Raw genomic sequence first — 72089 nt, 5'->3', positions numbered from 1 at the left:
TAGAGTGCTGCAAGGAGGGAGCGTGGCCTCCGGCGCGATGCCAGTCTTTTATTTACAGGGGTTGTGAATTTTCCAAATAATCTAGTTGTCCAAGGGACAAAATGCCACTGAGATCTACATGTCCTGTAAAATCCACTTGTCCCACCTACCCCCATTCCACATCAAACCTAAGGGCTCCGGCTGACAGAGAAACATTAATATATTTTTGCTTTATTAAAATCAGTAAACCATTGAATGCTGTGCAATAATAATGCTAAAGGAAAACTTGTCAAGCGATATTATCGCGTCCCTGCCCCCTGCGCCCCCTCCCCTTAACCCTGACGGCAATTCTTTTATTTCTATTCCCCTTTTTGTCCATTTTTTTGGCTGTGTATTTATTCCCACAAAATACGTACATTTCAAACCATACGTAATGTACTAATTTACCGTCACCCTTGGCTGTGTATTTATTCCCATAAAATACGTACATTTCAAACCATACGTAATGTACTAATTTACCGTCACCCTAGTAAAAACGTATGGGTGGGATATAAAAGGTGTCAGCCAGCGTGCCTCCTGCCATTTCCCCCTCACTTTTGCAGCTGGCCAGACGTGAGCCCTACGTTCCTTGCGAATCGGTAAGTTGTATCGAAAAAGAAACAGCAAAGTTGGGAGCTTCCTTTAATAATAAGAATCGTTTTTTCGCCAAATGTACCCTCTTTGCAACATTAATCAATTGTGTAATGTATATTTGTCGGTGTGTTTACGCAGTTATGGGCTGAAAGTTAATAGCTCACTATTCTATATTAGGACTTTAAGTTATAAATTGCAAGTCACCAACGGATGTCTCTTTTGAAAGCATTAATCTGCAGATCTGTTCCCATCCTATACACTGTGTAATCGACTTTGTACATGTTCTTTGCAGCAGGCATATTAACCCTCTGCACTAACTTCACCGAGGTCACAACCTCAACTATACAAAACACGGATCTCTTTCCAGGATGGTAATTCATCACACAAGTTTCCTACACATATCTGTGAGGCCTGGTAATTGCCGGCGGAAAGAAACGCTGCAGCAGGTGCTTCGAAAGCTTTTAGTGCTGGCTGCGCCGTGTGCGACAATGTTTTTTTGCCCATAAGCCAAAGGAGTGAAAGTGTAGGAGTCACATGTCACCCATACTGGTAGGCAGTAGTTTAAGAGTGCTTGGTGTGGAGAAGCACAAAGGCAGAGTCGAAAAAGAAACAGCAAAGTTGGGAGCTTCCTTTAATAATAAGAATCGTTTTGTAATGTATATTTGTCAGTGTGTTTATGCAGTTCTGGGCTGAAAGTTAATAGTTCACTATTCTATATTAGGACTTTAAGTTATAAATTGCAAGTCACCAACGGATGTCTCTTTTGAAAGCATTAATCTGCAGATCTGTTTCCATCTGCGGTATGAAGGCTCCGGACCCGCGATGTTAAACCCGCGTTGCGATGGCAGTGCGTGAATCTGAATTCGTTGTAATGGGTGTTTCCCTCATGAAGCGGTGGTAGCGCAGCGCGCCTGCTTGCGATACACTTTTTTGACGTCCTCATCTGAGGCGCCGAGGCGGGCCAGGCCTAGGCTTTTGTACTAATTAATCTACCCACGCACGGTTGTTAAAACTATAAATAAAAGAAAATCGCAGCACCTCCGTCACAATATCACACAATTCAAGCGGGCAAAACTGCTTATTTTACCTGAATGCTTATTGCAAGCCTCGTGGCGGCCATGGACTACTGCTTGCAGAGGCTGAGTGACGTTTCACTCCCCCAGCCAATCACTGGCTAGAGCCCAGCCATGGGCTGCTAGCCAATCAGATGCCGCCAAAGGCTCTCTGCAAGCTTTGGATTGGCTGTGAGCCCCAGAGTGCCCACACCCTGTTGTTTTAACGTGATTAAAACGTGATTAATATCTACATGTCAGTCGGTCATAAATAGACAATAAATCTTCTTGCCCGTCAATATAAACAACATGGTTCGGGCGTCGGGCGATATGATTCCCCCACCCCATTCTCTCAAACATGGTTCGTGATATCACAGCAGAAGGGTTTTTCAGATGGTAAAATCACCTTAGAACACACCACAATTCCTAAAATGAGTATGGTACCATCAACAAATGATTTATAATGTAACTAAAGTCTTAAAACCTTCTATTAACTGCAATGCTTTTTAATGAGGTGCTATCATGTATTTTGGTCCCAAGATGGCTGCCAACACTTCTTGGATGAAGTACTGACAGCCAATCAGATCTCACGATGAGATGTGTGGTTAGGCTCCGCCCAGATATGTATATGATTTTACTTTTGATTTTCTCAGGAGCTACTGAACAGATTGACACCATATATGCAAAAGGCACATGCCTGACCTGAGGAGTACCTCTTTGCCAAATTTCAAGTAATTCTGTTCAGCCGTTCGGGCTGTACCTTGGACTAAAGGTCCCTATAGAAAATTGCATGGGGAAAACGCGTTTTGGGACCCCCCTTTTTTCTCATCCCCCGCTTGACGAATCCCCCCGAGACTTTCAGGGTAGGAGCGGAGCGGAGCGTCCCACCAATTTTGAAAATTTCGCGAGGATTCGACAACCGGCGCCAAAGTTATTCCAAATAGAATGTTGCGGATTTCCTATGGAAACACGGTCCTAACTATAACTATCTACTGGCGACTGCCAGTAGATAATATGTATATATATATATGTGAGAAGTTGGCCTGGCATATGCTGTCTCCTAGTTATAGGGACAGCTTGCACCAGTCCAATTCGACTCTTATTGATGATAGGTTTAAGACAACCTTTAAAGAAAGCTATCCTAGTGGTAGCTGTGGAGAGCAGCCTTCAGGCTAAGTCTTGAAGGAGTGTTAAGCTTATTGTTTTACCATAGATAACCTCTTGAATAACCAAATGAAAGAGTAGCCCACACAGGTATATATATAAAATATATGTATTTATTCTAGACAGAATCCCACAGTCTCTTTATGTAGCTGTGGCAAAGTTACAATTCAAACATCATTTATAAACACAGTAAATAGCACTGGAATCACAGGGCCCCAGGGGGGGACCAAACCATATATCAAAAAAGTGGTATAGGAACCACAACCATTCTACAGACAATGCCTAGGGCATTTAGGATCGCTGGCCCCTTAAGAATCCACCCCAGGTTATGAGGAAGGGGACTCACGGGAGGCGCGTGCAGTGGAAATAGCTGCTATCGGGATCTCTATTATAGTCTATGGAGAATGTCGCGGTTGAAATTTCACAGATTAAAGTCACTTCTAGCAGGAGTACAAAGTTAAAACTTTAGACTTAAGCTTTTGAGGAGCCCACTACCACGAGAGTACCGAGGTACCACTGTTACCTGCCCCAGGGAAGCCGGGTGCATAGGTCGTTTTCGATGTCGGGTCGCGGGCTGATTTTCTATAGGAAAATTTTCAAAAGTGCTGCTAGCCAAAAGCGTCGATGATGCCGTGAAGATCAAAGATGTGAAGATTGTAGAGAAGAAACTGAAAGCAGAGGGGACAGAGTCTGGGTCACGGCAAAGTGACCAGGAGGCTCAAAGCAAAGAGCCCTTCGATGTCGGGTGCTTCAGGTGGAAAGTGGTGTAGCTTGGATCTGTAGCCACGGGCTCCGGGAGGCCTCAAGGAAAGCCAGCTTCTGGAGGGCAACTGTCCCACGTTGGATGAGGGTCACTGCGGTGTTAGTGTCCGGATTGGATCCACTAAGCCTTGGCAACCGCAACCCACGCAAGATGAACAAATCGGCTACAGTGCAGACCCACGAGGTCTGAGAGAAGTCTCTTTCAGGGAGACTGTAGAGCAAGCCTGGAGCAACCAGGGGAACTCTTGATTGTTGAAATAGACCTCCACTAGGGCCCACAAGTTGAGAGACAAGGGACCGCGGGAAGCGGCAATTTGGAGTGCGTAAAAGGGCACCCACGGGCCACCGGAGGGGGCTAGGGTGCTGGTCTTTGGCACAATTGCTGTAGAGTGGTTGGCTCATAAACGGGCCAAAGCACAACTTCCCCACTGGTCAGGGTCGTGTGCTACGCAAGAGGTGGCTGGTGTCTTGGGGTATTGGGGATCTCGGCACCCACGCAGTCCATGGTGCCCAAACTCGTTCAGCACACTCACTGGCCTCTGGGATGCGCTGGAAACCCACCTCAAGGGTGCTGGAAGTCGTCAAAGTCCATAGCAGCAGCAAAGTTCCAACCGGGTCACTTGCAGTGTTTCAGGTGCCTGCCAAGCAGGGGGATAACTCCTTTATCCCAAGGGAGATTTCTTCCGTCAGCTGGGCAGCAGCAAGTCGAAGGTCAAGACTGTAAAGTTCGATTAATCTGAGGCTCTGGGGCCACGTTATTCACCTTTATCCCCAAGATTAGGGGAGTGTCCAGAGTAGTGTCCACCAATGAGAGGTGAGGCGGGAAAGGGTGGCTACACCCTCTCCCCTTTGTGTGTTTTCCGCCTGGGCGAGGGGCAGGATGCCCATGAACCGGTTCCGAGCGGTGTATGCAGAATGAGGGCTCTGCAGCTGCCTACGGGCAACTCTGAAAGGACATTTGGTGCACCCACCCTGTTCCAATCCACATTATCCTGTCTGGGGAGATGCTAGCACCTCCCTGCCACAGGAGCCCTATTGTACAGCTGGCGAGGCTGGGGTTTTCCCCAGCAACAGCCAGCCAGGGTCGTGTAGGTGGCGGGCAGTAGCCATTTTGTGTTACTTGTGCACTTTTAAATTGGTGTCCAAATTCTACCGCTTTTCCCATATCGCCCCTCTAGCAGGGGGGAATCGTACCCTCATGCCCATGGCTGGACTGGGGGTATGATTCCTACATGTTTGACACCAAACACAATATGGTTCTGTGTAGCCATTCTCAAGTTATCGCGTTTATCGCGATAGACTTATAATGCGGTTAAGAGTATATGGTATGGCTACACTACAAACAACCCAGCAATGATTTTATGAAGGTTGCAGAGAGGCCCTACTCATGTAGGGGTCCCCCCTCACACATACCTCAGCACCCTGCCTTGTAGGATTACCAAGGCCTGCTATAGGGGTGAACTATGAGAGTAAATGTGTTGTAATGGGGTCGGATATAGGGTACCTATATCCCTGTAAGGGGTGCTAGTACCACCTTACCCAGACTACAGTAGTGGTCTGGTGGTGTCAGTTTGTATGGCTGTCCCAGGGTGGCACAATAAGTGCTGCAGCCCTGGTAGGCCTACTGAGGGACCCATGCCCTGGGTACCTAGGGTACCATCTACAAGGGACTGTCAGGGCATCCTCAGCATCCAATTTGGTTGTACCTAGGGTACTCACATCGTTTAACAGAGGAAGCAGATAGGCTGGGGTCCTGGATAGCAGGGCCACAGTCTGGCTAGAGTCATAAAACAGCAAAAACATCAGCAAAAAGTTGGGGGCAACTATGCAGTCGATGCCACTCTCCTACAATATATATTTAGTATATTATGTACACATGTGAAAATGTGTCGGTCCACCTGTTTACCTCGGTGGCACGGAAAAAATAGGTGGAACTGACGTCAGCACACCGACGAGGTCCTCTTATGGCTCCTATGATGTCATAACGGTGTCACGAGCGGAGCCATGCTATTATGACATCGTCATCGATGTGGGAGAGCTAGGAAAGAATTTGCGCGGAATGCTGGCGCAGGGGATACTCACCTAAGTGCTCAGGCTAGTCCTTTTGGAGCAACTGTTTATGTTGCCACTCCAGAAACCGAAACCAGTGATCTGAGAGCAGAGGCCCTGCAGATGGCACACGAGGTGGGGAGCCCAGTCGTGTTCACCGGCGGGTCAGCGAAGTGACAAGGACCACTACCCAAGGAAAGGTAACAAGGGCACTGAATAACACAGGATCTTCTCTTTGTATCTGGCAGGAACAACAAGGTTAAAATGCCCTAGTTCCAAAATGTAGAATTAGTGCTACAACGGTCTTCGAGAGGACCTGTGATGGATGCCGCTTCTGCCTTCCGTACACTGGAGGCAGCACATGGGTCACGCGGTACGGTCATATTGCGGTGGGACACACACTCGTTGACCTCTCATGGCACTGCTCCACACTTCGGTGACAACGCTTTCCATTAGCTGTGTTTTCTGATGACGTGTCGCACCGGCCCCGTCCAACAGCAGAACCCTTTTGGATCCAAACAGACTCTTCCACTCTCTCACCGGAAGTGAAACCAGGCCACGCGGACACTTTCACAATACAACAGCTGGGAATGCACTTTTCGGTAAAAAAAACAAACACATTTCTTCCTCCTAATTTATCAAATAAACGACTTACTGAAGATCAGGGGACAGCTTTGATCGGTAAACAGCCGTTACAATTACTTTTTTACTTCGCAATACCATTACAGCGCGTGCATTACCACGCATGCGTTGTTCATCGCAAAGTCATTACAATGCATTTTTGTAGAACGATGGTAATTTACCACGCATGCCTTTACAACAAATTTTGTTGTAAAGGTATGTATGGTAAATGACCATGAGTTCCAAAAAAATGTAGACAATCCATGTCGTTGTAAGGAAACAGAGGCTGTTCCGTTTCCTCACAACGACGTGCACCGCCCCTCAGAGACGACATGAAGCAGGAACCACGAGGAGAGAGGAACCACGGGGAGTGAGAGGTAAGGGGGATTGGACATGGGGTGGTGGTTACTTTTCTAGGGTTTAGGGTAGTTCAGTGGTGTTTGGGTAGTGTAGGGGGTCGTGCTGAGGGTAGTGTTTTAGGGTTTAGGGTAGTGCAGTGGTGTTTGTGTAGTGTAGGGGGTCGTGCTGGGGGTAGTGTTTTAGGGTTTAGGGTAGTGCAGTGATGTTTGTGTAGTGTAGGGGTCGTGCTTGGGGTAGATTTAGGGTATTGCGGTGGTATTTGTGTAGTGTAGGGGGTCGTTCTGGGGGTGGTGTTTTAGGGTTTAGAGCAGTGCAGTGGTGTTTGGGTAGTGTAGGGGGTCGTGCTGGGGTAGTGTTTTAGGGTTTAGGGTAGTGCAGTGGTGTTGGTGTACTGTAGGGGGTCATGCTGGGGGGTAGTGTGTTAGGGTTTAGGGTAGTTCAGTGGTGTTTGGGTAGTGTAGGGGGTCGTGCTGAGGGTAGATTTAGGGTTTAGGGTAGCGCAGTGGTGTTTGGGTAGTGTAGGGAGTCGTGCTGGGGGTAGATTTAGGGTTTAGGGTAGTGCAGTGGTGTTTGGGTAGTGTAGGGAGTCGTGCTGGGGTAGATTTAGGGATTAGGGTCATGCAGTGGTGTTTGGGTAGTGCAGGGGGTAGTGGCTTAGGGTAGTGCAGTGGTGTTTGGGTAGTGTAGGGGGTACTGCTGGGGGTAGTGTTTTAGGGTTTAGTGTAGTGCAGTGGTGTTTGGCTAGTGTAGGGGGTTGGGCTGGGGGTAGTGTTTTACAGTTCAGGGTAGTGCAGTGGTGTTAGTGTAGGGGGTAGTGTTTTAGGGTTTAGGGCAGTGCAGTGGTGTTTGGGCAGTGTAGGGGTCGTGCTGGGGTAGTGTTTTAGGGTTTAGGGCAGTGCAGTGGTGTTTGTGTAGTGTAGGGGGTCGTGCTGGGAGTAGTGTTTTAGGGTTTAGGGTGGTGCAGTGGTATTCGGGCAGTGTAACGGGTTGTGCTGGGGGTGGTGTTTCAGAGTTTAGGGCAGTGCAGTGGTGTTCAGGCAGTGTAGGGGGTTGTGCTGGGGGTGGTGTTTCAGGGTTTAGGGCAGTGCAGTGGTGCTCGGGCAGTGTAGGGGGTCATGCAGGGGTGGTGCTTCAGGGAGTAGCAGCAGTGCAGTGGCGTTCGGGCCGTGTAGGGGGTCATGCAGGGGGTGGTGTTTCAGGGTTTAGGGCAGTGCAGTGGCTTTCAGGCAGTGTAGGGTGTCTTGCTGGGGGTGGTGTATTAGGGTTTAGGGCAGTGCAGTGGTGTTCAGGCAGTGTAGGTGGTCTTGCTGGGGGGTGGTGTTTCAGGGTTTAGGGCAGTGCAGTGGTGATAGGGCAGTGTAGGGGGTCGTGCAGGGGGCTGGTGTTTCAGGGTTTAGGGCAGTGCAGTGGTGTTCGGGCAGTGTAGGGGGTCGTGCGGGGTATGGTGTTTAAAGGTTTAGGGCAGTGCAGTGGTGTTTGGGCAATGTAGGGGGTCGTGCGAGGGTGGTGTTTAAGGGTTAAGGGCAGTGCAGTGGTGTTCGGGCAGTGTAGGGGGTTGTGCAGGTGCTGGTGTTTCAGGGTTTAGGGCAGTGCAGTGGTGTTCGGGCAGTGTAGGGGGTTGTGCAGGGTGTGGTGTTTAAGGGTTTAGGGCAGTGCAGTGGTGTTCGGGCAGAGTAGGGGGTCGTGCTGTGGGTGGTGTTTCAGGGTTTAGGGCAGTGTTGTTTGGGCAGTGTAGGGGGTCTTGCTGGGGGTGGTGTTTCAGGGTTTAGGGCAGTGCAGTGGTGTTTGTGCAGTGTGGGGGGTTGTGCAGGGGGTGGTGTTTCAGGGTTTAGGGCAGTGCAGTGGTGTTCGGGCAGTGTATGAGGTCATTCGGGGGCTGGTGTTTCAGGGTTTAGGGCAGTGTAGTGGTGTTCGGGCCATGTAGGGGGTTGTGCGGGGGCTGGTGTTTCAGGGTTTAGGGAAGTGCAGTGGTGTTCGGGCAGTGTAGGGGGTGGTACAGGTGCTGGTGATTCAGGGTTTAGGGCAGTGCAGTGGTGTTCGGGCAGTGTAGGGGGTTGTGCAGGGGGTGGTGTTTAAGGGTTTAGGGCAGTGCAGTGGTGTTCGGGCAGTGTAGGGGGTCTTGCTGGGGGTGGTGTTTCAAGGTTTAGGGTAGTGGTGCTCCGGCAGTGTAAGGGGTCATGCTGGGGCTGGTGTTTCAGGGTTTAGGGCAGTGCAGTGATGTTTGGGCAGTGTAGGGGGTCGTGCTGGCTGGTGTTTCAGGGTTTAGGGCAGTGTAGTGGTGTTTGGGCAGTGTAGGAGGTCGTGCTAGGGCTGGTGTGTCAGGGTTTTGGGCAGAGCAGTGGTGTTCTGGAAGTGTAGGGGGTCGTGCTGGGGGTGGTGTTTCAGGGTTTAGGGCAGTGGTGTTCAGGCAGAGTAGGGGGTCTTGCTGGAGGTGATGTTTCAGGGTTTAGGGCAGTATAGTGGTGTTTGGGCAGTATAGGAGGTCGTCCTGGGGCTGGTGTGTCAGGGTTTTTGGCAGAGCAGTGGTGTTCGGGCAGTGTAGGGGGTCGTGCTGGGGGTGGTGTTTCAGGGTTTAGGGCAGTGCAGTGGTGTTCGGGCAGTGTAGGGGTCTTGCTGGGGGTGGTGTTTCAGGGTTTAGGCCAGTGGTGTTCAGGCAGTGTAGGGGGTCTTGCTGGAGGTGATGTTTCAGGGGTTAGGGCAGTGCAGTAGTGTTCGGGCAGTGTAGGGAGTCTTGCTGGGGGTAGTGTTTCAGGGTTTAGGGAAGTGCAGTGGTGTTCGGGCAGTGTAGGGAGTCATGCTGGGGGTGGTTTTCAGGGTTTAGGGCAATGCAGTGGTGTTCGGGCAGTGTAGGGTGTCATGCTGGGGGTGGTGTTTCAGGGTTTAGGGCAGTGCAGTGGTGTTCGGGCAGTGTAGGGAGTCGTGCTGGGGTAGTGTTTCAGGGTTTAGGGCAGTGCAGTGGTGTTCGTGCAGTGTAGGGGCTCGTGCTGGGGTTGTGTTTTAGGGTTTAGGGCAGTGCAGTTGTGTTTGTGTAGTGAACAGTGCATGCGTTGCATCGCTAGGTGAGACCTGAAAAGCATTGCACCAAGATGGCTGCCAACACTTCCTGGATTGAAGTGTTGGCAGCCAATTAAAGCCAAGCTCTAGCTTGTGTAGTTAGGTCCAGCCCAGATACATAAAGATTTTTTTCCTTTAATATCTCAAACTACTGAACGGATTCACACCATTTAAAAAAAAGGTTGCTTTATGAACCAAGCACTACCTTTTTGCCAAATTTGGTGTAATTCCGTTCAGCAGTTCGGGCTGTAGTCGTGTCTGAAGTTTCAGATGGGAAATAACATAGAGAAAACGCGTTTTGGGACCCCCCTTTTTTTCTCAGCCCCCGCTTTGCGAATCACCCTGAAACTTTCAGGATAGGAGCTGACCGGAGCGGTACCAACGTTTTGAAAATTTCGCGAAGATTCGTCAACCGGAGCCAAAGTTATTGGGAAAAGAAAAAACGCTTTTTGACTAGAAACAAGGTCCTAACTATAACTACCTACTGGCAACCGCCAGTAGGTAATGTATATATATATATATATATATATATATATATATATATATATATATATGTATATATATATTGCCAATATTCCTTAATAAGGAGTGTCGACGCCGTGTCTTGTGCTGCAAAATAGATTTATTTGTCAGCGACGTAGGATATTATGATTGATGACAATTCTATCGTTTGTTGCCCACTGGGGCTAGAATGGTTAGAACATGATGTACAGAGATAAACACGCTTGGTTTTGCATAAAATAAGTGTATTTAACATTTTATTTAACGATTAATTATGAGATCAAATATATCTAATATGTACTTACATAATTGACTGATATATACTTTTGAAATAATTTTGAAATATCACGTTTGCAGAAAAGAAATGTGAATTTATAACGATTGTAGACAAAAAACTACGAGTCTTTTTTCCAGCACACTGTGTATGTAGTTCACCATGTGACCTCTGTTTAAGTTCTGGCACATTTAAAATGGCAAAAAAACTTTATTTACAATGTTGGTGAGCAAGCCTTCAGGTCAGGCGAAACGCGTCTAGCAGCTGACAAATAAATCTATTTTGCAGCACTCAGCAGCTGACAAATAAATCTATTTTGCAGCACAAGACACGGCGTCGTCACTCCTTATTAAGGAATGTTGGCAATTCATTACGGACCTTGCTGGGGTGGTCTGACGAGACGACGCGCCCTTTGCTTTGGAGATGCAGCGGGATTAACCAAGCGCCTTTCCGCAAAGTTTATATATATATATGTATATATATATTTGCACCAAACCCCTCCAGTCAAGAAAGGTAGAGGCCACACAGGGGATTTCTTCGGAGACGTTTATTTAAACAGCATTATGGCATGATGCATTTCGGCTGCCTTCAGCCTTCTTCGGATGCCGCTGCAAGTCAAAGAAATGCCCCACCTGCGTTCTTTAACAGTCCTGCTCCCTCCCATTGGCCGGAGTTTCTGACCGTCCCTCATCACCTGACCAGCAAACTACGGGAGTGCTGTGAATACTACATCTCCCAGATGACACCTTGCTGGAACCGATGCTGTGAGGGAATGTATCAGTCCAGTTGAATACTTGCAGAGCAGGAATAGGGCGCAGAGTGTCCGATTTAGGAAATGTCTTTGATAACAAAACAAACTCCCCTCGAGTCCCCATGACATCCCAGCCTCAAAAATAAGTTTCCACCGGGCCACGAACAGAAAAACAATGCGACCTGCTCCTCGTAGAATCACGAGCTGTGAGAACAGAAGCCCTTGCTTAGCTCACTTGTAGAGGCGGGCTGTGGTAAGTCCAATCACTTGGAAACAAAAACGCTGCTGCCGCAGGAACCAGTAATACCTCAGCCAACTTATAGGATGGGGCCTCTATACACGCCTCTGGCCGACGTGAAAATATGCACCAAACCCCTCCAGTCAAGAAAGGTAGAGGCCACACAGGGGATTTCTTCGGAGACGTTTATTTAAACAGCATTATGGCATGATGCATTTCGGCTGCCTTCAGCCTTCTTCGGATGCCGCTGCAAGTCAAAGAAATGTCCCACCTGCGTTCTTTAACAGTCCTGCTCCCTCCCATTGGCCGGAGTTTCTGACCGTCCCTCATCACCTGACCAGCAAACTACGGGAGTGCTGTGAATACTACATCTCCCAGATGACACCTTGCTGGAACCGATGCTGTGAGGGAATGTATCAGTCCAGTTGAATACTTGCAGAGCAGGAATAGGGCGCAGAGTGTCCGATTTAGGAAATGTCTTTGATAACAAAACAAACTCTCCCTCGAGTCCCCATGACATCCCAGCCTCAAAAATAAGTTTCCACCGGGCCACGAACAGGAAAACAATGCGACCTGCTCCTCGTAGAATCACGAGCTGTGAGAACAGAAGCCCTTGCTTAGCTCACTTGTAGAGGCGGGCTGTGGAAAGTCCAATCACTTGGAAACAAAAACGCTGCTGCCGCAGGAGCCAGTAATACCTCAGCCAACTTATAGGATGGGGCCTCTATACACGCCTCTGGCCGACGTGAAAATATGCACCAAACCCCTCCAGTCAAGAAAGGTAGAGGCCACACAGGGGATTTCTTCGGAGACGTTTATTTAAACAGCATTATGGCATGATGCATTTCGGCTGCCTTCAGCCTTCTTCGGATGCCGCTGCAAGTCAAAGAAATGCCCCACCTGCGTTCTTTAACAGTCCTGCTCCCTCCCATTGGCCGGAGTTTCTGACCGTCCCTCATCACCTGACCAGCAAACTACGGGAGTGCTGTGAATACTACATCTCCCAGATGACACCTTGCTGGAACCGATGCTGTGAGGGAATGTATCAGTCCAGTTGAATACTTGCAGAGCAGGAATAGGGCGCAGAGTGTCCGATTTAGGAAATATATATCCTCCCAACTGTGCCCTGCATTAAAAGACGCCACTCCAACAAGTCGGTGATTTTCCCAAATCATTTATTCCAAAGAAACAGGCATCTTAATCTGAAAATTTCAGTCCTCCTGACCTACGCGTTTCAGAGCATCACGCTCCTTCGTCAGAGGCAATTTGCATACACCATTTCATGGCTCCCACAGTTCCCTGCATTATTCATGAATTTATAGGCCTCCGGTGTGCCTTTCTTGGTGACTCACTTTATGATGCATGCTGGAACTTGTGGGCTCTTGCGCCTTTTCTGTTCCCTCCGGTGGGTTGTGTGTCAATGCAAAGTATTCCCAGGACCAGTAGACAAACCCTCCAGTGGGTGACAGGTTAAGAGTCCTGTTTCACATTCTAAGCCGACTGTGCTGACATTTGGATTTCGATCCAGTTCAAATCCGTCAGACCCTTGTAGATTATAACGGGCGGTGCATCCTTTCACGGCTGGACCTGCCGTATACATAAATCCTCCCAACTGTGCCCTGCATTAAAAGACGCCACTCCAACAAGTCGGTGATTTTCCCAAATCATTTATTCCAAAGAAATAGGCATCTTAATCTGAAAATTTCAGTCCTCCTGCCCTACGCGTTTCAGAGCATCACGCTCCTTCGTCAGAGGCAATTTGCATACACACCATTTCGTGGCTCCCACAGTTCCCTGCATTATTCATGAATTTATAGGCCTCCGGTGTGCCTTTCTTGGTGACTCACATTATGATGCATGCTGGAACTTGTGGGCTCTTGCGCCTTTTCTGTTCCCTCCGGTGGGTTGTGTGTCAATGCAAAGTATTCCCAGGACCAGTAGACAAACCCTCCAGTCGGTCACAGGTTAAGAGTCCTGTTTCACATTCTAAGCTGACTGTGCTGACATTTGGATTTCGATCCAGTTCAAATCCGTCAGACCCTTGTAGATTATAACGGGCGGTGCATCCTTTCACGGCTGGACCTGCCGTATACATAAATCCTCCCAACTGTGCCCTGCATTAAAAGACGCCACTCCAACAAGTCGGTGATTTTCCCAAATCATTTATTCCAAAGAAACAGGCATCTTAATCTGAAAATTTCAGTCCTCCTGCCCTACACGTTTCAGAGCATCACGCTCCTTCGTCAGAGGCAATTTGCATACACACCATTTCGTCGCTCCCACAGTTCCCTGCATTATTCATGAATTTATAGGCCTCCGGTGTGCCTTTCTTGGTGACTCACATTATGATGCATGCTGGAACTTGTGGGCTCTTGCGCCTTTTCTGTTCCCTCCGGTGGGTTGTGTGTCAATGCAAAGTATTCCCAGGACCAGTAGACAAACCCTCCAGTGTTTCACAGGTTAAGAGTCCTGTTTCACATTCTAAGCCGACTGTGCTGACATTTGGATTTCGATCCAGTTCAAATCCATCAGACCCTTGTAGATTATAACGGGCGGTGCATCCTTTCACGGCTGGAGCTGCCGTATACATAAATCCTCCCAACTGTGCCCTGCATTAAAAGACGCCACTCCAACAAGTCGGTGATTTTCCCAAATCATTTATTCCAAAGAAACATGCATCTTAATCTGAAAATTTCAGTCCTCCTGCCCTACGCGTTTCAGAGCATCACGCTCCTTCGTCAGAGGCAATTTGCATACACACCATTTCGTGGCTCCCACAGTTCCCTGCATTATTCATGAATTTATAGGCCTCAGGTGTGCCTTTCTTGGTGACTCACATTATGATGCATGCTGGAACTTGTGGGCTCTTGCGCCTTTTCTGTTCCCTCCGGTGGGTTGTGTGTCAATGCAAAGTATTCCCAGGACCAGTAGACAAACCCTCAAGTGGGTCACAGGTTAAGAGTCCTGTTTCACATTCTAAGCCGACTGTGCTGACATTTGGATTTCAATCGAGTTCAAATCCTTCAGACCCTTGTAGATTATAACAGGCGGTGCATCCTTTCACCGCTGGACCTGCCCTATACATAAATCCTCCCAACTGTGCCCTGCATTAAAAGACGCCACTCCAACAAGTCGGTGATTTTCCCAAATCATTTATTCCAAAGAAACAGGCATCTTAATCTGAAAATTTCAGTCCTCCTGACCTACGCGTTTCAGAGCATCACGCTCCTTCGTCAGAGGCAATTTGCATGCACACCATTTCGTGGCTCCCACAGTTCCCTGCATTATTCATGAATTTATAGGCCTCCGGTGTGCCTTTCTTGGTGACTCACATTATGATGCATGCTGGAACTTGTGGGCTCTTGCACCTTTTCTGTTCCCTCCGGTGGGTTGTGTGTCAATGCAAAGTATTCCCAGGACCAGTAGACAAACCCTCCAGTGGGTCACAGGTTAAGAGTCCTGTTTCACATTCTAAGCCGACTGTGCTGACATTTGGATTTCGATCCAGTTCAAATCCTTCAGACCCTTGTAGATTATAACGGGCGGTGCATCCTTTCACGGCTTGGGAAAATCACCGACTTGTTGGAGTAGCGTCTTTTAATGCAGGGCACAGTTGGGAGGATTTATGTATACGGCAGGTCCAGCCGTGGAAGGATGCACCGCCTGTAATAATCTACAAGGGTCTGACGGATTTGAACTGGATCGAAATCCAAATGTCAGCACAGTCGGCTTAGAATGTGAAACAGGACTTTTAACCTGTGACCCACTGGAGGGTTTGTCTACTGGTCCTGGGAATACTTTGCATTGACACACAACCCACCGGAGGGAACAGAAAAGGCGCAAGAGCCCACAAGTTCCAGCATGCATCATAATGTGAGTCACCAAGAAAGGCACACCGGAGGCCTATAAATTCATGAATAATGCAGGGAACTGTGGGAGCCATGAAATGATGTGTATGCAAATTGCCTCTGACGAAGGAGCGTGATGCTCTGAAACGCGTAGGGCAGGAGGACTGAAATTTTCAGATTAAGATGCCTGTTTCTTTGGAATAAATGATTTGGGAAAATCACCGACTTGTTGGAGTGGCGTCTTTTAATGCAGGGCACAGTTGGGAGGATTTATGTATACGGTAGGTCCAGCCGTGGAAGGATGCACCGCCCGTTATAATCTACAAGGGTCTGACGGATTTGAACTGGATCGAAATCCACATGTCAGCACAGTCGGCTTAGAATGTGAAACAGGACTCTTAACCTGTGACCCACTGGAGGGTTTGTCTACTGGTCCTGGGAATACTTTGCATTGACACACAACCCACCGGAGGGAACAGAAAAGGCGCAAGAGCCCACAAGTTCCAGCATGCATCATAATGTGAGTCACCAAGAAAGGCACACCGGAGGCCTATAAATTCATGAATAATGCAGGGAACTGTGGGAGCCACGAAATGGTGTGTATGCAAATTGCCTCTGACGAAGGAGCGTGATGCTCTGAAACGCGTAGGGCAGGAGGACTGAAATTTTCAGATTAAGATGCCTGTTTCTTTGGAATAGATGATTTGGGAAAATCACCGACTTGTTGGAGTGGCGTCTTTTAATGCAGGGCACAGTTGGGAGGATTTATGTATACGGCAGGTCCAGCCGTGGAAGGATGCACCGCCCGTTATAATCTACAAGGGTCTGACGGATTTGAACTGGATCGAAATCCAAATGTCAGCACAGTCGGCTTAGAATGTGAAACAGGACTCTTAACCTGTGACCCACTGGAGGGTTTGTCTACTGGTCCTGGGAATTCTTTGCATTGACACACAACCCACCGGAGGGAACAGAAAAGGCGCAAGAGCCCACAAGTTCCAGCATGCATCATAATGTGAGTCACCAAGAAAGGCACACCGGAGGCCTATAAATTCATGAATAATGCAGGGAACTGTGGGAGCCACGAAATGGTGTGTATGCAAATTGCCTCTGACGAAGGAGCGTGATGCTCTGAAACGCGTAGGGCAGGAGGATTGAAATTTTCAGATTAAGATGCCTGTTTCTTTGGAATAAATGATTTGGGAAAATCACCGACTTGTTGGAGTGGCGTCTTCTAATGCAGGGCACAGTTGGGAGGGTATATATATATATATATGTATATATATATGTATATATGTATATATATATTCACTGAAAAAACCATAGGTTTCACACATGTTATAGTTAGCGGAAATTTTACTGATAAAAAACCAATGAAATTCCCCCGTCATAGTTAGTGCAGGCAACTATAACTCACGCGACCGCAATCCTCTGCTGATGCTAATACTGTATTTAGACACTTATTTGCCCATGTCTTCTTCCATAAATTTTTAGCTATACATATATTACAAATATTTTTTTTTCATAAAGACACATATGTCATCAGCAGAAGATTACGGTCGCGTGAGTTATAGTTGCCTGCACTAACTATAACGGGGGAATTTCATTGGTTTTTTATCAGTAAAATTTCCGCTAACTATAACATGTGTGAAACCTATGGTTTTTTCAGTGAATTTGCCAGGTTTTTTAAATGCTAATTCCTAACTATAACGTGTGTGAAACCTATGGTTTTTTCAGTGAATTTGTACGTTTTTTTAAATGCTAAGTTACTTTACGCCATTCGTGGCGTGCGCGCCCACTTAACGCAGTTCGTTCCGTGCGCACATGGTGCGCTTCGCGCACCGTGCGCGCACAGTGAGCACGCGGTGCGCTTCGCGCACCGCGCGCCCACTTTACGCAGTTAGTGCCGTGCACTCATGGTGGGCACGCGGTGCACTACGCGCACCGCGTGCCCACGTTACGCTAGATGGGCCATGTACGCAGGATGCGCTTCGCGCACCGTGCGCACATGGAGGACAGATGATGCACTTCGTTTTGAAAGGTAATATTTTAATTTTTTACATATATAATAATCCATGCACAAATGGTGCCCTTCGGGCACCATTTGCACACGGGGTGGGGAGAGTGTGGATAATTTTTTTTTTTTTATATTTTTTTACCGTACGTGTACGGTAAGCGTAATCGGCGAAATTAGCGAAAAAATAAAAATTCCGTTTTTGGCATTGGGGGATCTTTGGGGACTCCCTCACCATGGCTAGGTGTTTTGGAGCTGTCCAAACAGCCCCTTTACATGTTTTTGTGCTTTGTATTTTAATCCACACTCTCAGTGCGAGAGAGAAAATGGCGGCCGCCGCTTCCTGGTTTCGGCCAATTCGAATGTTTACTAAGATCTAAGAGCCAATCAGAATCGCGCTCGCGCACGCCACCGTACGCGTACGGTAAGCGTACCGTAAGCGCACCGTAAGCTGGCTCAGATATATATATTGATTTAAAGGCTATTTTCTCAGAATCTACTGAACAGATTTACACCAAACCTACAAAAGGCACTTCCTTGACCTGAGGACTACCTCTCTGCCAAATTTCTAGTAATTCTGTTCAGCCGTTCGGGCTGTAGCTCTGTCTAAAGGTCCTATGGAAAAATGCATGGGAAAAACGCGTTTTGGGACCCCCCTTTTATCTCAGCCCCCGCTTGACGAATCCCCCCGAGACTTTCAGGGTAGGAGCGGAGCGTAGCGCCCCACCTATTTTGAAAAATTCGCGAGGATTCATCGACCGGCGCCAAAGTTATTCAAAATAGAACGTTGCGGATTTCCTATGGAAACGTGGTCCTAACTATAACTACCTACTGGCGACCGCCAGTAGGTAATATATATATATATATTCACTGAAAAAACCATAGGTTTCAGGGGTGTTATAGTTAGCTGGACTTTTCACTTGTACAAAACCATTGAAATTCCCCCGTTATAGTTAGTTCAGCTAACTATAACTCGCGCGCCCGCAATGCACTGCTGATGACGTCACATATTACATCACTCATGACATGGTCAGTGACATCACTCATGACATCACTGATGACATCTCAAATGACATCACTGATGACATCACTGATGACATCATCCAGTGAATGTGTGTTTTTCTGAAAATTAAATATGTTTTATATATGTATATCTCAAGGTTGATGGAAGAATAAATGGGTATATAAGTGTCTAAATGGATGATTTGTTTTTGAAAAATTGATTGTGTAACTGACTGATTAAGTGTATCATAGTGAATACATGGCTTAGTGAGTAATGTTTAAATATGTAAATATCTGTATCAGTCTCTCACTTTGTGTATAAGTGGCTGCATGGGTTGGTGAGTAGCTACATGGGTGTCTATATAGGTTATTAGTTGGTTTTTTGAGTATCAGTCTGAGTGTCTGCATGGTTCGGTGGGGGGTATTACGTAGTGCATAGGTGCATGAATGAGTGACTCACTGTTTGTATGTGTTGAACACAGCATGTGTGCAGGACTGTATGGGTGGATGAGTGTGTGTATGGGTGTGTTAGTGAGTGAATGACTGTCTCAATAGTGTCTTTATGAGTAACTACATATGTTTTAAACTAGTATATGTGACTATTGGTGTATATATGTGAGTATATGTGAGAGTGAGAGATTGAAAGAGTTCCTGTATGAATAAGTATGTGTTTCTATAAGTGATTGTTTAAAAGACTAAGTATGTGTAAGTTTCCGTAGAAGTAAGTGTGGTGGTGTGTGTATAACTGTATATGCAAGTAAATGTATGTTTGATTCTTTATTAGCATGAGTGACTATGTGTGTGAGTAACTCTATGGATGAGTGGCATTGTGTAACAGGATGTATAGGTGCATGAGTACATATGATGAGTGAGTACATGTATGAGTGACTGTATAGGACTGTTGGTGAAGGAGTGGATGTGTATGTGGATCTTAGAATTACTGAAGAAGTTGTTGTAACTGGTATTGGTATGTCCATTGTTTTGAAAATTTTAGTCTCTATTTTTGAATGTGTGTATCAAAGGTTATATTAGGGTGAGAGGAGGTCTGCCACTCTATCACAAGGATGATGTCATCAGTGATGTCATTTGAGATGTCATCAGTGATGTCATGAGTGATGTCACTGACCATGTCATGAGTGATGTAATATGTGACGTCATCAGCAGTGCATTGCGGGCGCGCGAGTTATAGTTAGCTGAACTAACTATAACGGGGGAATTTCAATGGTTTTGTACAAGTGAAAAGTCCAGCTAACTATAACACCCCTGAAACCTATGGTTTTTTCAGTGAATTTCTGAGGTTTTTTAAATGCTAATTCCTAACTATAACGTGCCTGAAACCTATGGTTTTTTCTGTGAATTTCAAATGTTTTTTAAATGCTAATTTCTAACTATGCCTACAGAGATAGGACATGTGAAGAAAGAAGAAAAAATGCACAGAAAGAAACAAAAGAAGTGCAGAAAGAAGCAACAGAAGTCCTCAAATACGAAGATAAGTGCAGGAAGAAGGATAACGTGCAGAAAGAACAAAAAGAAGAGCAGAAAGAAGCCTTGTTGCAAAATCATCCCGTACCCTCAACTTTTTCAGACGGATACTGGTGGTAACTGAGTCTGACTAGCCAGTCCTAGAGCCAGTGCTATGTTAAAAGACACTTAGAATACAGTGAAAACACCTACATACACTAGGGAACATTATGCGTTGGGGTCCCCCTGTGATTAGCATGACCTAAGAGGTGGAGAGGTGTGGCTCACTGGTTAGAGGCGGCAGATCCGCAAGCAGAGAATCGGCCAGGGACCAGGGTTCAATTCCCGACGCGGCAGGGTCTTAGACCAGGGTCAAAACGGACTCGATAATTCTCGCCTCGGTACCTACTCTAACCAGGAACACACTCGGCAACTCTGGGCATTAGCTTGCCTCATCTCCACAACGGCCCCCCACATTCGCCGGGGATGCCTGGCTTCACCTTGGAGATACCCAGGAGGGACCATCTCACAGGGATAGCCAGGACGGGTTCCCCAGCGGTCTACAGCACCACGACGCCTCAGGGCAGCAGTGCGCTTTACAAGACACATACATACATACATACATACATACCTCCTCTGTAAGCCCCTAGTATATAATAGGGCATGGGGATTAAAACTACCTCTTAAAACAGGCCACAGGGCGTTTTTGCACACGTTAACTCAGGCCCCGTCCCCTCCCTTCACCACTGTGTAAACACGCCCTGTGTCCATTTTTAGTTGGGAGATTAAGTTCATTTGAATCCTGAGGGTCCCTAGGGTCCAACTAGCCCACTAGGTACCTCCAGTAAATGCCACAGAGCTGTGTTGCAGAGAGGTGTAAAAAGTGGCACGGCCTGGACCACCTCCTTGCAATGCAGCTCAGTGGCGCTTACTGGAAGCACTTGGTGGGCTAGTTAGCCCCCAGGGGCCCTCAGTATTGAAGGGAAATTATATCCCCAATTTAAAACGTGCCATAGTGCGTGTTTGCACACGTCACCTCAGGCCCCGTCCCCTCCCTTCACCACTGTGTAAACGCACCCTGTGGCTGTTCTAAGTTGAGAGATTAAGTCCCCTTGAATCCTAAGGGTCCCTAGGGTCAAACTAGACCACTAGGTACCTCCAGTAAGCGCCACAGAGCTGCGTTGCAGAGAGGTGTAAAAAGGGGCTTGGCCTCAGAACACCTGTCTGCAGCGCAGCTCCCTGGCGCATACTGGAGATGCCTGTTGGGGGCGCGTTTGCAGAGTGCTGCACGGAGGGGGCATGGCCTCCGGCACGATGCCAGTCTTTTATTTATTTTAATTTTTTAAGAATGGGGGCTGTGTGGTTCCCCTTCTTATTCTAATTTATTGGCCCTGATGACCCCATCCCCCAGGGCCTGTCTCCTAATTATATTTTTTTGACCCCAATCCCTAGGGCCGGCCACTGTTTTTTATTATTTTAAAAAAATATTTATTTATAGACACACCTAGGACATGCTGGACAAACTGTACGTACCTATCACCATGACGATTTGCGGGATATTCATTAAAAGGCGACTATGCATGCAATGAATCCACGTGGAATGTATTTACACTACTAGTGAAGCTCTGACATGTCTGATGCCCTACCGTGCCTAATCCTGGTAGACACCATTGTCGTTTATTTATACAAACATGGGTAGCTATTGACGGGCACATTTAATGCACATGCACACCAAGCCATTCAAAGGGGATTCGACAAAAATTCGACCAAAACTATGCAAGAAACCCCCCTCACGGTTAATAAAACACACATCCACTGCCGGATGTGTAATACTTTTTATTTTACTCTCTGGAAAGGGGACGAACATCACTTGAGAGTCACAGCGCGCTCCTGACAGAGCCCAATGCTGTGTTACACCCACCATTGCCTGCCGAGTGCCACACACCTCTGTGTTGTATTCCACTAGCTAGTGCATATGCTATAACACTCTCTAGCCCATGTGCACTGTAACACCACCCCGTGAATATGTCATGCCACACTTGTCTTCGCACGGGTTATATTGCCCCATCTAACGTGCCTTCCTCGATGCCTATGTTATAACGCACAGTGCTATGCCATACATATTACAATCTGCGATCCATATCTGTGTCACAGTGCATATGCAACGTTACCCTCCCCAGCACATATTTTATATTACAACTTTAGAGACTAGTTAGGTTACACAACACTGCCCTGTGCATATTACACTCCAAGGCGCATATCGCATAGCATGCGCTAGTGCCTGTGCTATCTCGCGCTCTCCAATGAATCTGTCATTGCGCACAATGTATTGCATATCATATTTCACGCCCGGTTCATCTTATATCACACTTTTTGGTGCATAGTTTATACCATACACTATATCTAGTTTTCATTTTCAATCGTGCTCTCAGGACTATGTTCTATATAACACTGTGTTCACCTACCCTTTTCACGGGCATTACATTTTGCGATAGGGGGTGGAGGGTCAGGGGGTGTTTCTGCCAAGTGAGCCCGGAGTCACAGTCACAAACGTCCTCTTCTTCCTGAATAAAAGTGAGATTATGCTGCATACTTGTTCATATTTTAAGTAGTTCGCACAGACTCAATGTTTTAAAAACAATAAAGTTCCTAATACCCGCCTTCTCTGAACAGTTAGCTTGCTGCCCCATCCCCCTCCTCCCTATCCTCTGTTGTGTGAATCCATGGAATAGCCTCCTCCCTCCTGCCATGCATGGTCTGATGTGCTGCCACTGCCCTCAATTTAGTATGATGTACCAGTCCACTCCTCCTGCCCTCCATTGCCCAATTCTATGCCCCATCATTGACCTCCTGCTTAAATTCTGTGCTTAGCTTGCTGCCCCTATTCTCCTTCCCCCTGCCCTCCGATGTCTTTGTGCATGCCCCTGCTCCATCCTTTTTGCCCACCATGTCCCATGGACCTGCCACTCCTATATACTCTGAGTGTTCTGTTGAGCTGCCACTCCCCTCCCACCTGCCTAGCATTGTCAGATGACTGTAACCTGTCCCTGCCACCTCCACCCTGCCTGTCCACATGCCATGCCCCTATCCTCTTCCTCCTGTCCTACATGGTCCATTGTACTGCCACACCCTTCTGCCCTCCCTGGTCTGTTGTGCTGCAACTGCTCCTCCTGCCTGCCCCGTGTGGTCTGTTGTGAGGTCCCTTCCCCTGAACTTTCTTGTCTGTGCACAGGTCCTGACCCTCCCTTCTATCCTCCATCGTCCTTTGTGCATGCCCCTGCACCCTCCTTCTTGCCCATCATAGCCATTGGTCTTCTGTGCTGCCATGGCCCCTCCCACCTTCCTTGTGTGGTCAGTTAGCTGCCCCTGACCCCCTCCCACCTTCCCTCCATGGTCTGTGTGTATGCCATCACAGTCTCACTGTTGCTCTTCATGGTGTGTCTTGCTTCTAGTGCCCATCCTGCCTTACCTCCATGGCTATCTTGCTGCTCCTGCCCTGCCCCCTTGCCCCCAGCCCTCTGTTTACATGTGAAGACCCCTACTCCCTCCCTCCTGGCTTGTCTGTTCCATTGTAATGCCCCTGATCCGTCCCTCCTGCCCTTTATGGTCTGTAATGCTGCAGCTTTCTCTCCTGTCTGTCCATTATGGTCAGCTAGCTACCATTGCCTCTTGCCCCTCTGTTCTCTGTTGTCCATGTGCATGGTCCTGTCCCCTCCCTCTTGCTTTCTATGGATTGTTGTGCTGCACTCCCGTCCTGCATGCCCTGTGTGGTGTATTGTGCTGCTGCAAACCCTGATGCCTGCCCTGCAGGGTCAGTTTGGTGCACCTCTCCATGTCCCTCTTGTCCTCTGTTATCCAAGTCCATGTCCCTATCCCATTTCCTTCCATGATCCAATGTACCATACTTGCGAACATTTTGAACTTGGTAAGAGGGAGATTTTGAAAAAAAACTGGGGTATTGATTTTCCCCTTTGAGTTACATTGAAAAAGAGGATATTGTAGACAGGAGACAGATCAAATAAAGCCCATTTGAGCTTAAAAACATTGGACGTTTCCTGGCTGAATCGGGTCTGTTGGCATGTATGGTTGTACTACCATTGCCTCTTCCTTCTGCCCACAATGGTCTATTACATTGCCACAGCCTTGAAGGAGGGTAGATTTTGTATCACAGGGGGCCCCTGGCCCGTTCTGTCCACACCTGAAGTATGAGACCCTTGTCCTTGCCCTGCCAGCCGCATTTGTAGGCCGTATTAAATTGACCAGCGGGTCCTGTGTTGCTATATAATTATCCTGAGACATCCTTACCACTCAGCCAGCATAAAACCCCTGTGTAGGCCCTTCTGTTCAATATGTAGGCCTCTTTGTTAAATTGACCATAGCTCTGCAATTTTAGTGTATAGCAGTCTGAAGGCAGGTCTGCGAGGCCTTCTGCTCCAAACTAGTAGCCCCCACCCTAACCGAGTGCTCCGTGCTCGGTATCAAAGTTCAACATCCCACTGAAGCTGTCGACATACAGTAGGCTGCATCCTGGACTGGTACTTGCTTCCTGGGCAGGTTTCCCGCTTTTAAGGAAGTGGCAACCGCAGAGCGTCAAGTTTGGAGAACTGAGGAGATTTTGTACATGAATATATTGAATTCCCGTACAATACCCATTATTTTCTGCTTGCTCTATGGAACTTACGATAAGCGATTGGCCTGAGAGACTGACCTTTTCACCCAGTCCATTGTCAGCATTAAGTGGGTAAATGACGAAATGTCTGGTAAAATCTGCAGACGAAGCTTTTGGGTAGCATACGTAGGTAGATGTAGCGTGCAAAGGAGCCCACAAAATGATATAAAAAGGGAGCACCCACAGATATCGACGGACTACCTCGCCGTCTGTATGTAGGTTAACAGGCTGTGCAGGTTTTCCCCAAGAGCTGGGAGCTCTTGTCATCCTTTGCTTAAAATGTCTTGCTCTGCTTTGCTTGAAGTATCTTATTCTATTTTACCTATATGAAATGTCATGTTATGTTTAACCATTGTTCTCTTTACTTTTGCATTTAAAAGATTTTGTATTGTAATTGCAGGAATGCTTGCTCTAAGAGTAAACGTGAGTGTTCCTAGGTAACATTTTCCTTGGTGTAACTTGTTTCTCATGATGCATTTATAGATGTGTTTTCTCTCTCTCTCTGTCAGTACATTAATTGAGATACAGAGAATATCATGACAGCTGTATGATTATCTGGATTCTGTATTTTGTACTTTATGTCTCTATTCTGCGGTTTCTTTGAAGTTGTATCTTCTCATTAAACTGCCATTGTATTCTGCCACCAATTCCATGTCTCATATGTCTGTTTTCTTCATTTTTGGAGCAAGCGTTCCTAGGCACCCCGGCTCAAATTAAGGTGCCCCTTTTGTCCCTGACTCACTCTCCTGCTCAGTTCTGTGGTGGCTCCCGGGGCTCTGGGGACCGCCTCTAGCTTCCTTGACCCGTAATAGATCTTCCCTCCAACAGCCTCTCTTGCAAGTCCTGTATTGTTGGTTTGTTGCCCCTGCCCCCCTTTCCACTGCCCTCCATAGTCTGTTGTGCTTCCACGGCCCTTCCTGCCTGCTCAGTGTGGTTAAATTGTTGCCTTTGCACTCTCCTACCTGCCTTCAATTTTCAGAGTCCGTGCCCCTGGCCTTTGCCTCTCAACAGTATCCCAATGAACAACTAGATTGCTAACATTCTATATTTATTACAAAAGTGTGGAACGCCTGACATCATCTTGATGTAATCAAAACTGTAATACCTAGAGCATTTCCTTTAGAAATTACATATATGAGAGGGTCTTATTGGCATCAAAATTATGGTTAGTGCTCTAAAAGACTAAAATAAGGACATTTTGTCTGAGTTTTCAAATAGCGACAAAGCACTTTTAAATTATTTGTTATCTTTATGTTTTTTTATCCAGTTGACCACTTGATTAAATGTTGCACTTAGGGGAGAGGATGTGGTGTTACTTCCAAAACTGCAGACTTTGCAACTGGGGAACCAGGTTGAAGTTTCTGCTTCAGCTCGACATTCTGTGATTCTGGTCAAATCACTTAGTCTCCCCATGTCTACAACCAAAATGAATTTGTGCTTGTGTGATGTAACCAATGCTCATGTAAAGCACTCCAATACCTGACAAGTCTGCACTATATAACACTGCAAAAACACTAAATAATAAGTGTTTTGCACACGTCTGTCATTGGGCTATATTTGGGCTACATCTGGGTGATTTTGGGCTACATTTGGGCTCTTTTGTCTCCGGTGGCCATCTTGGGAGATTTATTTGTTATGAAGTTTCCTAATTTCCTCATGTACTGCAGTCTCCTCAGTAGGAAATGCTTTCAGTTTTTTACGTTGATTCCATCATGAAGGTATTCAGATATGTCACACATTTGCCATAAATTCTGAATGTTAGCACTCTAGTTGCTCATTAGATCACTGTAGTAAAACTACTGTTCACCATGGAAGTCTGCTCCTGGTATTAAAAGTGCATGTTTCAGTCTGCATGTCAGAATTTTTTAATGAAATAGAAGAGGATTTGAGAAGTCACTCAAAATGTGCCCCCATTTTCTTTCTTCAGCATTAATGATAATTTCTATGGCAAAATGAACCCCCTCATTGTGTTCCTTTTTAAATTAAATGTTTTAAGTGTTACCAGTTTATTCCAATCAAGATGGCTTCAGGTGTGCCATACTTTTGTCATAATGAAGACAGTAAGCGCTCTAGTTGTTTTTAAGAACATTCTGGGACATTCTGTCATTGGGCTATACTTGGGCTACATCTGGGTGATATTTGGGCTACATTTGGGCTCTTTTGTCTCTGGTGGCCATCTTGGGAGACTTATTTGTTATGAAGTTTCCTAATTTCCTGATTTACTGCAGTCTCCTCAGTAGGAAATACTTTCAGTTTTTTACTTTGATTCCATCAAGAAGGCATTCAGATGTGTCACACATTTGCCATAAATTCAGAATGTTAGCACTCTTTTTGCTCATTAGATCACTGTAGTAAAGCTACTGCTCACCAGGGAAAACTGCTGCTGGTATTGAAAGTGAATGTTTCAGTCTGCATGTCAGAATTTTTTAATGAAATAGAAGAGGATTTGAGAAGTCACTCAAAATGTGCCCTAATTTTTCTTTCTGCAGCACTAATCATACTTTTTATGGAAAAATGAACCCCCTCATTTTGTTCCTTTTGAAATTAAATGTTTTAAGAGTTACCACTTTATTCCAAGCAAGATGGCTTCAGGTGTGCCATACGTTTATCATAGGTAGGACTGTTAGCGCTCTAGTAGTTCTTTGGAACACTCTGGGAAGCTGCAGTAGAACACAAAGGAATCAACTGACAGTCTCTGCCCTTGTTGGATTTACATGTTTTACTGAGAATGTCAGACTTCATTCTCACATGACTGAGAAAGATAATGTGAATTTACAGAAAATAAGCTCTCAGTTTAGCTTATAGATCACCTTCCAAACCTCTGTGGTAAAAGCATGAGAAAATATTTTTCTCTCAATCATGATATCCCAGCAGAAGGCTTTTTCACATGGTGAAATCACCTTAGAACATACCACAATTCCTAAAATGAGTATGGTACCATCAACAAATGATTTATAATGTAACTTAAGTCTTAAAACCTTCTATTAACTGCAATGCTTTTTAATGAGGTGCTATCATGTATATTGGTCCCAAGATGGCTGCCAACACTTCTTGGATGAAGTGCTGACAGCCAATCAGATCTCAGGATGAGATGTGTGGTTAGGCTCCGCCCACATATATATATGCTTTTAAATGCTATTTTCTCAGGAACTACTGAACAGATTGACACTAGACCTGCAAAAGGCACATCCCTGACCTAGGGACTACCTCTCTGCCAAATTTCGAGTAATTCTGTTCAGCCGTTTGGGCTGTAGCTCGTTCTAAAGGTCCTATGGAAAAATGCATGGGAAAAACGCGTTTTGGGACCCCCCTTTTATCTCAGCCCCCGCTTGACGGATCCCCCCGAGACTTTCAGGGTAGGAGCGGAGCGTAGCACCCCACCTATTTTGAGAAATTCGCGAGGATTCATCGACCGGCGCCAAAGTTATTCAAAATAGAATGTTGCGGATTTCCTATGGAAAAGGGGTCCTAACTATAACTACCTACTGGCGACCGCCAGTAGGTAATATATATATATATATATATATATATATATATATATATATATATATATATATATATATATATATATATATATATATATATATATATATATTACCTACTGGCGATAGCCAGTAGGTAGTTATAGTTAGGACCACGTTTCCATAGGAAAACCTCAACATTCTATTTTGAATAACTTTGGCGCCGGTCGACGAATCCTCGCGAATTTCTCAAAATAGGTGGGGCGCTACGCTCCGCTCCTACCCTGAAAGTCTCGGGGGGATCCGTCAAGCGGGGGCTGAGATAAAAGGGGGGTCCCAAAACGCGTTTTTCCCATGCATTTTTCCATAGGACCTTTAGAACGAGCTACAGCCCGAACGGCTGAACAGAATTACTCAAAATTTGGCAGAGAGGTAGTCCCTAGGTCAAGGAAGTGCCTTTTGTAGGTTTGGTGTAAATCTGTTCAGTAGATTCTGAGAAAATAGCCTTTAAATCAATATATATATCTGAGCCAGCTTACGGTACGCTTACCGTACGCTTACGGTAAGCGTACGGTGGCGTGCGCGAGCGCGATTCTGATTGGCTCTTAGATCTTAGTAAACATTCGAATCGGCCGAAACCAGGAAGCGGCGGCCGCCATTTTGTCTCTCGCACTGAGTGTTGTTTATCAAACATGATGGCCAAAAACATGTTACGGGGCTGTTTTGACAACTCCCTCCCACATAGTCATGTTGAGGGAGTCCCCAAACATCCCCCAAGTGCAAAAACGGTTTTATTTTTTTTTCGGCAATTTCGCGGGGTACGCTTACCGTACGCTTACCGTAAGCGTACGGTAAAAAAATAAAAATAAAAAAAACACTATCCACACTTACCCCACCCCCTGTGCTTTTGGTGGCCGAAGGCCACCAAATGTACAGGGCTTATTAATAGGGAAAAAAACACTATCCACACTTACCCCACCCCCTGTGCTTTTGTTGGCCGAAGGCCACCAAATGTGCTGGGCTTATTACAATGGAAAAAAACACTATCCACACTTACCCCACCCCCTGTGCTTTTGGTGGCCGTAGGCCACCAAATGTACAGGGCTTATTATAAGGGAAAAAAACTTAGCATTTAAAAAACCGTACTAATTCACTGAAAAAACCATAGGTTTCACACACGTTATAGTTAGGAATTAGCATTTAAAAAACCTTGCAAATTCACTGAAAAAACCATAGGTTTCACACATGTTATAGTTAGCGGAAATTTTACTGATAAAAAACCAGTGAAATTCCCCCGTTATAGTTAGCGCAGGCAACTATAACTCACGCGACCGCAATCTTCTGCTGATGACATATGTGTCTTTATGAAAAAAAAATATTTGTAATATATGTATAGCTAAAAATGTATGGAAGAAGACATGGGCAAATAAGTGTCTAAATACAGTATTAGCATCAGCAGAGGATTGTGGTCGCGTGAGTTATAGTTGCCTGCGCTAACTATAACGGGGGAATTTCACTGGTTTTTTATCAGTAAAATTTCCGCTAACTATAACATGTGTGAAACCTATGGTTTTTTCAGTGAATATATATATATATATATATATATATATATATATATATATATATATATATATATTCACTGAAAAAACCATAGGTTTCACACACGTTATAGTTAGGAATTAGCATTTAAAAAACCTTGCAAATTCACTGAAAAAACCATAGGTTTCACACATGTTATAGTTAGCGGAAATTTTACTGATAAAAAACCTGTGAAATTGCCCCGTTATAGTTAGTGCTGGCAACTATAACTCACGCGACCGCAATCCTCTGCTGATGCTAATACTGTATTTAGACACTTATTTGCCCATGTCTTCTTCCATACATTTTTAGCTATACATATATTACAAATATTTTTTTTTCATAAAGACACATATGTCATCAGCAGAAGATTGCGGTCGCGTGAGTTATAGTTGCCAGCACTAACTATAACGGGGCAATTTCACAGGTTTTTTATCAGTAAAATTTCCGCTAACTATAACATGTGTGAAACCTATGGTTTTTTCAGTGAATTTGCAAGGTTTTTTAAATGCTAATTCCTAACTATAACGTGTGTGAAACCTATGGTTTTTTCAGTGAATTTGTACGGTTTTTTAAATGCTAAGTTACTTTACGCCATTCGAGGCGTGCGCGCCCACTTAACGCAGTTCGTTCCGTGCACGGTTTTTATCAACTTTAATAAGCCCTGTACATTTGGTGGCCTTCGGCCACCAAAAGCACAGGGGGTGGGGTCAATGTGGATAGTGTTTTTTTTATTTCGATTTTATAATTTCATGTTGCCAAAATTAAGTTTTTTTTTCTCTAATAATAAGCCCTGCACGTTTGGTGGCCTTCGGCCACCAAAAGCACAGGGGGTGGGGTAAGTGTGGATAGTGTTTGTTTTATTTTAAATTTTTTACCGTACGCTTACGGTAAGCGTACGGTAAGCGTACTCGGCGAAATTGCCGAAAAAAAAATAAAACCTTTTTTGCTCTTGGGGGATGTTTGGGGACTCCCTCAACATGACTATGTGGGAGGGAGTTGTCAAAACAGCCCCGTAACATGTTTTTGGCCATCATGTTTGATAAATAAGACTCAGTGCGAGAGACAAAATGGCGGACGCCGCTTCCTGGTTTCGGCCGATTCGAATGTTTACTAAGATCTAAGAGCCAATCAGATTCGCGCTCGCGCACGCCACCGTACGCTTACGGTAAGCGTACGGTAAGCGTACCGTAAGCGGGCTCAGATATATATATTGATTTAAAGGCTATTTTCTCAGAATCTACTGAACAGATTTACACCAAACCTACAAAAGGCACTTCCTTGACCTAGGGACTACCTCTCTGCCAAATTTCTAGTAATTCTGTTCAGCCGTTTGGGCTGTAGCTCGTTCTAAAGGTCCTATGGAAAAATGCATGGGAAAAACGCGTTTTGGGACCCCCCTTTTATCTCAGCCCCCGCTTGACGAATCCCCCCGAGACTTTCAGGGTAGGAGCAGAGCGTAGCGCCCCACCTATTTTGAGAAATTCGCGAGGATTCATCGACCGGCGCCAAAGTTATTCAAAATAGAATGTTGAAGTTTTCCTATGGAAAAGGGGTCCTAACTATAACTACCTACTGGCGACCGCCAGTAGGTAATATATATATATATATTCACTGAAAAAACCATAGGTTTCACACATGTTATAGTTAGCGGAAATTTTACTGATAAAAAACCAGTGAAATTCCCCCGTTATAGTTAGTGCAGGCAACTATAACTCACGCGACCGCAATCCTCTGCTGATGCTAATAGTGTATTTAGACACTTATTTGCCCATGTCTTCTTCCATACATTTTTAGCTATACATATATTACAAATATTTTTTTTTCATAAAGACACATATGTCATCAGCAGAAGATTGCGGTCGCGTGAGTTATAGTTGCCTGCACTAACTATAACGGGGGAATTTCACTGGTTTTTTATCAGTAAAATTTCCGCTAACTATAACATGTGTGAAACCTATGGTTTTTTCAGTGAATTTGCAAGGTTTTTTAAATGCTAATTCCTAACTATAACGTGTGTGAAACCTATGGTTTTTTCAGTGAATTTGTACGGTTTTTTAAATGCTAAGTTACTTTACGCCATTCGAGGCGTGCGCGCCCACTTAACGCAGTTCGTTCCGTGCACGGTTTTTATCAACTTTAATAAGCCCTGTACATTTGGTGGCCTTCGGCCACCAAAAGCACAGGGGGTGGGGTCAATGTGCATAGTGTTTTTTTTATTTCGATTTTATAATTTCATGTTGCCAAAATTTAGTTTTTTTTACCTATTAGTAAGCCCTGTACATTTGGTGGCCTACGGCCACCAAAAGCACAGGGGGTGGGGTAAGTGTGGATAGTGTTTTTTTCCCTTATAATAAGCCCTGTACATTTGGTGGCCTACGGCCACCAAAAGCACAGGGGGTGGGGTAAGTGTGGATAGTGTTTTTTTCCCTTATAATAAGCCCTGAACATTTGGTGGCCTTCGGCCACCAAAAGCACAGGGGGTGGGGTAAGTGTGGATAGTGTTTTTTTCCCTTATAATAAGCCCTGTACATTTGGTGGCCTACGGCCACCAAAAGCACAGGGGGTGGGGTAAGTGTGGATAGTGTTTTTTTCCCTTACAATAAACCCTGAACATTTGGTGGCCTTCGGCCACCAAAAGCACAGGGGGTGGGGTAAGTGTGGATAGTGTTTTTTTCCCTTTTAATAAGCCCTGTACATTTGGTGGCCTTCGGCCACCAAAAGCACAGGGGGTGGGGTAAGTGTGGATAGTGTTTTTTTCCCTTACAATAAGCCCTGTACATTTGGTGGGCTACGGCCACCAAAAGCACAGGGGGTGGGGTAAGTGTGGATAGTGTTTTTTTCCCTTAGAATAAGCACTGAACATTTGGTGGCCTTAGGCCACCAAAAGCACAGGGGGTGGGGTAAGTGTGGATAGTGTTTTTTTTTTTTTTTTTTTTTTTTTACCGTACGCTTACGGTAAGCGTACGGTAAGCGTACCCCGCGAAATTGCCTAAAAAAAAATAAAACCGTTTTTGCTCTTGGGGGATGTTTGTGGACTCCCTCAACATGACTATGTGGGAGGGAGTTGTCAAAACAGCCCCGTAACATGTTTTTGGCCATCATGTTTGATAAACAACACTCAGTGCGAGAGACAAAATGGCGGCAGCCGCTTCCTGGTTTCGGCTGATTCGAATGTTTACTAAGATCTAAGAGCCAATCAGAATCGCGCTCGCACACGCCACCGTACGCTTACCGTAAGCGTACGGTAAGCGTACCGTAAGCGGGCTCAGATATATATATTGATTTAAAGGCTATTTTCTCAGAATCTACTGAACAGATTTACACCAAACCTACAAAAGGCACTTCCTTGACCTAGGGACTACCTCTCTGCCAAATTTTGAGTAATTCTGTTCAGCCGTTCGGGCTGTAGCTCGTTCTAAAGGTCCTATGGAAAAATGCATGGGAAAAACGCGTTTTGGGACCCCCCTTTTATCTCAGCCCCCGCTTGACGGATCCCCCCGAGACTTTCAGGGTAGGAGCGGAGCGTAGCGCCCCACCTATTTTGAGAAATTCGCGAGGATTCGTCGACCGGCGCCAAAGTTATTCAAAATAGAATGTTGAGGTTTTCCTATGGAAACGTGGTCCTAACTATAACTACCTACTGGCGACCGCCAGTAGGTAATATATATATGTTTTTTTTTTTTTTGACTTGTTGGACTGGTGTGGCTCGTTCTTTTCCTTTGGAGGGGTACTTGGTTCTGATATTTTGTGTGCGGCCTCAGCACACTAGGAGCCCCCACCCCATAAGCAGTTCGGCGGCAGCAGTGGCAATCTTTTGGGCTTACCTCATGAACTGTGGAGACCGCCTAACCACCGCATCTCGCAGCTGTGACCTGTTATTTGTTTGGACCGCGACTGCACGAGGGAGCGTCTCACACTGAGGTGATGCTCTGGGGATCGAGCTGTGCCCTGCGGGGGGGTGAATGTTCCAAGTCAGCCACTTGTTTCCAAAAAAAGATCTGGGTGCAAGGTTAGAGGAGCAGTCATCGCCCACTTGGGGGAGTACCTACAATGTATGACTGCCTATTTGTAAACTTGGAGTGCCAAGTTTTCACGACGCTCCCTAGCACCTGCCAGAAGGCTTCACCCAATCGTAGCGAGGCCAGCTGATTTTAAAAGGTGGACTTTTCAAGCATTTCTAAATCTTTTGGGCATTTGATAAAGTCATTAGACGAAACGCGTCATGCCTGGAATGCTGAATAAAGCGCGTTTTTGACTTGTTGGACTGGTGCGGCTCGTTCTTTTCCTTTGGAGGGGAACTTGATTCTGATAGTTTGTGTGCGGCCACAGCACACTAGGAGCCCCCACCCCATAAGCAGTTCGGCGGCAGCAGTGGCAATCTTTTGGGCTTACCTCATGAACTGGGGAGACCGCCGAACCACCGCATCTCGCAGCTGTGACCTGTTATTTGTTTGGACCATGACTGCACGAGGGAGCGTCTCACACTGAGGTGATGCTCTGGGGATCGAGCTGTGCCCTGTGGGGGGGTGAATGTTCCAAGTCAGCTGCTTGTTTCCACAAAAAGATCTGGGTGCAAGGTGAGAGGAGGCAGTTAATTCCTAACTATAACGTGTGTGACACCTATGGTTTTTTCAGTGAATATATATATATATATATATATATATATATATATATATATATATATATATATATATATATTATCTACTGGCGGTCGCCAGTAGATAGTTATAGTTAGGACTGTGTTTCCATAGGAAATCCGCAACATTCTATTTGGAATAACTTTGGCGTCGGTTGACGAATCCTCGCGAAATTTTCAAAACTAATTAGGCGCTACGCTCCGCTCCTACCCTGAAAGTTTCGGGATGATTCGTCAAGCGGGGGCTGAGAAAAAAGGGGGGTCCCAAAATGCGTTTTCCTCATGCATTTTTCCATAGGACCTTTAGTCCGAGCTACAGCCCGAACGGCTGAACAGAATTATGTGAAATTTGGCAGAGAGGTAGTCCTCAGGACAGGGATGTGCCTTTTGCAGGTCTTGTGTAAATCTGTTCAGTATTTCCTGAGAAAATAGCATTTAAATCAATATATATATCTGTGGGCGCGCTCCGTGCGCTTACGGTAAGCTTACCGTACGCGCACGGTGCCGTGCGCGAGCGCGATTCTGATTGGTTGTTAGATCAAAGTAAACATTCGAATCGGTCGAAATCAGGAAGTGTCGGCCGCCATTTTGTCTCTCGCAGTCTGAGGGGGTGAAAAACAAAGGCGGATAACGTGAAAAGGGGGCAGGCTGGACAGTTCCTGACCCCCTAGCCTTTGTCAGGGGGTCTCAGAAGGACCCCCAAGGGCAAAAAATGTATTTTTTTTTTTTTTTTAAATCGCCGAATGTGTGCAGCGTACGCGCACGGCGTAAACGGAGAAATTCCGCGAAATTCGCGTAATTACGCGTACCGTGCGCGCACGGCAAAATTTTTTTTTCAAAAAGGAAAGCTTAAAAAAAAAAAAAATTGTGAGGTAAGGTTGGCTCTTAAAAGAGCCGTTGGGTTCATAGAGGGATGGAGGAAAGAAAGAATGGGAATATTATGAGCGTCTACAAACGTGCTGGTCTATCTTATTGTTAATAAGGGGAACACTGGTCTCCCCAAAAACAATAAGACCAGAACACGTTATACACCTCATTACAACCCTCCCAAATCGAGGGTTAGCGTCCAGAGGAGCAGAAGAAGGTGATGCTCCCACCTCAGAGGAAGGGCTCAGCTGAGCTGCCGATGATGTACTCGGCTGAGCTTCTGAGGCTGGGCTCTGGTGACTTACTGAAGAGTTTTCTCCAGTATGTCGAGCAAAGGTCCTGGGATGTTTATCCCTAAGGTGTCTCATCATAGAGTGATTTCCAAAGGAATACTTTTTCCTAGGATTTCCTCTTGATAAAACACGGTCACAAAGTGTGCAAGTGACCAATGGAGCATTGACCTTTTTCTCCCCCTCTGGAAAAGTAAAATACTCCCATACAAAAGAATTCTTCTGTTTCCTCCTTCTCTGGATGATGGTGGTGCTGCTAGCCTCACTCTCAGAAGAGGTCTGCTGTTCTGCCATTGTATCCCAAAGACAATTCAGCTCCTTCTCCTAGAGAATCACAAGCAGTAATGAGGGGAATGGGTGTGGTGTGGGAAGTTTCTGGAACTGAAAGTAATTTCAACCAATGAAAAGTGTTCTTTGTGGATCACATGACCTACCGTGCGCGCTCCGTAAGCTTACGGTACGCGCTCGTAAACAAGTACGCATGCGCAAACGTGACGCTTACGGAGCGCTTAAAGAGCGCGTACGTAAGATGCACTCGTGCATGCGCATTACACGCCCCTGCGTAACCGCGACGTTGCTTCCGCGTGTACGCGTACGTCACGTACGTATCACGTAAGCTGCACTAACTATAACGGGGGAATTTCATTGGTTTTTTAAGAGTGAAATGTACAGCTAACTATAACATGTGTGAAACCTATGGTTTTTTCAGTGAATATATATATATATATATTCACTGAAGAAACCATAGGTTTCACACATGTTATAGTTAGCTGGACATTTTACTCGTAAAAAACCAATGAAATTCCCCCGTTATAGTTAGTTCAGCTAACTATAACTCGCGCGCCCGCAATCCACTGCTGATGATGTCACATATTACATCACTCATGACATGGTCAGTGACATCACTCATGACATCACTGATGACATCTCAAATGACATCACTGATGACATCACTGATGACATCATCCATTGAATGTGTGTTTCTTAACAATTTTAATATGTTCAATATATATAGGGAAAGGCCTGTTGAAGAATGAGTGGGCGTACAAGTGTGTAAATGGATGATTTTCTGTGGTGCGTAACTAACTCTATAAGTGAGTCATTAAATGTATCTTACTGCAGACTAGTTACTAAACTGTGTAAATGTCTGTATGTTTCTGTATGTTGGTGTATAAGTGGCTGCATGGTTTTGTGAATAGCTATATGAGTGTCTATATGAGTTATTGATTTCTTCTCTTAGTATCTGTATGGGTTCCTGAGTGTTTGTGTGGGAAGGGTGTGTGTGACTCTATGCATAAATGTGTGAGTGGATGATTCTATGGGTGCATGGTTTTAAGAGTGCATCTGTGATGGACTGTATGGTTGAGTGAGTGTATGTATGGGTGTGTTAGGGATTGAATGTATATCTCAGTGGTACATTTGTGACTAACTACATATGTGAAAGGCAGTATATATGCGTGTAAGAGTATATAAGTGGGTAGATGTGAGAGTGTGTGATTTTGAGAGTGACTGTATGGATAAGTCTGTGCTTGTATTAATGATTCTATAAGAGCGTAAGAATGTGGTACTATTTTTATGAGTAAGTGAACTTAAGTGTGTATAACCGCATAGGTGAGTAAATGGGAGTGTGATTATTTGCATGACTGTCTAGGTGTGAGAGTACCTCTATGGATGATTGGTGGTGTGTGAGTGTCTATATAGGTGTATAAATGCATATGATAGTCTTGTATGGAGTGACTGTAAGTATGAGTGACTGTACAGGTTCATTCAAAAACGCACGATTTTTGATGAAAGAGATAACCACCCCCCCCTTAAGACATGCTTCAAAAACTAAAAAAATGGTCCATTTTCAAATGTTGCCTCTTTGAACTACAATTCACATTTGTACGTGGAAAATCACTTTTAAACATAAAATGAGATGTTTAAAGTGATTTCCATGCTTCCAGGGGCCTTAAACACAAGATTTGAGGAATGGGTAAATGTGAATGAAAATGGCCAATTTATTCACTCTGAGGCCTTAAAAAGTTTTTCTCCACCCCAGAAAGTGAATTAAATAACATTTGTAGGCCTTTATTGTTCAATCAAAAACGCCCGATTTTTGATGAAAGAGATAACCATCCCCCCTTACGACATGCTTCAGAAACTAAAAAAATGGTCCATTTTCAAATGATGCCTCTTTGAACTACAATTCACATTTGTACGTGGAAAATCACTTTTAAACATAAAATGAGATGTTTAAAGTGATTTTCATGCCTCCAGGGGCCTTAAACACCATATTTGAGGAATGGGTAAAAGTGAATGAAAATGGCCAATTTACTCACTCTGCGTCCTTAAATAGTGTTTCTCCTCCACGGGAAGTGAAAAAATTAACATTTGGAGGCATTTATTGTTCAATCAAAAACGCCTGTTTTTTGGTGAAAGAGATAACCACCCCCCCTTACGACATGCTTCAGAAACGAAAAAAAGGTCCATTTTCAAATGTTGCGTCTTTGAACTACAATTCACATTTTTACGTGGATAATCACTTTTAGAGATAAAATTAGATGTTTAAAGTGATTTTTAAGCTTCCAGGGGCCCTAAACACAAGATTTGAGGAATGGGTAAAAGTGAATGAAAAAGGCCAATTTACTCACTCTGAGGCCTTAAAAAGTGTTTCTCCTCCACGGGAAGTGAAAAAAATAACATTTGGAGGCATTTATTGTTCAATCAAAAACGCCTGTTTTTTGGTGAAAGAGATAACCACCCCCCCTTACGACATGCTTCAGAAACGAAAAAAATGGTCCATTTTCAAATGTTGTGTCTTTGATTGACAATTCACATTTGTACGTGGATAATCACTTTTAGAGATAACATTAGATGTTTAAAGTGATTTTCAAGCTTCCAGGGGCCCTAAACACAAGATTTGAGAAATTGGTAAAAGTGAATGAAAAGGGCCAATTTACTCACTCTGAGGCCTTAAAAAGTGTTTCTCCTCCATGGGAAGTGAATTAAATACCATTTGGCGGCCTTTATTGTTCAACCAAAAACGCCATTTTTTGGTGAAAGAGATAACCACCCCCCCTTACGACATGCTTCAGAAATGAAAAAAAAGGTCCATTTTCAAATGTTGTGTCTTTGAACTACAATTCACATTTGTACGTGGATAATCACTTTTAGAGATAACATTAGATGTTTAAAGTGATTTTCAAGCTTCCAGGGGCCCTAAACACAAGATTTGAGGAATGGGTAAATGTGAATGAAAATGGGCAATTTATTCACTCTGAGGCCTTAAAAAGTTTTTCTCCACCCCAGAAAGTGAATTAAATAACACTTGTAGGCCTTTATTGTTCAATCAAAAACGCCCGATTTTTGATGAAAGAGATAACCACCCCCCTTTACGACATGCTTCAAAAACTAAAAAAATGGTCCATTTTCAAATGTTGCCTCTTTGAACTACAATTCACATTTGTACGTGGAAAATCACTTTTAAACATAAAATGAGATGTTTAAAGTGATTTTCATGCTTCCAGGGGCCTTAAACATAAGATTTGAGGAATGGGTAAAAGTGAATGAAAATGGCCAATTTATTCACTCTGAGGCCTTAAAAAGTTTTTCTCCACCCCAGAAAGTGAATTAAATAACATTTGTAGGCCTTTATTGTTCAATCAAAAACGCCCGATTTTTGATGAAAGAGATAACCACCCCCCCTTACGACATGCTTCAGAAACGAAAAAAAAGGTCCATTTTCACATGTTGCGTCTTTGAACTACAATTCACATTTGTACGTGGATAATCACTTTTAGAGATAAAATTAGATGTTTAAAGTGATTTTCAAGCTTCCAGGGGCCCTAAACACAAGATTTGAGGAATGGGTAAATGTGAATGAAAATGGCCAATTTATTCACTCTGACGCCTTAAAAAGTTTTTCTCCACCCCAGAAAGTGAATTAAATACCATTTGTAGGCCTTTATTGTTCAATCAAAAACGCCCGATTTTTGATGAAAGAGATAACCATCCCCCCTTACGACATGCTTCAGAAACTTAAAAAATGGTCCATTTTCAAATGTTGCGTCCTTGAACGACAATTCACATTTGTACGTGGATAATCACTTTTAGAGATAAAATTAGCTGTTTAAAGTGATTTTCAAGCTTCCAGGGGCCCTAAACACAAGATTTGAGGAATGGGTAAATGGGAATGAAAATGGCCAATTTATTCACTCTGAGGCCTTAAAAAGTTTTTCTCCACCCCAGAAAGTGAATTAAATAACATTTGTAGGCCTTTATTGTTCAATCAAAAACGCCCGATTTTTGATGAAAGAGATAACCACCCCCCCCTTACGACATGCTTCAGAAACTAAAAAAACTGGTCCATTTTCAAATGTTGCCTCTTTGAACTACAATTCACATTTGTACGTGGAAAATCACTTTTAAACATAAAATGAGATGTTTAAAGTGATTTTCATGCTTCCAGGGGCCTTAAACACCAGATTTGAGGAATGGGTAAAAGTGAATGAAAATGGCCAATTTACTCACTCTGCGTCCTTAAATAGTGTTTCTCCTCCACGGGAAGTGAAAAAATTAACATTTGGAGGCATTTATTGTTCAATCAAAAACGCCTGTTTTTTGGTGAAAGAGATAACCACCCCCCTTTACGACATGCTTCAGAAACGAAAAAAAAGGTCCATTTTCAAATGTTGCGTCTTTGAACTACAATTCACATTTGTACGTGGATAATCACTTTTAGAGATAAAATTAGATGTTTAAAGTGATTTTCAAGCTTCCAGGGGCCCTAAACACAAGATTTGAGGAATGGGTAAATGTGAATGAAAATGGCCAATTTATTCACTCTGAGGCCTTAAAAAGATTTTCTCCACCCTAGAAAGTGAATTAAATAACATTTGTAGGCCTTTCTTGTTCAATCAAAAACGCCCGATTTTTGATGAAAGAGATAACCACCCCCCCTTACGACATGCTTCAAAAACTTTAAAAAATGGTCCATTTTCAAATGTTGCCTCTTTGAACTACAATTCACATTTGTACGTGGAAAATCACTTTTAAACATAAAATGAGATGTTTAAAGTGATTTTCATGCTTCCAGGGGCCTTAAACACAAGATTTGAGGAATGGGTAAAAGTGAATGAAAATGGCCAATTTACTCATTCTGAGGCCTTAAAAAGTGTTTCTCCTCCACGGGAAGTGAATTAAATAACATTTGGAGGCCTTTATTGTTCAACCAAAAACGCCCGTTTTTTGGTGAAAGAGATAACCACCCCCCCTTACGACATGCTTCAGAAACGAAAAAAAAGGTCCATTTTCAAATGTTGCGTCTTTGAACTACAATTCACATTTGTACGTGGATAATCACTTTTAGAGATAAAATTAGATGTTTAAAGTGATTTTCAAGCTTCCAGGGGCCCTAAACACAAGATTTGAGGAATGGGTAAATGTGAATGAAAATGGCCAATTTATTCACTCTGAAGCCTTAAAAAGTTTTTCTCCACCCCAGAAAGTGAATTAAATAACATTTGTAGGCCTTTATTGTTCAATCAAAAACACCCGATTTTTGATGAAAGAGATAACCACCCCCCCTTACGACATGCTTGAGAAAGTAAAAAAATGATCCATTTTCATATGTTGCCTCTTTGAACCACAATTCACATTTGTACGTGGAAAATCACTTTTAAACATAAAATGAGATGTTTAAAGTGATTTTCATGCTTCCAGGGGCCTTAAACACAAGATTTGAGGTATGGGTAAAAGTGAATGAAAATGGCCAATTTACTCACTCTGAGGCCTTAAAAAGTGTTTCTCCTCCATGGGAAGTGAATTAAATACCATTTGGCGGCCTTTATTGTTCAACCAAAAACGCCATTTTTTGGTGAAAGAGATAACCCCCCCCCCCTTACGACATGCTTCAGAAATGAAAAAAAGGTCCATTTTCAAATGTTGCGTCTTTGAACTACAATTCACATTTGTATGTGGATAATCACTTTTAGAGATAAAATTAGATGTTTAAAGTGATTTTCAAGCTTCCAGGGGCCCTAAACACAAGATTTGAGGAATGGGTAAATGTGAATGAAAATGGCCAATTTATTCACTCTGAGGCCTTAAAAAGTTTTCCTCCACCCCAGAAAGTGAATTAAATAACATTTGTAGGCCTTTATTGTTCATTCAAAAACGCACGATTTTTGATGAAAGAGATAACCACCCCCTCTTTAAGACATGCTTCAAAAACTAAAAAAATGGTCCATTGTCAAATGTTGCCTCTTTGAACTACAATTCACATTTGTGCGTGGAAAATCACTTTTAAACATAAAATGAGATGTTTAAAGTGATTTCCATGCTTCCAGGGGCATAAACACAAGATTTGAGGAATGGGTAAATGTGAATGAAAATGGCCAATTTATTCACTCTGAGGCCTTAAAAAGTTTTTCTCCACCCCAGAAAGTGAATTAAATAACATTTGTAGGCCTTTATTGTTCAATCAAAAACGCCCGATTTTTGATGAAAGAGATAACCATCCCCCCTTACGACATGCTTCAGAAACTAAAAAAATGGTCCATTTTCAAATGATGCCTCTTTGAACTACAATTCACATTTGTACGTGGAAAATCACTTTTAAACATAAAATTAGATGTTTAAAGTGATTTTCATGCCTCCAGGGGCCTTAAACACCATATTTGAGGAATGGGTAAAAGTGAATGAAAATGGCCAATTTACTCACTCTGCGTCCTTAAATAGTGTTTCTCCTCCACGGGAAGTGAAAAAATAAACATTTGGAGGCATTTATTGTTCAATCAAAAACGCCTGTTTTTTGGTGAAAGAGATAACCACCCCCCCTTACGACATGCTTCAGAAACGAAAAAAAAGGTCCATTTTCAAATGTTGCGTCTTTGAACTACAATTCACATTTGTACGTGGATAATCACTTTTAGAGATAACATTAGATGTTTAAAGTGATTTTCAAGCTTCCAGGGGCCCTAAACACAAGATTTGAGGAATGGGTAAAAGTGAATGAAAATGGCCAATTTACTCACTCTGAGGCCTTAAAAAGTGTTTCTCCTCCACGGGAAGTGAAAAAAATAACATTTGGAGGCATTTATTGTTCAATCAAAAACGCCTGTTTTTTGGTGAAAGAGATAACCACCCCCCCTTACGACATGCTTCAGAAACGAAAAAAATGGTCCATTTTCAAATGTTGTGTCTTTGATTGACAATTCACATTTGTACGTGGATAATCACTTTTAGAGATAACATTAGATGTTTAAAGTGATTTTCAAGCTTCCAGGGGCCCTAAACACAAGATTTGAGAAATTGGTAAAAGTGAATGAAAAGGGCCAATTTACTCACTCTGAGGCCTTAAAAAGTGTTTCTCCTCCATGGGAAGTGAATTAAATACCATTTGGCGGCCTTTATTGTTCAACCAAAAACGCCATTTTTTGGTGAAAGAGATAACCACCCCCCCTTACGACATGCTTCAGAAATGAAAAAAAAGGTCCATTTTCAAATGTTGCGTCTTTGAACTACAATTCACATTTGTACGTGGATAATCACTTTTAGAGATAACATTAGATGTTTAAAGTGATTTTCAAGCTTCCAGGGGCCCTAAACACAAGATTTGAGGAATGGGTAAATGTGAATGAAAATGGGCAATTTATTCACTCTGAGGCCTTAAAAAGTTTTTCTCCACCCCAGAAAGTGAATTAAATAACATTTGTAGGCCTTTATTGTTCAATCAAAAACGCCCGATTTTTGATGAAAGAGATAACCACCCCCCTTTACGACATGCTTCAAAAACTAAAAAAATGGTCCATTTTCAAATGTTGCCTCTTTGAACTACAATTCACATTTGTACGTGGAAAATCACTTTTAAACATAAAATGAGATGTTTAAAGTGATTTTCATGCTTCCAGGGGCCTTAAACATAAGATTTGAGGAATGGGTAAAAGTGAATGAAAATGGCCAATTTACTCATTCTGAGGCCTTAAAAAGTTTTTCTCCACCCCAGAAAGTGAATTAAATAACATTTGTAGGCCTTTATTGTTCAACCAAAAACACCAGTTTTTTGGTGAAAGAGATAACCACCCCCCCTTACGGCATGCTTCAGAAACGAAAAAAAAGGTCCATTTTCACATGTTGCGTCTTTGAACTACAATTCACATTTGTACGTGGATAATCACTTTTAGAGATAAAATTAGATGTTTAAAGTGATTTTCAAGCTTCCAGGGGCCCTAAACACAAGATTTGAGGAATGGGTAAATGTGAATGAAAATGGCCAATTTATTCACTCTGACGCCTTAAAAAGTTTTTCTCCACCCCAGAAAGTGAATTAAATACCATTTGTAGGCCTTTATTGTTCAATCAAAAACGCCCGATTTTTGATGAAAGAGATAACCATCCCCCCTTACGACATGCTTCAGAAACTTAAAAAATGGTCCATTTTCAAATGTTGCGTCTTTGAACGACAATTCACATTTGTACGTGGATAATCACTTTTAGAGATAAAATTAGCTGTTTAAAGTGATTTTCAAGCTTCCAGGGGCCCTAAACACAAGATTTGAGGAATGGGTAAATGTGAATGAAAATGGCCAATTTATTCACTCTGAGGCCTTAAAAAGTTTTTCTCCACCCCAGAAAGTGAATTAAATAACATTTGTAGGCCTTTATTGTTCAATCAAAAACGCCCGATTTTTGATGAAAGAGATAACCACCCCCCCTTACGACATGCTTCAGAAACTAAAAAAATGATCCATTTTCATATGTTGCCTCTTTGAACCACAATTCACATTTGTACGTGGAAAATCACTTTTAAACATAAAATGAGATGTTTAAAGTGATTTTCATGCTTCCAGGGGCCTTAAACACAAGATTTGAGGTATGGGTAAAAGTGAATGAAAATGGCCAATTTACTCACTCTGAGGCCTTAAAAAGTGTTTCTCCTCCACGGGAAGTGAAAAAAATAACATTTGGAGGCATTTATTGTTCAATCAAAAACGCCTGTTTTTTGGTGAAAGAGATAACCACCCCCCCCTTACGACATGCTTCAGAAACTAAAAAAACTGGTCCATTTTCAAATGTTGCCTCTTTGAACTACAATTCACATTTGTACGTGGAAAATCACTTTTAAACATAAAATGAGATGTTTAAAGTGATTTTCATGCTTCCAGGGGCCTTAAACACCAGATTTGAGGAATGGGTAAAAGTGAATGAAAATGGCCAATTTACTCACTCTGCGTCCTTAAATAGTGTTTCTCCTCCACGGGAAGTGAAAAAATTAACATTTGGAGGCATTTATTGTTCAATCAAAAACGCCTGTTTTTTGGTGAAAGAGATAACCACCCCCCTTTACGACATGCTTCAGAAACGAAAAAAAAGGTCCATTTTCAAATGTTGCGTCTTTGAACTACAATTCACATTTGTACGTGGATAATCACTTTTAGAGATAAAATTAAATGTTTAAAGTGATTTTCAAGCTTCCAGGGGCCCTAAACACAAGATTTGAGGAATGGGTAAATGTGAATGAAAATGGCCAATTTATTCACTCTGAGGCCTTAAAAAGATTTTCTCCACCCTAGAAAGTGAATTAAATAACATTTGTAGGCCTTTCTTGTTCAATCAAAAACGCCCGATTTTTGATGAAAGAGATAACCACCCCCCCTTACGACATGCTTCAAAAACTTTAAAAAATGGTCCATTTTCAAATGTTGCCTCTTTGAACTACAATTCACATTTGTACGTGGAAAATCACTTTTAAACATAAAATGAGATGTTTAAAGTGATTTTCATGCTTCCAGGGGCCTTAAACACAAGATTTGAGGAATGGGTAAAAGTGAATGAAAATGGCCAATTTACTCATTCTGAGGCCTTAAAAAGTGTTTCTCCTCCACGGGAAGTGAATTAAATAACATTTGGAGGCCTTTATTGTTCAACCAAAAACACCCGTTTTTTGGTGAAAGAGATAACCACCCCCCCTTACGACATGCTTCAGAAACGAAAAAAAAGGTCCATTTTCAAATGTTGCGTCTTTGAACTACAATTCACATTTGTACGTGGATAATCACTTTTAGAGATAAAATTAGATGTTTAAAGTGATTTTCAAGCTTCCAGGGGCCCTAAACACAAGATTTGAGGAATGGGTAAATGTGAATGAAAATGGCCAATTTATTCACTCTGAAGCCTTAAAAAGTTTTTCTCCACCCCAGAAAGTGAATTAAATAACATTTGTAGGCCTTTATTGTTCAATCAAAAACGCCCGATTTTTGATGAAAGAGATAACCATCCCCCCTTACGACATGCTTCAGAAACTAAAAAAATGGTCCATTTTCAAATGTTGCCTCTTTGAACTACAATTCACATTTGTACGTGGAAAATCACTTTTAAACATAAAATGAGATGTTTAAAGGGATTTTCATGCCTCCAGGGGCCTTAAACACCAGATTTGAGGAATGGGTAAAAGTGAATGAAAATGGCCAATTTACTCACTCTGCGTCCTTAAATAGTGTTTCTCCTCCACGGGAAGTGAAAAAATTAACATTTGGAGGCATTTATTGTTCAATCAAAAACGCCTGTTTTTTGGTGAAAGAGATAACCACCCCCCCTTACGACACACTTCAGAAACGAAAAAAAAGGTCCATTTTCAAATGTTGCGTCCTTGAACTACAATTCACATTTGTACGTGGATAATCACTTTTAGAGATAAAATTAGCTGTTTAAAGTGATTTTCAAGCTTCCAGGGGCCCTAAACACAAGATTTGAGGAATGGGTAAATGTGAATGAAAATGGGCAATTTATTCACTCTGAGGCCTTAAAAAGTTTTTCTCCACCCCAGAAAGTGAATTAAATAACATTTGTAGGCCTTTATTGTTCAATCAAAAACGCCCGATTTTTGATGAAAGAGATAACCACCCCCCTTTACGACATGCTTCAAAAACTAAAAAAATGGTCCATTTTCAAATGTTGCCTCTTTGAACTACAATTCACATTTGTACGTGGAAAATCACTTTTAAACAAAAAATGAGATGTTTAAAGTGATTTTCATGCTTCCAGGGGCCTTAAACATAAGATTTGAGGAATGGGTAAAAGTGAATGAAAATGGCCAATTTACTTATTCTGAGGCCTTAAAAAGTTTTTCTCCACCCCAGAAAGTGAATTAAATAACATTTGTAGGCCTTTATTGTTCAATCAAAAACGCCCGATTTTTGATGAAAGAGATAACCACCCCCCTTTACGACATGCTTCAAAAACTAAAAAAATGGTCCATTTTCAAATGTTGCCTCTTTGAACTACAATTCACATTTGTACGTGGAAAATCACTTTTAAACATAAAATGAGATGTTTAAAGTGATTTTCATGCTTCCAGGGGCCTTAAACACCAGATTTGAGGAATGGGTAAAAGTGAATGAAAATGGCCAATTTACTCACTCTGCGTCCTTAAATAGTGTTTCTCCTCCACGGGAAGTGAAAAAATTAACATTTGGAGGCATTTATTGTTCAATCAAAAACGCCTGTTTTTTGGTGAAAGAGATAACCACCCCCCTTTACGACATGCTTCAGAAACGAAAAAAAAGGTCCATTTTCAAATGTTGCGTCTTTGAACTACAATTCACATTTGTACGTGGATAATCACTTTTAGAGATAAAATTAAATGTTTAAAGTGATTTTCAAGCTTCCAGGGGCCCTAAACACAAGATTTGAGGAATGGGTAAATGTGAATGAAAATGGCCAATTTATTCACTCTGAGGCCTTAAAAAGATTTTCTCCACCCTAGAAAGTGAATTAAATAACATTTGTAGGCCTTTCTTGTTCAATCAAAAACGCCCGATTTTTGATGAAAGAGATAACCACCCCCCCTTACGACATGCTTCAAAAACTTTAAAAAATGGTCCATTTTCAAATGTTGCCTCTTTGAACTACAATTCACATTTGTACGTGGAAAATCACTTTTAAACATAAAATGAGATGTTTAAAGTGATTTTCATGCTTCCAGGGGCCTTAAACACAAGATTTGAGGAATGGGTAAAAGTGAATGAAAATGGCCAATTTACTCATTCTGAGGCCTTAAAAAGTGTTTCTCCTCCACGGGAAGTGAATTAAATAACATTTGGAGGCCTTTATTGTTCAACCAAAAACACCCGTTTTTTGGTGAAAGAGATAACCACCCCCCCTTACGACATGCTTCAGAAACGAAAAAAAAGGTCCATTTTCAAATGTTGCGTCTTTGAACTACAATTCACATTTGTACGTGGATAATCACTTTTAGAGATAAAATTAGATGTTTAAAGTGATTTTCAAGCTTCCAGGGGCCCTAAACACAAGATTTGAGGAATGGGTAAATGTGAATGAAAATGGCCAATTTATTCACTCTGAAGCCTTAAAAAGTTTTTCTCCACCCCAGAAAGTGAATTAAATAACATTTGTAGGCCTTTATTGTTCAATCAAAAACGCCCGATTTTTGATGAAAGAGATAACCATCCCCCCTTACGACATGCTTCAGAAACTAAAAAAATGGTCCATTTTCAAATGTTGCCTCTTTGAACTACAATTCACATTTGTACGTGGAAAATCACTTTTAAACATAAAATGAGATGTTTAAAGGGATTTTCATACCTCCAGGGGCCTTAAACACCAGATTTGAGGAATGGGTAAAAGTGAATGAAAATGGCCAATTTACTCACTCTGCGTCCTTAAATAGTGTTTCTCCTCCACGGGAAGTGAAAAAATTAACATTTGGAGGCATTTATTGTTCAATCAAAAACGCCTGTTTTTTGGTGAAAGAGATAACCACCCCCCCTTACGACACACTTCAGAAACGAAAAAAAAGGTCCATTTTCAAATGTTGCGTCCTTGAACTACAATTCACATTTGTACGTGGATAATCACTTTTAGAGATAAAATTAGCTGTTTAAAGTGATTTTCAAGCTTCCAGGGGCCCTAAACACAAGATTTGAGGAATGGGTAAATGTGAATGAAAATGGGCAATTTATTCACTCTGAGGCCTTAAAAAGTTTTTCTCCACCCCAGAAAGTGAATTAAATAACATTTGTAGGCCTTTATTGTTCAATCAAAAACGCCCGATTTTTGATGAAAGAGATAACCACCCCCCTTTACGACATGCTTCAAAAACTAAAAAAATGGTCCATTTTCAAATGTTGCCTCTTTGAACTACAATTCACATTTGTACGTGGAAAATCACTTTTAAACAAAAAATGAGATGTTTAAAGTGATTTTCATGCTTCCAGGGGCCTTAAACATAAGATTTGAGGAATGGGTAAAAGTGAATGAAAATGGCCAATTTACTCATTCTGAGGCCTTAAAAAGTTTTTCTCCACCCCAGAAAGTGAATTAAATAACATTTGTAGGCCTTTATTGTTCAACCAAAAACGCCAGTTTTTTGGTGAAAGAGATAACCACACCCCCTTACGGCATGCTTCAGAAACGAAAAAAAAGGTCCATTTTAACATGTTGCGTCTTTGAACTACAATTCACATTTGTACGTGGATAATCACTTTTAGAGATAAAATTAGATGTTTAAAGTGATTTTCAAGCTTCCAGGGGCCCTAAACACAAGATTTGAGGAATGGGTAAATGTGAATGAAAATGGCCAATTTATTCACTCTGACGCCTTAAAAAGTTTTTCTCCACCCCAGAAAGTGAATTAAATACCATTTGTAGGCCTTTATTGTTCAATCAAAAACGCCCGATTTTTGATGAAAGAGATAACCATCCCCCCTTACGACATGCTTCAGAAACTTAAAAAATGGTCCATTTTCAAATGTTGCGTCCTTGAACGACAATTCACATTTGTACGTGGATAATCACTTTTAGAGATAAAATTAGCTGTTTAAAGTGATTTTCAAGCTTCCAGGGGCCCTAAACACAAGATTTGAGGAATGGGTAAATGTGAATGAAAATGGCCAATTTATTCACTCTGAGGCCTTAAAAAGTTTTTCTCCACCCCAGAAAGTGAATTAAATAACATTTGTAGGCCTTTATTGTTCAATCAAAAACGCCCGATTTTTGATGAAAGAGATAACCACCCCCCCTTACGACATGCTTCAGAAACTAAAAAAATGATCCATTTTCATATGTTGCCTCTTTGAACCACAATTCACATTTGTACGTGGAAAATCACTTTTAAACATAAAATGAGATGTTTAAAGTGATTTTCATGCTTCCAGGGGCCTTAAACACAAGATTTGAGGTATGGGTAAAAGTGAATGAAAATGGCCAATTTACTCACTCTGAGGCCTTAAAAAGTTTTTCTCCACCCCAGAAAGTGAATTAAATAACATTTGTAGGCCTTTATTGTTCAATCAAAAACGCCCGATTTTTGATGAAAGAGATAACCACCCCCCCTTACGACATGCTTGAGAAAGTAAAAAAATGATCCATTTTCATATGTTGCCTCTTTGAACTACAATTCACATTTGTACGTGGATAATCACTTTTAGAGATAACATTAGATGTTTAAAGTGATTTTCAAGCTTCCAGGGGCCCTAAACACAAGATTTGAGGAATGGGTAAATGTGAATGAAAATGGGCAATTTATTCACTCTGAGGCCTTAAAAAGTTTTTCTCCACTCCAGAAAGTGAATTAAATAACATTTGTAGGCCTTTATTGTTCAATCAAAAACGCCCGATTTTTGATGAAAGAGATAACCACCCCCCTTTACGACATGCTTCAAAAACTAAAAAAATGGTCCATTTTCAAATGTTGCCTCTTTGAACTACAATTCACATTTGTACGTGGAAAATCACTTTTAAACATAAAATGAGATGTTTAAAGTGATTTTCATGCTTCCAGGGGCCTTAAACATAAGATTTGAGGAATGGGTAAAAGTGAATGAAAATGGCCAATTTACTCATTCTGAGGCCTTAAAAAGTTTTTCTCCACCCCAGAAAGTGAATTAAATAACATTTGTAGGCCTTTATTGTTCAACCAAAAACGCCAGTTTTTTGGTGAAAGAGATAACCACCCCCCCTTACGGCATGCTTCAGAAATGAAAAAAAAGGTCCATTTTCACATGTTGCGTCTTTGAACTACAATTCACATTTGTACGTGGATAATCACTTTTAGAGATAAAATTAGATGTTTAAAGTGATTTTCAAGCTTCCAGGGGCCCTAAACACAAGATTTGAGGAATGGGTAAATATGAATGAAAATGGCCAATTTATTCACTCTGAGGCCTTAAAAAGTTTTTCTCCACCCCAGAAAGTGAATTAAATAACATTTGTAGGCCTTTATTGTTCAATCAAAAACGCCCGATTTTTGATGAAAGAGATAACCACCCCCCCTTACGACATGCTTCAGAAACTAAAAAAATGATCCATTTTCATATGTTGCCTCTTTGAACCACAATTCACATTTGTACGTGGAAAATCACTTTTAAACATAAAATGAGATGTTTAAAGTGATTTTCATGCTTCCAGGGGCCTTAAACACAAGATTTGAGGTATGGGTAAAAGTGAATGAAAATGGCCAATTTACTCACTCTGAGGCCTTAAAAAGATTTTCTCCACCCTAGAAAGTGAATTAAATAACATTTGTAGGCCTTTATTGTTCAACCAAAAACGCCAGTTTTTTGGTGAAAGAGATAACCACCCCCCCTTACGGCATGCTTCAGAAACGAAAAAAAAGGTCCATTTTCACATGTTGCGTCTTTGAACTACAATTCACATTTGTACGTGGATAATCACTTTTAGAGATAAAATTAAATGTTTAAAGTGATTTTCAAGCTTCCAGGGGCCCTAAACACAAGATTTGAGGAATGGGTAAATGTGAATGAAAATGGCCAATTTATTCACTCTGAGGCCTTAAAAAGATTTTCTCCACCCTAGAAAGTGAATTAAATAACATTTGTAGGCCTTTCTTGTTCAATCAAAAACGCCCGATTTTTGATGAAAGAGATAACCACCCCCCCTTACGACATGCTTCAAAAACTTTAAAAAATGGTCCATTTTCAAATGTTGCCTCTTTGAACTACAATTCACATTTGTACGTGGAAAATCACTTTTAAACATAAAATGAGATGTTTAAAGTGATTTTCATGCTTCCAGGGGCCTTAAACACAAGATTTGAGGAATGGGTAAAAGTGAATGAAAATGGCCAATTTACTCATTCTGAGGCCTTAAAAAGTGTTTCTCCTCCACGGGAAGTGAATTAAATAACATTTGGAGGCCTTTATTGTTCAACCAAAAACACCCGTTTTTTGGTGAAAGAGATAACCACCCCCCCTTACGACATGCTTCAGAAACGAAAAAAAAGGTCCATTTTCAAATGTTGCGTCTTTGAACTACAATTCACATTTGTACGTGGATAATCACTTTTAGAGATAAAATTAGATGTTTAAAGTGATTTTCAAGCTTCCAGGGGCCCTAAACACAAGATTTGAGGAATGGGTAAATGTGAATGAAAATGGCCAATTTATTCACTCTGAAGCCTTAAAAAGTTTTTCTCCACCACTGAAAGTGAATTAAATAACATTTGTAGGCCTTTATTGTTCAATCAAAAACGCCCGATTTTTGATGAAAGAGATAACCATCCCCCCTTACGACATGCTTCAGAAACTAAAAAAATGGTCCATTTTCAAATGTTGCCTCTTTGAACTACAATTCACATTTGTACGTGGAAAATCACTTTTAAACATAAAATGAGATGTTTAAAGGGATTTTCATGCCTCCAGGGGCCTTAAACACCAGATTTGAGGAATGGGTAAAAGTGAATGAAAATGGCCAATTTACTCACTCTGCGTCCTTAAATAGTGTTTCTCCTCCACGGGAAGTGAAAAAATTAACATTTGGAGGCATTTATTGTTCAATCAAAAACGCCTGTTTTTTGGTGAAAGAGATAACCACCCCCCCTTACGACACACTTCAGAAACGAAAAAAAAGGTCCATTTTCAAATGTTGCGTCCTTGAACTACAATTCACATTTGTACGTGGATAATCACTTTTAGAGATATAATTAGCTGTTTAAAGTGATTTTCAAGCTTCCAGGGGCCCTAAACACAAGATTTGAGGAATGGGTAAATGTGAATGAAAATGGGCAATTTATTCACTCTGAGGCCTTAAAAAGTTTTTCTCCACCCCAGAAAGTGAATTAAATAACATTTGTAGGCCTTTATTGTTCAATCAAAAACGCCCGATTTTTGATGAAAGAGATAACCACCCCCCTTTACGACATGCTTCAAAAACTAAAAAAATGGTCCATTTTCAAATGTTGCCTCTTTGAACTACAATTCACATTTGTACGTGGAAAATCACTTTTAAACAAAAAATGAGATGTTTAAAGTGATTTTCATGCTTCCAGGGGCCTTAAACATAAGATTTGAGGAATGGGTAAAAGTGAATGAAAATGGCCAATTTACTCATTCTGAGGCCTTAAAAAGTTTTTCTCCACCCCAGAAAGTGAATTAAATAACATTTGTAGGCCTTTATTGTTCAACCAAAAACGCCAGTTTTTTGGTGAAAGAGATAACCACCCCCCCTTACGGCATGCTTCAGAAACGAAAAAAAAGGTCCATTTTAACATGTTGCGTCTTTGAACTACAATTCACATTTGTACGTGGATAATCACTTTTAGAGATAAAATTAGATGTTTAAAGTGATTTTCAAGCTTCCAGGGGCCCTAAACACAAGATTTGAGGAATGGGTAAATATGAATGAAAATGGCCAATTTATTCACTCTGAGGCCTTAAAAAGTTTTTCTCCACCCCAGAAAGTGAATTAAATAACATTTGTAGGCCTTTATTGTTCAATCAAAAACGCCCGATTTTTGATGAAAGAGATAACCACCCCCCCTTACGACATGCTTCAGAAACTAAAAAAATGATCCATTTTCATATGTTGCCTCTTTGAACCACAATTCACATTTGTACGTGGAAAATCACTTTTAAACATAAAATGAGATGTTTAAAGTGATTTTCATGCTTCCAGGGGCCTTAAACACAAGATTTGAGGTATGGGTAAAAGTGAATGAAAATGGCCAATTTACTCACTCTGAGGCCTTAAAAAGTGTTTCTCCTCCACGGGAAGTGAAAAAAATAACATTTGGAGGCATTTATTGTTCAATCAAAAACGCCTGTTTTTTGGTGAAAGAGATAACCACCCCCCCTTACGACATGCTTCAGAAACGAAAAAAAAGGTCCATTTTCAAATGTTGCGTCTTTGAACTACAATTCACATTTGTACGTGGATAATCACTTTTAGAGATAAAATTAGATGTTTAAAGTGATTTTCAAGCTTCCAGGGGCCCTAAACACAAGATTTGAGGAATGGGTAAATGTGAATGAAAATGGCCAATTTATTCACTCTGAAGCCTTAAAAAGTTTTTCTCCACCCCAGAAAGTGAATTAAATAACATTTGTAGGCCTTTATTGTTCAATCAAAAACGCCCGATTTTTGATGAAAGAGATAACCATCCCCCCTTACGACATGCTTCAGAAACTAAAAAAATGGTCCATTTTCAAATGTTGCCTCTTTGAACTACAATTCACATTTGTACGTGGAAAATCACTTTTAAACATAAAATGAGATGTTTAAAGGGATTTTCATGCCTCCAGGGGCCTTAAACACCAGATTTGAGGAATGGGTAAAAGTGAATGAAAATGGCCAATTTACTCACTCTGCGTCCTTAAATAGTGTTTCTCCTCCACGGGAAGTGAAAAAATTAACATTTGGAGGCATTTATTGTTCAATCAAAAACGCCTGTTTTTTGGTGAAAGAGATAACCACCCCCCCTTACGACACACTTCAGAAACGAAAAAAAAGGTCCATTTTCAAATGTTGCGTCCTTGAACTACAATTCACATTTGTACGTGGATAATCACTTTTAGAGATAAAATTAGCTGTTTAAAGTGATTTTCAAGCTTCCAGGGGCCCTAAACACAAGATTTGAGGAATGGGTAAATGTGAATGAAAATGGGCAATTTATTCACTCTGAGGCCTTAAAAAGTTTTTCTCCACCCCAGAAAGTGAATTAAATAACATTTGTAGGCCTTTATTGTTCAATCAAAAATGCCCGATTTTTGATGAAAGAGATAACCACCCCCCTTTACGACATGCTTCAAAAACTAAAAAAATGGTCCATTTTCAAATGTTGCCTCTTTGAACTACAATTCACATTTGTACGTGGAAAATCACTTTTAAACAAAAAATGAGATGTTTAAAGTGATTTTCATGCTTCCAGGGGCCTTAAACATAAGATTTGAGGAATGGGTAAAAGTGAATGAAAATGGCCAATTTACTCATTCTGAGGCCTTAAAAAGTTTTTCTCCACCCCAGAAAGTGAATTAAATAACATTTGGCGGCCTTTATTGTTCAACCAAAAACGCCAGTTTTTTGGTGAAAGAGATAACCACCCCCCCTTACGGCATGCTTCAGAAACGAAAAAAAAGGTCCATTTTAACATGTTGCGTCTTTGAACTACAATTCACATTTGTACGTGGATAATCACTTTTAGAGATAACATTAGATGTTTAAAGTGATTTTCAAGCTTCCAGGGGCCCTAAACACAAGATTTGAGGAATGGGTAAATGTGAATGAAAATGGCCAATTTATTCACTCTGAGGCCTTAAAAAGTTTTTCTCCACCCCAGAAAGTGAATTAAATAACATTTGTAGGCCTTTATTGTTCAATCAAAAACGCCCGATTTTTGATGAAAGAGATAACCACCCCCCCTTACGACATGCTTCAGAAACTAAAAAAATGATCCATTTTCATATGTTGCCTCTTTGAACCACAATTCACATTTGTACGTGGAAAATCACTTTTAAACATAAAATGAGATGTTTAAAGTGATTTTCATGCTTCCAGGGGCCTTAAACACAAGATTTGAGGTATGGGTAAAAGTGAATGAAAATGGCCAATTTACTCACTCTGAGGCCTTAAAAAGTGTTTCTCCTCCACGGGAAGTGAAAAAAATAACATTTGGAGGCATTTATTGTTCAATCAAAAACGCCTGTTTTTTGGTGAAAGAGATAACCACCCCCCCCTTACGACATGCTTCAGAAACTAAAAAAACTGGTCCATTTTCAAATGTTGCCTCTTTGAACTACAATTCACATTTGTACGTGGAAAATCACTTTTAAACATAAAATGAGATGTTTAAAGTGATTTTCATGCTTCCAGGGGCCTTAAACACCAGATTTGAGGAATGGGTAAAAGTGAATGAAAATGGCCAATTTACTCACTCTGCGTCCTTAAATAGTGTTTCTCCTCCACGGGAAGTGAAAAAATTAACATTTGGAGGCATTTATTGTTCAATCAAAAACGCCTGTTTTTTGGTGAAAGAGATAACCACCCCCCTTTACGACATGCTTCAGAAACGAAAAAAAAGGTCCATTTTCAAATGTTGCGTCTTTGAACTACAATTCACATTTGTACGTGGATAATCACTTTTAGAGATAAAATTAAATGTTTAAAGTGATTTTCAAGCTTCCAGGGGCCCTAAACACAAGATTTGAGGAATGGGTAAATGTGAATGAAAATGGCCAATTTATTCACTCTGAGGCCTTAAAAAGATTTTCTCCACCCTAGAAAGTGAATTAAATAACATTTGTAGGCCTTTCTTGTTCAATCAAAAACGCCTGATTTTTGATGAAAGAGATAACCACCCCCCCTTACGACATGCTTCAAAAACTTTAAAAAATGGTCCATTTTCAAATGTTGCCTCTTTGAACTACAATTCACATTTGTACGTGGAAAATCACTTTTAAACATAAAATGAGATGTTTAAAGTGATTTTCATGCTTCCAGGGGCCTTAAACACAAGATTTGAGGAATGGGTAAAAGTGAATGAAAATGGCCAATTTACTCATTCTGAGGCCTTAAAAAGTGTTTCTCCTCCACGGGAAGTGAATTAAATAACATTTGGAGGCCTTTATTGTTCAACCAAAAACACCCGTTTTTTGGTGAAAGAGATAACCACCCCCCCTTACGACATGCTTCAGAAACGAAAAAAAAGGTCCATTTTCAAAAGTTGCGTCTTTGAACTACAATTCACATTTGTACGTGGATAATCACTTTTAGAGATAAAATTAGATGTTTAAAGTGATTTTCAAGCTTCCAGGGGCCCTAAACACAAGATTTGAGGAATGGGTAAATGTGAATGAAAATGGCCAATTTATTCACTCTGAAGCCTTAAAAAGTTTTTCTCCACCCCAGAAAGTGAATTAAATAACATTTGTAGGCCTTTATTGTTCAATCAAAAACGCCCGATTTTTGATGAAAGAGATAACCATCCCCCCTTACGACATGCTTCAGAAACTAAAAAAATGGTCCATTTTCAAATGTTGCCTCTTTGAACTACAATTCACATTTGTACGTGGAAAATCACTTTTAAACATAAAATGAGATGTTTATAGGGATTTTCATGCCTCCAGGGGCCTTAAACACCAGATTTGAGGAATGGGTAAAAGTGAATGAAAATGGCCAATTTACTCACTCTGCGTCCTTAAATAGTGTTTCTCCTCCACGGGAAGTGAAAAAATTAACATTTGGAGGCATTTATTGTTCAATCAAAAACGCCTGTTTTTTGGTGAAAGAGATAACCACCCCCCCTTACGACACACTTCAGAAACGAAAAAAAAGGTCCATTTTCAAATGTTGCGTCCTTGAACTACAATTCACATTTGTACGTGGATAATCACTTTTAGAGATAAAATTAGATGTTTAAAGTGATTTTCAAGCTTCCAGGGGCCCTAAACACAAGATTTGAGGAATGGGTAAATGTGAATGAAAATGGCCAATTTATTCACTCTGACGCCTTAAAAAGTTTTTCTCCACCCCAGAAAGTGAATTAAATACCATTTGTAGGCCTTTATTGTTCAATCAAAAACGCCCGATTTTTGATGAAAGAGATAACCATCCCCCCTTACGACATGCTTCAGAAACTTAAAAAATGGTCCATTTTCAAATGTTGCGTCCTTGAACGACAATTCACATTTGTACGTGGATAATCACTTTTAGAGATAAAATTAGCTGTTTAAAGTGATTTTCAAGCTTCCAGGGGCCCTAAACACAAGATTTGAGGAATGGGTAAATGTGAATGAAAATGGCCAATTTATTCACTCTGAGGCCTTAAAAAGTTTTTCTCCACCCCAGAAAGTGAATTAAATAACATTTGTAGGCCTTTATTGTTCAATCAAAAACGCCCGATTTTTGATGAAAGAGATAACCACCCCCCCTTACGACATGCTTCAGAAACTAAAAAAATGATCCATTTTCATATGTTGCCTCTTTGAACCACAATTCACATTTGTACGTGGAAAATCACTTTTAAACATAAAATGAGATGTTTAAAGTGATTTTCATGCTTCCAGGGGCCTTAAACACAAGATTTGAGGTATGGGTAAAAGTAAATGAAAATGGCCAATTTACTCACTCTGAGGCCTTAAAAAGTTTTTCTCCACCCCAGAAAGTGAATTAAATAACATTTGTAGGCCTTTATTGTTCAATCAAAAACGCCCGATTTTTGATGAAAGAGATAACCACCCCCCCTTACGACATGCTTGAGAAAGTAAAAAAATGATCCATTTTCATATGTTGCCTCTTTGAACTACAATTCACATTTGTACGTGGATAATCACTTTTAGAGATAACATTAGATGTTTAAAGTGATTTTCAAGCTTCCAGGGGCCCTAAACACAAGATTTGAGGAATGGGTAAATGTGAATGAAAATGGGCAATTTATTCACTCTGAGGCCTTAAAAAGTTTTTCTCCACTCCAGAAAGTGAATTAAATAACATTTGTAGGCCTTTATTGTTCAATCAAAAACGCCCGATTTTTGATGAAAGAGATAACCACCCCCCTTTACGACATGCTTCAAAAACTAAAAAAATGGTCCATTTTCAAATGTTGCCTCTTTGAACTACAATTCACATTTGTACGTGGAAAATCACTTTTAAACATAAAATGAGATGTTTAAAGTGATTTTCATGCTTCCAGGGGCCTTAAACATAAGATTTGAGGAATGGGTAAAAGTGAATGAAAATGGCCAATTTACTCATTCTGAGGCCTTAAAAAGTTTTTCTCCACCCCAGAAAGTGAATTAAATAACATTTGTAGGCCTTTATTGTTCAACCAAAAACGCCAGTTTTTTGGTGAAAGAGATAACCACCCCCCCTTACGGCATGCTTCAGAAATGAAAAAAAAGGTCCATTTTCACATGTTGCGTCTTTGAACTACAATTCACATTTGTACGTGGATAATCACTTTTAGAGATAAAATTAGATGTTTAAAGTGATTTTCAAGCTTCCAGGGGCCCTAAACACAAGATTTGAGGAATGGGTAAATATGAATGAAAATGGCCAATTTATTCACTCTGAGGCCTTAAAAAGTTTTTCTCCACCCCAGAAAGTGAATTAAATAACATTTGTAGGCCTTTATTGTTCAATCAAAAACGCCCGATTTTTGATGAAAGAGATAACCACCCCCCCTTACGACATGCTTCAGAAACTAAAAAAATGATCCATTTTCATATGTTGCCTCTTTGAACCACAATTCACATTTGTACGTGGAAAATCACTTTTAAACATAAAATGAGATGTTTAAAGTGATTTTCATGCTTCCAGGGGCCTTAAACACAAGATTTGAGGTATGGGTAAAAGTGAATGAAAATGGCCAATTTACTCACTCTGAGGCCTTAAAAAGATTTTCTCCACCCTAGAAAGTGAATTAAATAACATTTGTAGGCCTTTATTGTTCAACCAAAAACGCCAGTTTTTTGGTGAAAGAGATAACCACCCCCCCTTACGGCATGCTTCAGAAACGAAAAAAAAGGTCCATTTTCACATGTTGCGTCTTTGAACTACAATTCACATTTGTACGTGGATAATCACTTTTAGAGATAAAATTAAATGTTTAAAGTGATTTTCAAGCTTCCAGGGGCCCTAAACACAAGATTTGAGGAATGGGTAAATGTGAATGAAAATGGCCAATTTATTCACTCTGAGGCCTTAAAAAGATTTTCTCCACCCTAGAAAGTGAATTAAATAACATTTGTAGGCCTTTCTTGTTCAATCAAAAACGCCCGATTTTTGATGAAAGAGATAACCACCCCCCCTTACGACATGCTTCAAAAACTTTAAAAAATGGTCCATTTTCAAATGTTGCCTCTTTGAACTACAATTCACATTTGTACGTGGAAAATCACTTTTAAACATAAAATGAGATGTTTAAAGTGATTTTCATGCTTCCAGGGGCCTTAAACACAAGATTTGAGGAATGGGTAAAAGTGAATGAAAATGGCCAATTTACTCATTCTGAGGCCTTAAAAAGTGTTTCTCCTCCACGGGAAGTGAATTAAATAACATTTGGAGGCCTTTATTGTTCAACCAAAAACACCCGTTTTTTGGTGAAAGAGATAACCACCCCCCCTTACGACATGCTTCAGAAACGAAAAAAAAGGTCCATTTTCAAATGTTGCGTCTTTGAACTACAATTCACATTTGTACGTGGATAATCACTTTTAGAGATAAAATTAGATGTTTAAAGTGATTTTCAAGCTTCCAGGGGCCCTAAACACAAGATTTGAGGAATGGGTAAATGTGAATGAAAATGGCCAATTTATTCACTCTGAAGCCTTAAAAAGTTTTTCTCCACCACTGAAAGTGAATTAAATAACATTTGTAGGCCTTTATTGTTCAATCAAAAACGCCCGATTTTTGATGAAAGAGATAACCATCCCCCCTTACGACATGCTTCAGAAACTAAAAAAATGGTCCATTTTCAAATGTTGCCTCTTTGAACTACAATTCACATTTGTACGTGGAAAATCACTTTTAAACATAAAATGAGATGTTTAAAGGGATTTTCATGCCTCCAGGGGCCTTAAACACCAGATTTGAGGAATGGGTAAAAGTGAATGAAAATGGCCAATTTACTCACTCTGCGTCCTTAAATAGTGTTTCTCCTCCACGGGAAGTGAAAAAATTAACATTTGGAGGCATTTATTGTTCAATCAAAAACGCCTGTTTTTTGGTGAAAGAGATAACCACCCCCCCTTACGACACACTTCAGAAACGAAAAAAAAGGTCCATTTTCAAATGTTGCGTCCTTGAACTACAATTCACATTTGTACGTGGATAATCACTTTTAGAGATATAATTAGCTGTTTAAAGTGATTTTCAAGCTTCCAGGGGCCCTAAACACAAGATTTGAGGAATGGGTAAATGTGAATGAAAATGGGCAATTTATTCACTCTGAGGCCTTAAAAAGTTTTTCTCCACCCCAGAAAGTGAATTAAATAACATTTGTAGGCCTTTATTGTTCAATCAAAAACGCCCGATTTTTGATGAAAGAGATAACCACCCCCCTTTACGACATGCTTCAAAAACTAAAAAAATGGTCCATTTTCAAATGTTGCCTCTTTGAACTACAATTCACATTTGTACGTGGAAAATCACTTTTAAACAAAAAATGAGATGTTTAAAGTGATTTTCATGCTTCCAGGGGCCTTAAACATAAGATTTGAGGAATGGGTAAAAGTGAATGAAAATGGCCAATTTACTCATTCTGAGGCCTTAAAAAGTTTTTCTCCACCCCAGAAAGTGAATTAAATAACATTTGTAGGCCTTTATTGTTCAACCAAAAACGCCAGTTTTTTGGTGAAAGAGATAACCACCCCCCCTTACGGCATGCTTCAGAAACGAAAAAAAAGGTCCATTTTAACATGTTGCGTCTTTGAACTACAATTCACATTTGTACGTGGATAATCACTTTTAGAGATAAAATTAGATGTTTAAAGTGATTTTCAAGCTTCCAGGGGCCCTAAACACAAGATTTGAGGAATGGGTAAATATGAATGAAAATGGCCAATTTATTCACTCTGAGGCCTTAAAAAGTTTTTCTCCACCCCAGAAAGTGAATTAAATAACATTTGTAGGCCTTTATTGTTCAATCAAAAACGCCCGATTTTTGATGAAAGAGATAACCACCCCCCCTTACGACATGCTTCAGAAACTAAAAAAATGATCCATTTTCATATGTTGCCTCTTTGAACCACAATTCACATTTGTACGTGGAAAATCACTTTTAAACATAAAATGAGATGTTTAAAGTGATTTTCATGCTTCCAGGGGCCTTAAACACAAGATTTGAGGTATGGGTAAAAGTGAATGAAAATGGCCAATTTACTCACTCTGAGGCCTTAAAAAGTGTTTCTCCTCCACGGGAAGTGAAAAAAATAACATTTGGAGGCATTTATTGTTCAATCAAAAACGCCTGTTTTTTGGTGAAAGAGATAACCACCCCCCCTTACGACATGCTTCAGAAACGAAAAAAAAGGTCCATTTTCAAATGTTGCGTCTTTGAACTACAATTCACATTTGTACGTGGATAATCACTTTTAGAGATAAAATTAGATGTTTAAAGTGATTTTCAAGCTTCCAGGGGCCCTAAACACAAGATTTGAGGAATGGGTAAATGTGAATGAAAATGGCCAATTTATTCACTCTGAAGCCTTAAAAAGTTTTTCTCCACCCCAGAAAGTGAATTAAATAACATTTGTAGGCCTTTATTGTTCAATCAAAAACGCCCGATTTTTGATGAAAGAGATAACCATCCCCCCTTACGACATGCTTCAGAAACTAAAAAAATGGTCCATTTTCAAATGTTGCCTCTTTGAACTACAATTCACATTTGTACGTGGAAAATCACTTTTAAACATAAAATGAGATGTTTAAAGGGATTTTCATGCCTCCAGGGGCCTTAAACACCAGATTTGAGGAATGGGTAAAAGTGAATGAAAATGGCCAATTTACTCACTCTGCGTCCTTAAATAGTGTTTCTCCTCCACGGGAAGTGAAAAAATTAACATTTGGAGGCATTTATTGTTCAATCAAAAACGCCTGTTTTTTGGTGAAAGAGATAACCACCCCCCCTTACGACACACTTCAGAAACGAAAAAAAAGGTCCATTTTCAAATGTTGCGTCCTTGAACTACAATTCACATTTGTACGTGGATAATCACTTTTAGAGATAAAATTAGCTGTTTAAAGTGATTTTCAAGCTTCCAGGGGCCCTAAACACAAGATTTGAGGAATGGGTAAATGTGAATGAAAATGGGCAATTTATTCACTCTGAGGCCTTAAAAAGTTTTTCTCCACCCCAGAAAGTGAATTAAATAACATTTGTAGGCCTTTATTGTTCAATCAAAAACGCCCGATTTTTGATGAAAGAGATAACCACCCCCCTTTACGACATGCTTCAAAAACTAAAAAAATGGTCCATTTTCAAATGTTGCCTCTTTGAACTACAATTCACATTTGTACGTGGAAAATCACTTTTAAACAAAAAATGAGATGTTTAAAGTGATTTTCATGCTTCCAGGGGCCTTAAACATAAGATTTGAGGAATGGGTAAAAGTGAATGAAAATGGCCAATTTACTCATTCTGAGGCCTTAAAAAGTTTTTCTCCACCCCAGAAAGTGAATTAAATAACATTTGGCGGCCTTTATTGTTCAACCAAAAACGCCAGTTTTTTGGTGAAAGAGATAACCACCCCCCCTTACGGCATGCTTCAGAAACGAAAAAAAAGGTCCATTTTAACATGTTGCGTCTTTGAACTACAATTCACATTTGTACGTGGATAATCACTTTTAGAGATAACATTAGATGTTTAAAGTGATTTTCAAGCTTCCAGGGGCCCTAAACACAAGATTTGAGGAATGGGTAAATGTGAATGAAAATGGGCAATTTATTCACTCTGACGCCTTAAAAAGTTTTTCTCCACCCCAGAAAGTGAATTAAATAACATTTGTAGGCCTTTATTGTTCAATCAAAAACGCCCGATTTTTGATGAAAGAGATAACCACCCCCCTTTACGACATGCTTCAAAAACTAAAAAAATGGTCCATTTTCAAATGTTGCCTCTTTGAACTACAATTCACATTTGTACGTGGAAAATCACTTTTAAACATAAAATGAGATGTTTAAAGTGATTTTCATGCTTCCAGGGGCCTTAAACATAAGATTTGAGGAATGGGTAAAAGTGAATGAAAATGGCCAATTTACTCATTCTGAGGCCTTAAAAAGTTTTTCTCCACCCCAGAAAGTGAATTAAATAACATTTGTAGGCCTTTATTGTTCAACCAAAAACGCCAGTTTTTTGGTGAAAGAGATAACCACCCCCCCTTACGGCATGCTTCAGAAACGAAAAAAAAGGTCCATTTTCACATGTTGCGTCTTTGAACTACAATTCACATTTGTACGTGGATAATCACTTTTAGAGATAAAATTAGATGTTTAAAGTGATTTTCAAGCTTCCAGGGGCCCTAAACACAAGATTTGAGGAATGGGTAAATGTGAATGAAAATGGCCAATTTATTCACTCTGACGCCTTAAAAAGTTTTTCTCCACCCCAGAAAGTGAATTAAATACCATTTGTAGGCCTTTATTGTTCAATCAAAAACGCCCGATTTTTGATGAAAGAGATAACCATCCCCCCTTACGACATGCTTCAGAAACTTAAAAAATGGTCCATTTTCAAATGTTGCGTCCTTGAACGACAATTCACATTTGTACGTGGATAATCACTTTTAGAGATAAAATTAGCTGTTTAAAGTGATTTTCAAGCTTCCAGGGGCCCTAAACACAAGATTTGAGGAATGGGTAAATGTGAATGAAAATGGCCAATTTATTCACTCTGAGGCCTTAAAAAGTTTTTCTCCACCCCAGAAAGTGAATTAAATAACATTTGTAGGCCTTTATTGTTCAATCAAAAACGCCCGATTTTTGATGAAAGAGATAACCACCCCCCCTTACGACATGCTTCAGAAACTAAAAAAATGATCCATTTTCATATGTTGCCTCTTTGAACCACAATTCACATTTGTACGTGGAAAATCACTTTTAAACATAAAATGAGATGTTTAAAGTGATTTTCATGCTTCCAGGGGCCTTAAACACAAGATTTGAGGAATGGGTAAATGTGAATGAAAATGGCCAATTTATTCACTCTGAGGCCTTAAAAAGATTTTCTCCACCCTAGAAAGTGAATTAAATAACATTTGTAGGCCTTTCTTGTTCAATCAAAAACGCCTGATTTTTGATGAAAGAGATAACCACCCCCCCTTACGACATGCTTCAAAAACTTTAAAAAATGGTCCATTTTCAAATGTTGCCTCTTTGAACTACAATTCACATTTGTACGTGGAAATTCATTTTTAAACATAAAATGAGATGTTTAAAGTGATTTTCATGCTTCCAGGGGCCTTAAACACAAGATTTGAGGAATGGGTAAAAGTGAATGAAAATGGCCAATTTACTCATTCTGAGGCCTTAAAAAGTGTTTCTCCTCCACGGGAAGTGAATTAAATAACATTTGGAGGCCTTTATTGTTCAACCAAAAACACCCGTTTTTTGGTGAAAGAGATAACCACCCCCCCTTACGACATGCTTCAGAAACGAAAAAAAAGGTCCATTTTCAAAAGTTGCGTCTTTGAACTACAATTCACATTTGTACGTGGATAATCACTTTTAGAGATAAAATTAGATGTTTAAAGTGATTTTCAAGCTTCCAGGGGCCCTAAACACAAGATTTGAGGAATGGGTAAATGTGAATGAAAATGGCCAATTTATTCACTCTGAAGCCTTAAAAAGTTTTTCTAGACCCCAGAAAGTGAATTAAATAACATTTGTAGGCCTTTATTGTTCAATCAAAAACGCCCGATTTTTGATGAAAGAGATAACCATCCCCCCTTACGACATGCTTCAGAAACTAAAAAAATGGTCCATTTTCAAATGTTGCCTCTTTGAACTACAATTCACATTTGTACGTGGAAAATCACTTTTAAACATAAAATGAGATGTTTATAGGGATTTTCATGCCTCCAGGGGCCTTAAACACCAGATTTGAGGAATGGGTAAAAGTGAATGAAAATGGCCAATTTACTCACTCTGCGTCCTTAAATAGTGTTTCTCCTCCACGGGAAGTGAAAAAATTAACATTTGGAGGCATTTATTGTTCAATCAAAAACGCCTGTTTTTTGGTGAAAGAGATAACCACCCCCCCTTACGACACACTTCAGAAACGAAAAAAAAGGTCCATTTTCAAATGTTGCGTCCTTGAACTACAATTCACATTTGTACGTGGATAATCACTTTTAGAGATAAAATTAGCTGTTTAAAGTGATTTTCAAGCTTCCAGGGGCCCTAAACACAAGATTTGAGGAATGGGTAAATGTGAATGAAAATGGCCAATTTATTCACTCTGAGGCCTTAAAAAGTTTTTCTCCACCCCAGAAAGTGAATTAAATAACATTTGTAGGCCTTTATTGTTCAATCAAAAACGCCCGATTTTTGATGAAAGAGATAACCACCCCCCCTTACGACATGCTTCAAAAACTAAAAAAATGGTCCATTTTCAAATGTTGCCTCTTTGAACTACAATTCACATTTGTACGTGGAAAATCACTTTTAAACAAAAAATGAGATGTTTAAAGTGATTTTCATGCTTCCAAGGGCCTTAAACATAAGATTTGAGGAATGGGTAAAAGTGAATGAAAATGGCCAATTTACTCATTCTGAGGCCTTAAAAAGTTTTTCTCCACCCCAGAAAGTGAATTAAATAACATTTGTAGGCCTTTATTGTTCAACCAAAAACGCCAGTTTTTTGGTGAAAGAGATAACCACCCCCCCTTACGGCATGCTTCAGAAACGAAAAAAAAGGTCCATTTTAACATGTTGCGTCTTTGAACTACAATTCACATTTGTACGTGGATAATCACTTTTAGAGATAAAATTAGATGTTTAAAGTGATTTTCAAGCTTCCAGGGGCCCTAAACACAAGATTTGAGGAATGGGTAAATGTGAATGAAAATGGCCAATTTATTCACTCTGACGCCTTAAAAAGTTTTTCTCCACCCCAGAAAGTGAATTACATACCATTTGTAGGCCTTTATTGTTCAATCAAAAACGCCCGATTTTTGATGAAAGAGATAACCATCCCCCCTTACGACATGCTTCAGAAACTTAAAAAATGGTCCATTTTCAAATGTTGCGTCCTTGAACGACAATTCACATTTGTACGTGGATAATCACTTTTAGAGATAAAATTAGCTGTTTAAAGTGATTTTCAAGCTTCCAGGGGCCCTAAACACAAGATTTGAGGAATGGGTAAATGGGAATGAAAATGGCCAATTTATTCACTCTGAGGCCTTAAAAAGTTTTTCTCCACCCCAGAAAGTGAATTAAATAACATTTGTAGGCCTTTATTGTTCAATCAAAAACGCCCGATTTTTGATGAAAGAGATAACCACCCCCCCTTACGACATGCTTCAGAAACTAAAAAAATGATCCATTTTCATATGTTGCCTCTTTGAACCACAATTCACATTTGTACGTGGAAAATCACTTTTAAACATAAAATGAGATGTTTAAAGTGATTTTCATGCTTCCAGGGGCCTTAAACACAAGATTTGAGGTATGGGTAAAAGTGAATGAAAATGGCCAATTTACTCACTCTGAGGCCTTAAAAAGTGTTTCTCCTCCACGGGAAGTGAAAAAAATAACATTTGGAGGCATTTATTGTTCAATCAAAAACGCCTGTTTTTTGGTGAAAGAGATAACCACCCCCCCCCCTTACGACATGCTTCAGAAACTAAAAAAACTGGTCCATTTTCAAATGTTGCCTCTTTGAACTACAATTCACATTTGTACGTGGAAAATCACTTTTAAACATAAAATGAGATGTTTAAAGTGATTTTCATGCTTCCAGGGGCCTTAAACACCAGATTTGAGGAATGGGTAAAAGTGAATGAAAATGGCCAATTTACTCACTCTGCGTCCTTAAATAGTGTTTCTCCTCCACGGGAAGTGAAAAAATTAACATTTGGAGGCATTTATTGTTCAATCAAAAACGCCTGTTTTTTGGTGAAAGAGATAACCACCCCCCTTTACGACATGCTTCAGAAACGAAAAAAAAGGTCCATTTTCAAATGTTGCGTCTTTGAACTACAATTCACATTTGTACGTGGATAATCACTTTTAGAGATAAAATTAAATGTTTAAAGTGATTTTCAAGCTTCCAGGGGCCCTAAACACAAGATTTTAGGAATGGGTAAATGTGAACGAAAATGGCCAATTTATTCACTCTGAGGCCTTAAAAAGATTTTCTCCACCCTAGAAAGTGAATTAAATAACATTTGTAGGCCTTTCTTGTTCAATCAAAAACGCCCGATTTTTGATGAAAGAGATAACCACCCCCCCATACGACATGCTTCAAAAACTTTAAAAAATGGTCCATTTTCAAATGTTGCCTCTTTGAACTACAATTCACATTTGTACGTGGAAACTCACTTTTAAACATAAAATGAGATGTTTAAAGTGATTTTCATGCTTCCAGGGGCCTTAAACACAAGATTTGAGGAATGGGTAAAAGTGAATGAAAATGGCCAATTTACTCATTCTGAGGCCTTAAAAAGTGTTTCTCCTCCACGGGAAGTGAATTAAATAACATTTGGAGGCCTTTATTGTTCAACCAAAAACGCCCGTTTTTTGGTGAAAGAGATAACCACCCCCCCTTACGACATGCTTCAGAAACGAAAAAAAAGGTCCATTTTCAAATGTTGCGTCTTTGAACTACAATTCACATTTGTACGTGGATAATCACTTTTAGAGATAAAATTAGATGTTTAAAGTGATTTTCAAGCTTCCAGGGGCCCTAAACACAAGATTTGAGGAATGGGTAAATGTGAATGAAAATGGCCAATTTATTCACTCTGAAGCCTTAAAAAGTTTTTCTCCACCCCAGAAAGTGAATTAAATAACATTTGTAGGCCTTTATTGTTCAATCAAAAACGCCCGATTTTTGATGAAAGAGATAACCATCCCCCCTTACGACATGCTTCAGAAACTAAAAAAATGGTCCATTTTCAAATGATTCCTCTTTGAACTACAATTCACATTTGTACGTGGAAAATCACTTTTAAACATAAAATGAGATGTTTAAAGTGATTTTCATGCTTCCAGGGGCCTTAAACACAAGATTTGAGGTATGGGTAAAAGTGAATGAAAATGGCCAATTTACTCACTCTGAGGCCTTAAAAAGTGTTTCTCCTCCATGGGAAGTGAATTAAATACCATTTGGCGGCCTTTATTGTTCAACCAAAAACGCCATTTTTTGGTGAAAGAGATAACCACCCCCCCTTACGACATGCTTCAGAAATGAAAAAAAAGGTCCATTTTCAAATGTTGCGTCTTTGAACTACAATTCACATTTGTACGTGGAAAATCACTTTTAAACATAAAATGAGATGTTTAAAGTGATTTCCATGCTTCCAGGGGCCTTAAACACAAGATTTGAGGAATGGGTAAATGTGAATGAAAATGGCCAATTTATTCACTCTGAGGCCTTAAAAAGTTTTTCTCCACCCCAGAAAGTGAATTAAATAACATTTGTAGGCCTTTATTGTTCAATCAAAAACGCCCGATTTTTGATGAAAGAGATAACCATCCCCCCTTACGACATGCTTCAGAAACTAAAAAAATGGTCCATTTTCAAATGATTCCTCTTTGAACTACAATTCACATTTGTACGTGGAAAATCACTTTTAAACATAAAATGAGATGTTTAAAGTGATTTTCATGCCTCCAGGGGCCTTAAACACCATATTTGAGGAATGGGTAAAAGTGAATGAAAATGGCCAATTTACTCACTCTGCGTCCTTAAATAGTGTTTCTCTTCCACGGGAAGTGAAAAAATTAACATTTGGAGGCATTTATTGTTCAATCAAAAACGCCTGTTTTTTGGTGAAAGAGATAACCACCCCCCCTTACGACATGCTTCAGAAACAAAAAAAAAGGTCCATTTTCAAATGTTGCGTCTTTGAACTACAATTCACATTTGTACGTGGATAATCACTTTTAGAGATAAAATTAGATGTTTAAAGTGATTTTCAAGCTTCCAGGGGCCCTAAACACAAGATTTGAGGAATGGGTAAAAGTGAATGAAAATGGCCAATTTACTCACTCTGAGGCCTTAAAAAGTGTTTCTCCTCCACGGGAAGTGAAAAAAATAACATTTGGAGGCATTTATTGTTCAATCAAAAACGCCTGTTTTTTGGTGAAAGAGATAACCACCCCCCTTACGACATGCTTCAGAAACGAAAAAAATGGTCCATTTTCAAATGTTGCGTCTTTGATTGACAATTCACATTTGTACGTGGATAATCACTTTTAGAGATAACATTAGATGTTTAAAGTGATTTTCAAGCTTCCAGGGGCCCTAAACACAAGATTTGAGAAATTGGTAAAAGTGAATGAAAAGGGCCAATTTACTCACTCAGGCCTTAAAAAGTGTTTCTCCTCCATGGGAAGTGAATTAAAGACCATTTGGCGGCCTTTTTTGTTCAACGAAAAACGCCTGTTTTTTGGTGAAAGAGATAACCCCCCCCCTTACGACATGCTTCAGAAACGAAAAAAAGGTCCATTTTCAAATGTTGCGTCCTTGAACTACAATTCACATTTGTACGTGGATAATCACTTTTAGAGATAAAATTAGCTGTTTAAAGTGATTTTCAAGCTTCCAGGGGCCCTAAACACAAGATTTGAGAAATGGGTAAAAGTGAATGAAAATGGCCAATTTACTCACTCTGAGGCCTTAAAAAGTTTTTCTCCACCCCAGAAAGTGAATTGAATAACATTTGTAGGCCTTTATTGTTCAATCAAAAACGTCCGATTTTTGATGAAAGAGATAACCACCCCCCCTTACGACATGCTTCAGAAACTAAAAAAATGGTCCATTTTCAAATGTTGCCTCTTTGAACTACAATTCACATTTGTACGTGGAAAATCAGTTTTAAACATAAAATGAGATGTTTAAAGTGATTTTCATGCTTCCAGGGGCCTTAAACACAAGATTTGAGGAATGGGTAAAAGTGAATGAAAATGGCCAATTTACTCACTCTGAGGCCTTAAAAAGTGTTTCTCCTCCACGGGAAGTGAATTAAATAACATTTGTAGGCCTTTATTGTTCAATCAAAAACGCCCGATTTTTGATGAAAGAGATAACCACCCCCCCTTACAACATGCTTCAGAAACTAAAAAAATGGTCCATTTTCAAATGTTGCCTCTTTGAACTACAATTCACATTTGTACGTGGAAAATCACTTTTAAACATAAAATGAGATGTTTAAAGTGATTTTCATGCTTCCAGGGGCCTTAAACACAATATTTGAGGAATGGGTAAAAGTGAATGAAAATGGCCAATTTACTCACTCTGCGGCCTTAAAAAGTGTTTCTCCTCCACGGGAAGTGAAAAAAATAACATTTGGAGGCATTTATTGTTCAATCAAAAAAGCCTGTTTTTTGTTGAAAGAGATAACCACCCCCCCTTACGACATGCTTCAGAAACGAAAAAAAAGGTCCATTTTCAAATGTTGCGTCTTTGAACGACAATTCACATTTGTACGTGGATAATCACTTTTAGAGATAACATTAGATGTTCAAAGTGATTTTCAAGCTTCCAGGGGCCCTAAACACAAGATTTGAGAAATGGGTAAAAGTGAATGAAAATGGCCAATTTACTCACTCTGGGGCCTTAAAAAGTGTTTTTCCTCCACGGGAAGTCAATTAAATAACATTTGGAGGCCTTTATTGTTCAACCAAAAACACCGTTTTTTGGTGAAAGAGATAACCACCCCCCCTTACGACATGCTTCAGAAACGAAAAAAAAGGTCAATTTTCAAATGTTGCGTCTTTGAACTACAATTCACATTTGTACGTGAATAATCACTTTTAGAGATAAAATTAGATGTTTAAAGTGATTTTCAAGCTTCCAGGGGCCCTAAACACAAGATTTGAGGAATGGGTAAATGTGAATGAAAATGCCCAATTTATTCACTCTGAGGCCTTAAAAAGTTTTTCTCCACCCCAGAAAGTGAATTCAATAACATTTGTAGGCCTTTATTGTTCAATCAAAAACGCCCGATTTTTGATGAAAGAGATAACCACCCCCCCTTACGACATGCTTCAGAAACTAAAAAAATGGTCCATTTTCAAATGTTGCCTCTTTGAACTACAATTCACATTTGTGCGTGGAAAATCACTTTTAAACATAAAATGAGATGTTTAAAGTGATTTTCATGCTTCCAGGGGCCTTAAACACAAGATTTGAGGAATAGGTAAAAGTGAATGAAAATGGCCAATTTACTCACTCTGAGGCCTTAAAAAGTGTTTCTCCTCCACGGGAAGTGAAAAGAATAACATTTGGAGGCATTTATTGTTCAATCAAAAACGCCTGTTTTTTGGTGAAAGACATAACCACCCCCCCCTTACGACATGCTTCAGAAACGAAAAAAAAGGTCAATTTTCAAATGTTGCATCTTTGAACGACAATTCACATTTGTACGTGGATAATCACTTTTAGAGATAAAATGAGATGTTTAAAGTGATTTTCATGCTTCCAGGGTCCTTAAACACAAGATTTGAGGAATGGGTAAAAGTGAATGAAAATGGCCAATTTACTCACTCTGAGGCCTTAAAAAGTGTTTCTCCTCCACGGGAAGTGAATTAAATGCCATTTGGAGGCCTTTTTTGCTCAACCAAAAACGCCGTTTTCTGGTGAAAGAGATAACCACCCCCCCTTACGACATGCTTCAGAAACGAAAAAAAGGTCCATTTTCAAATGTTGCGTCCTTGAACTACAATTCACATTTGTACGTGGATAATCACTTTTAGAGATAAAATTAGCTGTTTAAAGTGATTTTCAAGTTTCCAGGGGCCCTAAACACAAGATTTGAGGAATGGGTAAATGTGAATGAAAATGGCCAATTTATTCACTCTGAGGCCTTAAAAAGTTTTTCTCCACCCCAGAAAGTGAATTAAATAACATTTGTAGGCCTTTA

Source organism: Triturus cristatus, chromosome 6 (genome assembly GCF_964204655.1).
Source record: "Triturus cristatus chromosome 6, aTriCri1.1, whole genome shotgun sequence".
Lineage (NCBI taxonomy): Eukaryota > Metazoa > Chordata > Amphibia > Caudata > Salamandridae > Triturus > Triturus cristatus.
This window is presented reverse-complemented; position numbering follows the sequence as displayed.